General features: G+C 40.6%; 1 protein-coding gene across 10 annotated transcripts; it reads right to left on the minus strand.

Annotated features, from left to right (window-relative positions):
- Positions 1 to 3,812: 3,812 nt before the first annotated feature.
- On the minus strand, positions 3,813 to 36,110 carry OSGIN2 (oxidative stress induced growth inhibitor family member 2). 10 transcript variants are annotated; one of them, XM_060393956.1, is made up of 8 exons: positions 33,750 to 33,858; positions 24,542 to 24,696; positions 23,275 to 23,645; positions 15,994 to 16,130; positions 15,235 to 15,426; positions 11,525 to 11,616; positions 11,029 to 11,118; positions 3,813 to 5,848 (listed from the first exon to the last, which is right to left on the minus strand). In XM_060393956.1, exons 3-8 carry the CDS (start codon positions 23,348 to 23,350, stop codon positions 4,816 to 4,818), a joined length of 1,620 nt encoding a protein of 539 aa, XP_060249939.1. In that variant the 5' UTR covers positions 23,351 to 23,645; positions 24,542 to 24,696; positions 33,750 to 33,858; the 3' UTR covers positions 3,813 to 4,815. The 10 variants fall into 10 exon arrangements, with proteins under 10 accessions (XP_060249939.1, XP_060249935.1, XP_060249933.1 ...); XM_060393952.1 differs by lacking the exons at positions 23,275 to 23,645; positions 33,750 to 33,858 and adding an exon at positions 35,762 to 36,083; XM_060393950.1 differs by lacking the exons at positions 23,275 to 23,645; positions 33,750 to 33,858 and adding an exon at positions 34,004 to 34,282 and having other exon boundaries at positions 24,542 to 24,693.
- Positions 36,111 to 72,089: the final 35,979 nt, after the last annotated feature.

Here is a 72,089-nt window from a genome sequence, read left to right on the forward strand (position 1 = left end):
TGGATGTGAGAGTTGGACTATAAAGAAAGCTGAGTGCCGAAGAATTGATGCCTTTGAACTGTGGTGTTGAAGAAGACTCAAGAGTCCCTTGGACTGCAAGGAGATCAAGCCAGTGAATCCTGGAAGGACTGATACTGAAGCTGAAACTCCAATACTTTAGCCACCTGATGCAAAGAACTGCCTCATTTGAAAAGACCCTGATGCTGGGAAAGACTGAAGGCGGGAGGAGAAGGGGATGACAGAGGATGAGATGGTTGGATGCCATCACTGACTCAATGGACATGAGTTTGAGTAAACTCTGGGAGCTGGTGATGGACAGGGAGGCCTGGTGTGCTTCAGTCCATGGGGACTTAAAGAGTCGGACACGACAGCAACTGAACTGAAACCACTGGATTGAGTGCCACTCTGATTTGTCTATCTGTATAAACTAGCCTCCCAACTAGTTTGATCACTTCTTTAAAATGGAGTCTTGGTTTTATTAATAAACTACAAGCAGATCCAACCAGTCTACCCTAAGGATCAGTCCTGGGTGTTCACTGGAAGGTCTGATGTTGAAGTTGAAACTCCAATACTTTGGCCACCTGATGTGAAAAGTTGACTCATTGGAAAAGACCCTGATGCTGGGTCAGGAGGGGCAGCGGCGAAGAGATACCCCTCGTCCAAGGTAAGGAGCAGCAGCTGTGCTTTGCTGGAGCAGCCGTGAAGAGATACCGCACGTCCAAGGTAAGGGAAACCCAAGTAAGACGGTAGGTGTTGCAAGAGGGCATCAGAAGGCAGACACACTGAAACCATAATCACAGAAAACTAGTCAATCTAATCACACTAGGACCACAGCCTTGTCTGACTCAATGAAACTAAGCCATGCCCGTGGGCCACCCAAGACGGGCGGGTCATGGTGGAGAGGTCTGACAGAATGTGGTCCACTGGAGAAGGGAATGGCAAGCCACTTCAGTATTCTTGCCTTGAGAACCCATGAAGAGTATGAAAAGGCAAAATGATAGGATACTGAAAGAGGAACTCCCCAGGTCAGTAGGTGCCCAATATGCTACTGGAGATCAGTGGAGAAATAACTCCAGAAAGAATGTGATGGAGCCAAAGCAAAACAATACCCAGCTGTGGATGTGACTGGTGATAGAAGCAAGGTCTGATGCTGTCACGAGCAATATTGCATAGGAACCTGGAATGTCAGGTCCATGAATCAAGGCAAATTGGAAATGGTCAAACAGGAGATGGCAAGAGTGAACGTCAGCATTCTAGGAATCAGCAAACGAAAATGGACTGGAATGGGTGAATTTAACTCAGATGACCATTATTATCTACTACTGCAGGCAGGAATCCCTTAGAAGAAATGGAGTAGCCAACCATCAGAGCAAGACCTAGATTTCTGGGTTGCTCTGATGTGCCAGGCTCAGGAAATATGCACTTCCATTCATCCCATATCTTACTTATACATATCCTAAGTCTTCCTTTTCAATTTCTGAATTAAGCTTATTTATTTTCATTAAATGCTGTCATTTTCCTCTTAATACTCAACTGGATTTTAAATAATTCAAGGAATCAGAAAAATAATTGAAATTTTTCATTTCTGAAATTCCTTTCCTTCATGTAGGTATGTTTCAGCAGATATCACATGCCTTCAGTGTGAAGAACTTTCTTTAGCATTACTTTTTGTGCATATTTCCTGGTGTCATCTTTTTTGTTTTCCTTATGGAATTTTAGCTTGACATTTTACGTCAGCATTTTAAAGACATTGTTCTACTGTATTCTTGATTATGTTGTCCTGGTTTTCTTTCCATTGTTCAGTTATGTGTCAAAATCGAATTGCTTTTTAAAATATTTCATTTTTTTTTAGCAATTGATTGTTGTCTTAATATGTATTTTTTGCAGTTCGGGTTTCTTGGATGCGTGGGTTGCTTTTTATTTTTTAAATCAAGTCTATAAAATTTTTAACTTTTATTTTCCCACATATATTTTCCTGTTCCAGTCACTCTTGCTTTCCTCTGGATCCAACTATACGTTAGACCACTTGTTATTTGGCTCCTGTCAGTTTTTTTTAATTCCTTTTAAATATTCTTCAGTTTGAACAGTTCCAATTAAACTTCACGTTCACTGATCTTTATTCCTATAGTGGTTTGTATATTTTTATGCCCATGTCGTAAATCTTTCATTTCAGAATGTATTTTTAAGCTGTAGAATATATGAGGTTTTTATGTTATTCTCAGACTCACTCACTTAAGAATTAAATATTTTTTAATATTTTGAAATCTATGTAGTAGCTTTTAAAGTTTCTGCTATTTGCAATGTCTGTGTCAACGCTGGATCTATTTTGATGACTTGTTTTTTCCCTCTGCTTATGGTCATGTCTTCTTGTCTTCACACCTAATTTTTATTGCACGTTGTACACTGCAGATGCTGTAATGCCGCTGAGGACCTGGATTTTGTTGTCTTTAAAGACTGTCAGGTTCTGTGGCAGCAGTTACTTACCTTACTGGCACATTTATTGTGATCTTTTTGAGGACTGATTTTAGAGTAATGCAGATTTATAGTAACTGTATTTCTAAGACTTGGCCAGTTTGGGATCTCAACTGAATGTCTGGCCTTTATTTAACTTTTACCAAAGTAAAGTTGTGAGAAGTTCACATACTCAGACTGCTTAAAACAGAGAACTGCAACTAAATCTTATTTTTATTTTATTAGTTCCAAAACTCCAAAGAGATTCTGCTTTTCAATGATTCTTCAAGAGCTAGACTTTTAAGGGATGAAGGAGATGCCCTTATCACAGTATGACTAGTCAAAATATTTAGTGCTTTCCTCCCTCCCTGAATAAGTAGTCGGGACTGATGGATAATCACAGATTTAAAATAATGGGACAGAAATTGATCAAGAGTATATTACAACAGAGAAAACACTTTGATGTTACTTGCAACACAGGGCAGCTAGGTCTGAGGGAGAACTTAGAAATGGGAGGTTACTAAAAACGGAATTATTAACCAGGTTTATTAGGGCCCTGCTGAAGTTTTATTTTCCGTGAAGTCTTTTTTTGGTGAATGTTCTCGTTGTAAAAATGCTATTGAATGGGTAAAAGGGACTCCTCCTGCCAGACGAGTCTGGCAGGCTACAGTCCATGTGGTCGCAAAAGAGTTGGCACAACTTGGCAACTCAACAACAAGAAACCATCTTCATAACAAACTCATTTTCAATTTAGAAGCAGCATCAAGAAAAGCATCCCATCAACTCCTTCAGAGCTCAAAAGCACAAACAAGAAAGTGCTCAATCAAGTGTACCAAAGGATGTCATACCATATCAATAGGTGTGAAATTAATTTGAAAAAGTTATCATGATAAAAACTGGTACATCAGTTCCAAAATCAAGCTAATCAGACATGACATTATCAAGAGAATAAGAATTCATCCAAAACAACTAGTTGTAGATGTCTATTCCAAACAATATTTTAAGGTGAATTAATTTTTAATAAATTCTTAATAATAATAAATCTATAAGCACACGGACAGATAAATACTGACTTCTAGTTCATAATTAGACTTTCAATAAACACATTCCAGGTTAAATAAATTTAACCAAAAAGAAAGAGAGAGAAAGACCGGGAAATTCAATTTGCCAAAGAGAACTTGGTAACACTTCTTTGTCTAACACAAAATGTCTGGAGATTTGTATGAAAATACAGACATTAAGCACACCTAGGTATAAACCAAGACAGGACACATACTTCAATAAATAACCACAGGATTAAATGCTATGTCATCTCCAACAAAGAATTTCAAAGTAACCATCTTGAGAACAGGAAACGCAGATTTTAACCTTTTATATTTTAAACTTTAATAATTCTGATAAAAATAATTCTGGTAATACTCAAAAAGTACTGCAATATTAAAAGTACTTACAACCAAACATTTTAAGTTTCAGTGACAAATTAACTCAGTGAACACAGAAATAACTAGTTGCATTCAAAATTTATTGAACTGCAAATTCATTTAAGGGTTAAGCTAGTTAACTAGAGAATATAGCTCCAGAAACTACCTCGGCAAGTTCCTGAATATATGCCAACATTATTAAATGGTTTATTTGAAGCTGGGAATATGAATTGCCTGTTAAGGTTTCAACAATAAAAAAATTTAAATCCCATCATGTTTGTCAATAAATTAGACTTATACAATTGATAATCTCAAAATAAATAAAACCTGAGTTGATTATGCCCTCTATTTCCACCCACCCTCAGCATATATACATTTATATCCCATTTTCTGTTAGACCAGTGTGTATCACACTTTAATAAGCACACATATTTGAGGATCTCATTAAGATGCCATTTCTGATTCAATAAGTCTGCTATGCGGCCTGAGAGGCTCCCTTTCTAACAAGCCACAAATGGAGCTGGTGCTGTCTCTGATCTGTCCTTTGACCAGCACAGTAACTCAAGATACAAAGTGAGGGAGAGCTCTGGCCATCTAATGATTGCGGTTTTATAGATTCAATGCTGTTATATTTTGGAATCAAACATAAATAATCAACAGTGATCACAAAAAAAGTAAGTCTTAGAAGAAAAGAATGTTTCCGTTAAGTGAGAACTTAAAGTATATCAGATTGGCAGTGCTTCTATTTGTCTGACAATTGACACCTTTGATACATTACAATGTAATCAGGACAAAAATTCTAGTTAACTTTTAAAAATAGTTACTATCGCTTGAGGCTCTCCTAGTTAATTCAAGTTCAGAAAATTCAAGCCAGTACACTGTAAAATCTCTATTAAAAATCTTTAATGGTAAAGTGTCCACATAAATTACTTGTAAACCTGCTCTACACTATGCCATCTCCTCCTCCTCTTTCAACAAATAAATGCTTTTTTTTCTTCTGTCTTATAGCTAAACAGCGTGTAACACCCAGTGCCCCTCCCTTTAAAAATCGAACAAAATTGTCTCCAACCAATGGACCCAATGCAAAAAGGTTGGCTTCTTTAACACACTCATAGGTATACGCGTCTATTTCCACAGGATTACCCTTACATGTGATTGGCAGGCTTGAGTTATGGCCCAGGTAACACCCTTGCTCCTTCAAAAAAGACAGATTGGGATGAGAACCTATCAACACTACTGCTGCAGAGAGCTTAAATATTTTCTTCAGTCCAGAGATACTCTGAAGAATGCATTTCATGTCCGACTTAAAGGCAAGCACATGGTGCTCAGGAAAACTAGTATAACCAGATGAAAGATTTGAGTCTGAAGAATATGACTGAGTACACATCATATGATAGACTTTATGGTATTCTGGGTAAAGCTTTTTGGGAAGCTGCTTGAAAATTAAGTCTGGATCAGTTACTCGTCTGCGAAATACATGAATCACAGGGACATTATTGTTGTAAGCACACAGTACTGCATCAGCTGCGGTAAGCCCAGAACCTACAATTAACACTGGGTCCACTTTGCCACGCAACTTTCCTTTGCTTACAGCAGCTCCAAATTCAGGCATTGAATGAAACACAAAAGGAAAATCTTCCCCTTCGATTTCCAGACGGCCAGGAGAGTCTAATGTTCCAGTTGCCAGAGCTACATTTTCAGCAAAGAGACAGAAGGGAATATGAGAACCATCTCCTAATCGCTGATAACCCCTGATTTCCCAGTTTCTCTTGGCAAATTTTGACTTCTCTATCTGTAAATGCTGTGTTGAGATATTTCGGCCTTGACCATCATTATCAACTTGATCTCTGTAGAGTCTGGATACAGAGGTAATGTAAGTATTCTCTCTGAAATTCTTCTGAAGACCCATGACTTTGACATAGTGTTTATAGTAGCGAGCTATTTCCTCTGGCATAACTCGATCCCCTTTTAGGTTCCTATGAAAAGAAAAGGAAAAACATTCTTTGAGAATAATACCTTTAGTTTCCATGATTACTACTTCTTCATCTAGTCAACTATTTTATCTTTTCATTCCTCTGGACTGTCTAAGCTAAAACTAACTCTTACCCTGACACTTCACAAAGAAAGCAAGCCCTTCCTTTTCTTTAAAAACGTTAATAAACTAGGGGCTGTCCCTGGTGGTCCGGTGGATAGGAATCTGCCTCCTGATGCAGGGTACGTGGGTTTGATCCCTGGTCCAGGAAGATTCCACATGGCATGGAGCAGCTGAGAGTGTGTGCCACAACTGCTGAGACCACACTCCAGAGCCCATGAACCACAGCTACCGAGCCCACGTACTACAACTGCTGAAGCCTGTGCTCCACAGCAAGAGAAGCCACCACAACGAGCAGCTGATGCACTGCAACTCAGAGCAGCCCCCTTGCTCACGGCACTAGAGAAAGCCTGCGTGCAGCAAAGAAAATTAAAAATAAATTTTTAAAATGCTAAATTATTTTTATCAATGGAGTAAGTCCCATGAGGGTAGAAACTGTATTAAAGCATCTTTGTTTCCCCAATGTCTATCTTAAGTATCTGTTCAGATTAGCTGTCTTTGTCAATAAACTTCTATTAAATAAATGGATTAAACTGTGGCTAACTGAAAATTAGACTGTTTTACTCTATCTCACAATTGTAATCCAAATAATTCAGCCTAAAGTTATACTATCAGTCTGTATTCTATATAACTGCAGACTCAATTAGATTATAACCACTATTACAGGTCTGACTGTAATATATATACTTCTTAAAGATAATATCTAGACACAATTTTTAATAAGTTGCTTTTCATTTTCATAATGACCAAAACTAATACAGATCTGTCTTTGGCTGAACAAAATCATCCTATATTTAAACAGATTACATATCTCTCTATATTTTCCTACTCATTTACTATTCATTCACCCAGTTGTGTCCAATTCTTTGAGGCACCATGGACTGCAGCACGCCAGGCCTCCCTGTCCCTCACCATCTCCCTGAGTTTTCCCAGGTTCATGTCCATTGCATCGGTGATGCCATGAAGCCATCTCATCCTCTGACACCCTCTTCTCCTCCTGCCCTCAATCTTTCCCAGCATCAGGGACTTTTTCAAAGATTTGGCTGTTTGTATCAGATGACCACAATACTGGAGCTTCAGCTTCAGCATCAGTCCTTCCAATGAGTATTCAGGGTTGATTTCCCTTAAGACTGACTGGTTTGATCTCCATGTTTCCATGCTGTCCTAGAGACACTCAGGAAGTCTTCTCCAGCACCACAGTTTGAAAGCATCAATTCTTTGGCATTCTGCCTTTCTTTACGGTCTAGCTCTCACAACCACACGTGACCACTGGGAAGACCAGAGTCTTGACTATACGGACCTTTGTTGCAGAGTAACGTCTCTGGTTTTCAACACATCATCTAGGTTTGTCATAGCTTTCCTGCCAAGAAGCAACTGTCTTCTGATTTCAGGGCTGCAGTCACCATCCACAGTGATTTTAGAGCCCAAGAAGAGGAAATCTGTCACTACTTCCACCTTTTCCCCTTCTGAAGTGATGGGGCTGGATGCCATGATCTTAGTTTTCATATTTAGTTTTAAGCCAGCTTCTTCACTCCTCCTTCACCCTCATCAAGAGGCTCTTTAGTTCCTCTTCACTTTCTGCCTTTAGAGTGCTATCGTCTGCATATCCGAGGTTGCTAATGTTTCTCCCTTGATTCCAGCTTGTGACTCATCCAGCCCGGCATCTCTCATGATGTGCTCAGCACTCAATCTTGAACCAATCAGTTGTTTGATGCAGGATTCTAACTGTTGCTTCTTGACCCCATACAGGTTTCTCAGGAGACAGGTAAGATAGTCAGGTATTCCCATCTCTTTAAGAGCTTTCCACAGCTTGTTATGATCCACACAGTCAAATACTTTAGGGTAGTGGATGAAACAGAGGTAGATGTTTTTCTGCAATTTCCTTGCTTTTTTTTAATGATCCAGTGAATGTTGGCAACTAGATCTCTGGTTCTTCTTTTTCTAAACCCAGCTTGGACATATGGATGTTCTTGGTTTCACATAATGATGAAGCCCAGCATACAAGATTTTAAGTATGACCTTACTAGCAAGTAAGTCCAGTCAAGGCTATGGTTCTTCCAGTAGTCACGTATGGATGTGAGAGCTGGACTATAAAGAAAGCTGAGTGCCAAAGAATTGATGCTTTTGAACTGTGGTGTTGGAGAAGACTCTTGAGAGTCCTTTGGACTGCAAGGAGATCCAACCAGTCCATCCTAAAGGAAATCAGTCCTGAATATTCATTGGAAGGGCTGATGTTGAAGCTGAAACTCCAACACTTTAGCCACCTGATGTGAAGAGCTGACTCATTTGAAAAGATCCTGATGCTGGGAAAGACTGAGAGCAGGGGGAGAAGGGGATGACAGAGGATGAGATGGTTGAATGGACATGAGTTTGAGGAAACTCTGGGAGTTGGTGATGGACAGGGAGGCCTGGTGTGCTGCAATCTATGGGGTCACAAAGAGTCGGACATGACTGAGCGACTGAACTGAACTTACTAGCATGAGGGATGAGTGCATAGTACTACCCTTCTTGGGAACTGCAATGAGGATTGACCTTTTCCAGCCTGTGGTCACGGCTGGGTCTTTGAGATTTGCTGACATATTGAATGCTACACCCTGATGGCATCATCCTTTAGGGTTTTTAATAGCTCTACTGAAATTCTGGGATTCCATGGTGGCTCAGACAGTAAAGCGTCTGCCCACAATGTGGGAGACCCGATTTGAGCCCTGGGTTGGGAAGATCCCCTGGAGAAGGAAATGGCAATCCCCATTCCAGTACTCTTGCCTAGAAAATTCCATGGATGGAGGAGCCTGGTGGGCTACAGTCCATGGGGCCACAAAGAGTAGGACACGACTGCGCGACTCTACTTTCACTTTCACTGAAATTCTTTGACATCCTTCCTACTCATAAGGAGATCTATAAATATAATCTGCTCTTTATTTACAAAAGCACATTAACATATCTCTTATTTTCCACTTGAACTGTAAAGCAATGGGCATTAGTATCCTTAAACAGTGCCCTATATGCAGAGTACATCATGAAAAACGCTGGACTGGAAGAAACACAAGCTGGAATCAAGATTGCCGGGAGAAATATCCATAACCTCAGATATGCAGATGACACCACCCTTATGGCAGAAAGTGAAGAGGAACTAAAAAGCCTCTTGATGAAAGTGAAAGAGGAGAGTGAAAAAGTTGGCTTAAAGCTCAACTTTCAGAAAACAAAGATCATGGCATCCAGTCCCATCACTTCATGGGAAATAGATGGAGAAACAGTGGAAACAGTGTCAGACTTTATTTTTTTGGGCTCCAAAATCACTGGGGATGGTGATTGCAGCCATGAAATTAAAAGACACTTACTCCTTGGAAGAAAAGTTATGACCAACCTAGATAGTATATTCAAAAGCAGAGACATTACTTTGCTGACTAAGGTCCATCTAGTCAAGGCTATGGTTTTCCAGTGGTCATGTATGGATGTGACAGTTGGACTGTGAAGAAGGCTGAGCGCCGAAGAATTGATGCTTTTGAACTGTGGTGTTGGAGAAGACTCTTGAGAGTCCCTTGGACTGCAAGGAGATCCAACCAGTCCATTCTGAAGGAGATCAACCCTGGGATTTCTTTGGAAGGAATAATGCTAAAGTTGAAGCTCCAGTACTTTGGCCACCTTGTGAGAAGAGTTGACTCATTAGAAAAGACTCTGATGCTGGGAGGGATTGGGGGCAGGAGGAGAAGGGAACAACCGAGGATGAGATGGCTGGATGGCATCACAGACTCGATGGACATGAGTCTGAGTGAACTCTGGGAGATGGTGATGAACAGGGAGGCCTGGCATGCTGCGATTCATATGGTCATGAAGAGTCGGACACGACTGAGCAACTGAACTGAACTGAACTGAGCAGAAAAAACAGCACATTAGGGAATTCCCTGGTAGTCCAGTGGTTAGGATTCTGCACTTCCACTGCCAAGAGCTTGGGTTCAATCCCTGGTTGGAAAACTAAGATCCCACAAGCCATGTGGTGGGGCCAAAAAACAAAACACAACCCACCAATTCATTTCACACAATTCACTGTAACTTGTAACTGGAATAAGTGAAATGTAATAACTATAGTAATTAAGATTTAGAATGTATTAACTCAATTTTTACAGAAATCCTAAATAATAATTATAATAATTATTAATTCAATTTTGCAAACTAGGAAATTGATAGCTAATGAAATGATAGCTGTTTTAAGTTATTTGACCAGTGTCACAACATTAGAAGCTATAGAATCAGAATTCAAACTCTGCAATCAATCTTGAGAAGTCTAAGACTCTTCTCAACACTATGCAAGTGCATGAACTAAAGCTAATATTTATCACAAGAGTCATTTTCATATGTTACTGAAACACAACATGCTCAACTTAGAAGGATGAACACTTCTGGTACATAAATCAGAAAGCTTTTCCTTGTTTACCTGCATCATAAAGGGGAAAATATGTTGAGCAACTTTTTTATGAAAATCAAGAATTTATACAATTTGCCTGATTTTGCAATTTTACATTTCAAACTTACACAATAAAACTTTGGTTAAAAAAAAATCCCAAAGTTATATCTGAAAGGTTTAATTTCAATTACTCATGCTGGTCTAAATTTACTCTCCTTAAATCTTCTCAAATTAAGGAAAACTACTGTAGATTAACATGGTTTTTATCTAGCAGGAAATCAAGCATTTGAACATTACAGCCCTATTTCAGAGGTTTTGTTTAACTTCCTGTTTTAATTTATTGTTTCTCTGAGCAGTCAGAGTAGATTCTCTGTATTGGTGATTCCTATCTGTAGGAATGAAAATGACTTGAAAATGATAAGGCTTTTCATAATCTCTTTCTTTCAACTTTGAATTCTTTCTCCCAAATAAATACAAAATAAACCTGTATTCTTTCAAGTTGAGATTTGCATAATTTCTATTCTCATACTTCACTATTCTTATTAAGTATTTACTTCTATAGCCAAGTAGATGATCACATCATAGAATCTACTTTATTCTATCATTCTACTTTATTCATTATGTATACTCTGGTTTTCCTTCAGATTGTATAAGTCTTTTACCTTTTTAAATTATTCATTATATATACTCTTCTACTTGGAAAAGTCAAATACTTTAGATATCTGAGATATGCACTAGATGAAGTGATCCATCTATAAAAATAAATATATGCATACTTTAGGAATGTATACATGAGATATGTGTACATGAAGATATACATATTCACTTATAAAAATAAGTTATACAAATCCATTCTTAAAAATAAGTAAACAAGTCAAGGATATGTAGGTGGACAAGAAAATAACTAAACAGAGAGTAGTTTAACAGTAGAGAGAGATAAAACTGTGGTAACAATCTGTAGACAAACCCATACCTCTGTGTACTTTGTGTTATAAAATCTCTAAACAGAACTAGCTCATAACCACTACGACGAGGAGGTTTTATTTGAAAGACACAAACATCAATATTATTCATCTAAGACAGAGTCACAACTATTTTGAAATTTGCTGACAGACTCTTTCCCACTATATATCAAAATTTTAATAGTTTGATCTTTACCTTCGTTTGCTAGATACCCAATCCTTAAATTTAAGTCCAGGTAGCTCCATCCAATTTCCAAAGCTGATTGTCAACATTGAGCCTTCCATATTCTATTTGAATAAAAAATGTATAAGCAAAAAACACATTTTATCAGTAACATGGTCTTTTTTTTTTAAACCAAACCCATCTCATTTACTCTAAGCCTGGATAAGGAGAGCTCAAAGAAGCCCTGAATGGTCTGTAAATTACCTCTTGAAATTTATTCCAATTAACCTTCAAATACTTTCAACATTTGGTAGTGTCTATACTCCTTTCATACAGCTATACATTTATAAATCAGATTTACAACATTACCTGATGCCTACACAATGGTGATAGCTTTGGCCTATAAAACATAATTAGATGCAGAATATAGTGTCAGAGGAGCAAATCAGTTATTTTCACACTTTAAACAAAAGGTAAAAAGTTAATTCCTAACACTTTAAGAAACCAGGGAAATAAGCAAGTGGTTCCGTCTGATTAAGAACAGACTCACTGCTGAAGCTAAAGCTGCCTTTAAAGAAGTGAGCCCCTTCGCGCTTGCCCTACAATTTCTATTTTGCTCAGCACAAAGCAAGAAAAGCCCGAAGGCCAAAACTACTGGGAGCCAGCGTGAGGAACCCCACCCATGGCAAAGGTTATGAGGAAGGAGGCTTGACATTACACAAAGGCGGGATCAAGCCTCAGGGGTCCCCCTGGAGGTTCTCGAACATCTACCCGCAAAACCAGAGTCTGCCTACCTTACTGCATTATGCTTTCACATACACTTTCGACATTACGGGGGGCTATACCCCACCACCTCTCTCTGAAAAGGAGCTAACTTAGGACTCCAGTTAATAAATCCAAAAACTCCTCTGGTGGCTCTCTAGCCTGCCTGACAGGATTACCCAGCCACATGTGATTGTTTACAGCCTCCCAACTGTGAGAGGCACGAGATGCTTTAAACTTTCTAAAAACAGATTCTTTTGAGAAGTTAGAAAATTATTAGTATAGTACTAGTGAGTTAGTTAGAAATTATGTTGGTGAAGGGTTTCATTGCTGAGTTAATGACTGCCACCAGGCCTCCATATCCTTAGGCACCTGGGAGTATGTTAATCGATGTAATTAGAATGCAGAAAAAGAAATATAGTAGTTTTGATGTTAGCAATACTAGACTTTTGAGTTAATGAATTTTCTTTGTTATAGATCACTGTACTCCTCTTTGTTATAAATCATCGTGTCCTTGCTATGTAAGAATGTAACTTTAAGTAGATCTTAAGGGGAAACAAGTTTTCTGATTGATTAACCTTTATCAATAGAAAGAAAGGTGGGGCCATAAAATGTTAATTGGTCTCCAGACCAAAAGATATTGTGAACAAATGTAAGACCCTTGTAAGAACAAAGATATGCTGAGAACACTGTCTTTAGATAAGGGTTGAAGCAGCTGACCCTGCGTGACTCTGTTTCTTACATTTATCCCTATGTACAACTAAAAGTATAAAAGTGGACCTGGAAAATAAAGAAACAGACCAGTTCCTGGAAAGACTGGTTTCCCTCCTGTTGTTCTTTCTCGTTCTCCTTTTCTGGCTGAATTCCCATCTGGAGCGTGGAGGCTCACTAAGCCTACTAATTTGCCGGGGCTTCTAAGATGTGAACGGGGAGGCACTTTGTGTCTCCGCTCCTTCGGGAGACCGGGAAGACGCCTGTGGCCTATGTAGGTGGTGCAAACTCCTTGACTTGGAGTTTTATTGGTTTTCCACATAAACCAAATTATTCAGCCTCTTTTCTCCACTAATTTTCCTACTACACTATTCTTTCCTAATCTCTCTTTATATTTCTAATTAAATAGTTCTTTCCTAGATGCCGACTCCGTCCCTGCTTCGAAGTCCCTGGATCCACCGGGGCTGGACCCCGGCACAAAACCATCTCTCCCCATGACCTCAACGATCTCTTTCAGCCAACTCTTTTAAGTTGTGTTTTTTTTCTCTAATCTGAATCCTTCTTTCCCTGTTTCTATACAGCCCAGTATTGGGAATGGGAGTCATTATTATTACTATTGGCTAACATTTATAGAGCACTTATAAGCACTATGGCTCATAGTCTTACTATCTGTGATGGTACAAAATCACCACAGGAAGACAATGCATAAGGCTGCCACTGCTTTGAAGCAGGCTGGGCCTGATACTAGGATGAGAACCAAGTTTCAGGTATATTTCACGTTACCACTGATTCAAATACGTTTCTAGTAATCAAGGCTTATCCATACTTTAACTTTCTGACATGTAAGTGGGAGAAAAGAAAAGATGAATTACTGCCTGCAGCACATTTTTCTAAGGAAAAAACAAGTACAATAAAAACTTGGGAGTTTATAGAAGGTAGTGTAAAACTTAAAAACTGTTATCATGGATGTTTCAATAAATGCAGTTTTGTTAAGAATGCTACTTATTAACAAAGCAAACATAAACATGTAAGCTAAAAGGCACAGATATTTTGATAGTTGCAATCCATTACCATAAAGGTAATTAAGATTTTAAAAAGTTAGTGATATATTTCACCTATAAATATTCCAAAACAGTTATTTGATAAATGTAAACCTTCAGTCGTATAACATTGCACTAATACAGGAACATCCAGCTGAAATCTATACTCAAGATTTGATATTAAATGTTAAAATTCCCATGAAGTCTGTATTTTATAACACAGCAAATATTAAACATTTATTTGTACAACAAATGAGTACTTACCATATGCTAGACACTATACTAACTTCTGAGAACACAGGAGTAAAAAATAATTATTAGTTGCTGCCTGCTAATGAAACATGTTGGCTTTTTGTATTGGTCAGTTTTGTGGTTTAACTTCTGCTATGGACTGAATTGTATCATCCCCCCAAATCCATGTGCTGAAATCCTAACCCCAGATGTGACAGTTTTTGGAAATGGGGCTTTTGGAAGGTAATTAGGGCTGGAGGAGGTCATGGGGCTGATGCCCTCATAACAGGATCACTGACTTTACAAGAGTTTACCCTCTCTTTGCCGCATGAGGACATGCAAGAAAGCAGCTTTCCCCAAGTAGGAAGAGGAGCCCTCACCACAGGCTCAGTAATCTGGCACCGCGGTCCTTCCCCAAGTAGGAAGAGGAGCCCTCACCACAGGCTCAGTAATCTGGCACCGCGGTCCTTCCCCAAGTAGGAAGAGGAGCCCTCACCACAGGCTCAGTAATCTGGCACCGTGGTCCTGAGTCTTCCAAACTTCAGACTGTGAGTGTGCTTTTAAGCCACTCACTCTATGGTATTTTTGTTTTGGCAGCCCAAGCAGACAAATACAATTTTTTTCTTTTACATTTTTTCATTTAAGCTCTTGAAAATGTAGGGAAATAATAGGTAGTAGTATGAAATACTGTGTGAGACTTTGTAAACTCTACAGTAAGTAAACAAACATTTTTTTTTACTATGCCCAACATTCTTGAAATATTCTCTATATAATTCTTAGAGAAACACTTCTTCTAAGACACCATCAGTAATCAAATTTGGCTTAATTTCTACTAGCAATTAACTTGGATTTAACTGAACACATTAAAATTCTCAGATAAAGATGTGGTAATCATCATATATAACATTATATCATAATGTTTAAGACTCAAAACAGTCTTATCAAGACGTCATACAAAATAACTCACATTCACTAAAATGCTAGGAAAGATATACTCACGTGCCAAGCTCCACCAGGTGGACCTTTACCAAGAACTAAGTGAGGGATATAATGATGCTGTTCTAATTTCCAATGCAGAACGGATGGATAATCATACCCAAAGTCAGCATCTGGATGAAGAAGTGTGTCAAAAAGTACTGCAACTGGATTGGACGATCGGCCCTCGAGGCCCTCAGACAAATATTCTAAGTCCTAAATAAGTTTAAAAAAAAAAAAAAAAAGACATAAAGAAAAAAGGCAGAGTTTGGAAAAAACAAACAAACTCCAGCTAACGTAATAGTGAAAACCATTACTCTAACCCAGCATTTTACAGACAGCGTGCAACAAAGCACTGATGTTCCTTAGAGATCTTAATAGATTCTCAGGTCAAATAAACATGGGAAATGGTTGGTTTCAAAAAGCTAATCAGATCGTTTTACTATAAAATTTGAAGATGGCTTGAATATGGCAGTATGCCTTAATATATCTACCCTGACACTTTAATAATAAAAAGCACCCATTTCTAAAACTTATCTGAGCATAAAGCACCTATTAAAAACTCCATCAGGGTCTAATTTGGGAAATTCTGCTCTAATTAATTCAGGAAAATAAATGGAAGTTAACTCAGCAAAATATATTTACAAATCTAAAATTAAAATTTTAGAGAGCGTTATTTAAAAGGAAAGGTTTTCAGCTAAGAAATACAATGCTCATGTACCAGAAAATTAACCTTGTCTCAGTATAAAAAACTGAAAAGGACTGACATGTAAACAATAATACCTGATCAACAATGGAAAGATGTCTTGCTTCCTCTAATTTACTATGTAAGATTGTATTTGGATGGATTGCTTCTGATGATAAATACGGTCTGTAGCCTGACAGCATGTAAGAAAGGCAGATTCCTGAGGGTCCATTTCCTATTTTTAAAAAAGTGGAGAGGGGTGTATCATTAATCTTAACACTCACATTCTTTGGCTTTTCCATTTCACAGGTGGCTTTTCTCCTCCATCAATTCTTCCTTCCCTGAATTCTTAAAACCAAGTATTTGCAAGAGAAGACTATTACTTTCTCTCCTGTTTTCTTCAGGGAATCTCACCTACTCAAAACTTCAACTCGCTATGCTGCTAACCTCAAAATCAGACTCCTAGGCTGACTTCTTATTATCAAAACACATCTCATACTTCCGTATGCCACTTTTTCACTCCACCTGACTGAACGACTAATAAGCATGTTCAAAAGCAAATTCATGACTCCCTCCATTGTTGGGGCCCTCTCCTTTAAACCTCATTCCTCCTCGAAGCATTATACTTACTAGCAAAATCCTGAGTTAATTAGATTATAGTTCTAAGCCTCTTTTGTCACCTTTATCCATTCAGCTGTTATAGCTATTCTCATTCATATACTCTCACTCAGAAGACAAAAATCTCTTCTTGTTCAAGAGTCACCTACTCCAAATCATTTCACATTTTACATGCAAATAACTTCCTGCAACACAGTCTTCACTGTATTAACCAACCTGTTCTAAAGCCTGTCACTGTCTGTTTCAGACTATCAAGAGCTCTCCACATTCTGCTCTCAACCGTCTTCTGAGGCCCACCTCCTAACAACTTCCCTCCTCTATTTGTATCTCCTTTACCTAAAACAACACTGGAAACTGGCTTTTATTGTTGAGCCCTGTGAATACTTTGATTTCTATGGTTCCTTTAGTCTAGACTGCCACTTCTCTATTATCTCCATGGGGTCGCAAAGAGTTGGACACGACTGAGCGACTGAACTGACTAACTGACCAAAAATTTAATCCACCTGGGACAACTTTTAGCCATCAGGGAAAATTCTGATCCTTGCCTAATATTTTGCCCCAAATAAAATAAACTCAAAAATGTACATATGAAAAGTAAAATCATGATATCAGAAAAGAGAAATATTTCTACATATAATGCTCTAGTAGGAAGCCTTTAAGTATGACACAAACCTCAAAAGAAAGGAAAATATAAATAATTTTACTTCACAAAAACTTTTAAAATTACAAATACTGAGGAAAAGAGCTAATTTCCTTGAATGAAATGAAAGACAAAACTAAAAAAGTAAAATCATAATACCAACAGAACAGAAAAAGCATCTGACAAAATCCAATACCTATGCTCAAACTACCAAACAACTGCACTCATCTCACATGCTAGTAAAATAATGCTTAAAATTCTGCAAGCCAGGCTTCAGCAGTACGTGAACCATGAACTTCCAAATGTTCAAGCTGGTTTTAGAAAAGGCAGAGGAACCAGAGATCAAATTGCCAACATCCACTGGATCATGGAAAAAGCAAGAGAGTTCCAGAAAAACATCTATTTCTGCTTTATTGACTATGCCAAAGCCTTTGACTGTGTGAATCACAATAAACTGTGGAAAATTCTGAAAGAGATGGGAATACTAGACCACCTGACCTGCCTCTTGAGAAACCTATATGCAGGTCAGGACACAAAAGTTATGACTGGACATGGAACAACAGACTGGTTCCAAATAGGAAAAGGAGTATGTCAAGGCTGTGTATTGTCACCCTGCTTATTTAACTTATATGCAGAGTACACCATGAGAAATGCTGGGCTGGAAGAAGCACAAGCTGGAATCAAGATTGCTGGGAGAACTATCAATAACCTCAGATATGCAGATGACACCACCCTTATGGCAGAGAATGAAGAACTAAAGAGCCTCTTGATGAAAGTGAAAGAGGAGAGTGAAAAAGTTGGCTTAAAGCTGACCATTCAGAAAACTAAGATCATGGCAAAGAGATGGGGAAACAGTGGAAACAGTGGCTGACTTTATTTTTCGGGGCTCCAAAATCACTGCAGATGGTGACTGCAGCCATGAAATTTAAAGACGCTTACTCCTTGGAAGAAAAGTTATGACCAACCTAGACAGCATATTGAAAAGCAGACATTACTCTGCCAACAAAGGTCCCTCTAGTCAAGGCTATGGTTTTCCAGTGGTCATGTACGGATGTGGAAGTTGAACTATAAAGAAAGCTGAGTGCCAAAGAATTGATGCTTTTGAACTGTGGTGTTGGAGAAGACTCTTGAGAGTCCCTTGGACTGCAAGGAGATCCTAAAGGAGACCAGTCCTGGGTGTTCATTGGAAGGTCTGATGTTGAAGTTGAAACTCTAATACTTTGGCCACCTGATGAGAAGAGCTGACTCATTTGAAAAGACCCTGATGCTAGGAAAGATTACAGGCAGGAGGAGAAGGGGACGACAGAGGATGAGATGGTTGGATGGCATCACCGACTCAATGGACATGAGTTTGGGTGGACTCCAGGAGTTGGTGATGGACATGGAGGCCTGGCATGCTGCGGTTCATGGGGTTGCAAAGAGACGGACACAACTGAACGACTGAAATGAATATTCATGTAAAAACTTTCAACAAGCAACAAAGGGGAACTTAACTTGTTAAAGAGTTATCAACAAAAATCCAATAACTAACATGATACTTAATGATGAGAATTTAGGGGTTTTTCCCCCTAAAAGATCAAGGCAAGCATGTCTTTTCTCATCATTCCTACTCAACACATACCATAAAGGAAATCCTAGCTAATGCATTAAGACCAGAAAAGGAAATTAAAGGTACACAGACTGGGAAGGAAGAAACAAAACTGTCTTTGTTTGTAAATGCTGTAGTTATGCAGAAAGTCCAAAAGAATTCACCAAAAAACTCCTGGAAGTAACAAGCTTACAGTAAGGTTAAACGATACAGTCAGTCAGTCAGTCACGTTAGTCGCTCAGTCGTGTCTGACTCTTTGTGACCCCATGAACCGCAGCACACCAGGCCTCTCTGTCCATCATCAACTCCCAGAGCTTGCTCAAATTCATGTCCATTAAGTGGGTAATGCCATCCAACCATCTCATTTTCTGTCATCCCCTTCTCCTCTTGCCGTCAATCCTTCCTAGCATCGGAGTCTTTTCTAATGAGTCAGCTCTTCACGTCAGGTGGCCAAAGTATTAAAGCTTCAGCTTCAGGATCAGTCCTCCCAATGAATATTCAGCATTGATTTCCTTTAGGATTAACCGGTTTGATTTAGGTCATACCTGAATGGCCTAGTGGTTTTCCCTACGTTCTTCAAATTAAGTCTGAATTTTGCAATAAGGAGTATATGATCTGAACCACAGTCAACTCCCAGTTTTGTTTTTGCTGATGGTATAGAGCTTCTCCATCTTCAGCTAAAAGAACACAATCAATCTGATTTTGGTATTGACCTTCCGGTGATGTACTCATCTCCTGTGTTGTTGGACGTCAGACTTAATATAAAACACTAAATTATAAAATTTTTGGAAGATAACGCAGGAGAAAATTTAGGTGACCTTAGTTTTGGTAATGAGTTTTTAGATGTTTAAGACCTAAAGCAAGATCTATGAAAGAAAACACTGATATGCAGTACTTCATTAAAGGTTAAAATTTCTGCTCTGCCAAGTCACTGAGACAATGAAAAGACAGGCCACAGACTGGGAGAAAATATTTACAAAGCATATATGTGATAAAGCATTTGTCTTCCAACAACATAAGAGACAACTATACACGTGGACATCGCCAGAGTCAATATCGAAATCAGATTGATTATATTCTTTGCAGCCAAAGATGGAGCAGCTCTATACAGTCAGCAAAAAAGAGACTGAGAGCTGACTGTAGCTCAGATCATGAACTCCTTATTGCCAAATTCAGACTTAAATTGAAGAAAGTAGGGAAAACCACTAGACCATTCAGGTATGACCTAAATCAAATCTCTTATGTGGAAGTAAGAAATATATTTAAGGGATTAGATATGATAGAGTGCCTGATGAACTATGGAAAAACTGTGGAGCTGACTGTGGCTCAGATCATGAACTCCTTACTGCCAAATTCAGACTTAAATTGAAGAAAGTAGGGAAAACCACTAGGCCATTCAGTTCAGTTCAGTTCAGTCGCTCAGTTGTGTCCGACTCTTTCCCACCCCGTGAATTGCAGCACGCCAGGCCTCCCTGTCCATCACCATCTCCCGGACTTCACTCAAACTCACATCCATCGAGTCAGTGATGCCATCCAGCTATCTCATCCTCTGTCGTCCCCTTCTCCTCCTGCCCCCAATCCCTCCCAGCATCACAGTCTTTTCCTGTGAGTCAACTCTTTGCATGAGGTGGCCAAAGTACTGGAGTTTCAGCTTTAGCATCAGTCCTTCCAAAGAACAGGTATGACCTAAATCAAATCCCTTATGATTATACAGTGGAAATGACAAATAGATCTAATGGATTAAATTTAATAGACAGAGTACCTGAAGAACTATGGATGGAGGCTTGTAATGTTGTACAGGAGGTGTTAAGCAAACCATCCCCAAGAAAAAGAGATGCAAAAAGACAAAACGGTTGTCTGAGGAGGCCTCACACACAGCTGAGAAACAAAGAGAACCAAAAGGCAAGGGAGAAAAGGGAAGATATACCCATCTGAAAGCAGAGTTCCAAAGGACAGCAAGGAGAGATAAGAAAGCCTTCCTCAGTGATCAGTGCCAAGAAATAGAGGAAAACAATACAATGTGAAAGACTAGAGATCCCTTCAAGAAAATTAGAGATACCAAGGGAACATTTCATGTAAAGATGGGGACAAAAAAGGACAGAAATGGTATAGAGCTAACAGAAGCAGAAGATATTAAGAGGTGGCAAGAATACACAGAAGAACTGTACAAAAAAGATCTTCATGACCCAGATAACCACAATGGTATGATCACTTACCTAGAGCCAGACATCCAGGAATGGGAAGACAAGTGGGCTTTACTTGTGGAAGCATTACTATAAACAAAGCTAGTAGAGGTGATGGAATTCCAGCTGAGCTATTTCAAATCCTAAAAGATGATGCTGTTGAAGTGCTGCACTCAATATGCCAGCAAATTTGGAAAACTCAGCAGTGGCCACAGGACTGGAAAAGGTCAGTTTTCATTCCAATCCCAAAGAAGAGGAATGCCAGATAATGTTCAAATTACCACAAATTGTACTCATTTCACATGCTAGCAAGGTAATGCTCAAAATTCTTTAAGCTAGGCTTAAACAGTACGTGAACAGAGAACTTTTGATATACAAGCTGGATTTTAAAAAGGCAGAGGAAAGAGATCAAACTGCCAACATCCGTTGGATCATAAAAAAGCAAGGGAATTCCAGAAAAAACACCTACTTCTTTTCTTGATTACACTAAAGCCTCTGACTGCATGGATCACAACAAACTGTGGAAAATTCTTAAAGAAATGGGAATACCAGACCACCTAACCTGCCTCCTGTGAAACCTATATGTAGGTGAAAAAGCAATAGTCAGAACCAGACATGGAACAAAGGACTGCTTCCAAATTGGGAAAGGAGTACATCAAGGCTGTCTATTGTCATGCTGCTTATTTAACTTATATAGAGTACATCATGCGAAAACACCAGGCAGGATGAAGCTCAAGTGGCAATCAATACTGCCAGGAGAAATTATTAATAACTTCAGATATGCAGATGACACCACTAATGGCAGAAAGCAAAGAGGAACTAAAGAGCCTCCTGATGAAGGTGAAAGAGGAGAGTAAAAACCTGGCTTAAAACTCAACATTCAAAAAAACTAAGATCATGGCATCTGGTCCCATCACTTCATGGCAAAGAGACTGGGGGAAAAAATGGAAACAGTTATGGACTTATTTTCTTGGGCTCTAAAATCACTGTGGAAGTCAACTGCAGCCATGAAATGAAAAGATGGTTGCTTCTTGAAAGAAAAGCTATGACCAACATAGACAGCATATTAAAAAGCAGAGACATCATTTTGCCATATAGCCATAGTTATGGTTTTTCCAGTAGTCATGTATGGATGTGAGGGTTGGACCATATAGAAGGCTGAATGCCAAAGAATCGATGCTTTCAAACCATAGTGTTGGAAAAGACTCTAGAATTCCCTGGACTGCAAGGAGATCAAACCAGTCAATCCTAAAGGAAATCAACCCTGAATATTCATTGAAAGAACTGATCCTGAAGCTGAAGCTCCAGTAACTTTGGCCACCTAATGCAAAGAACTGACTCATTTGAAAAGACCCTGATGCTGGGAAAGATTGAAGGCGGGAAGAGAAGGGAACGACAGAGGATGAGATGGTTGGATGGCATCACTGACTCAATGGACTTGAGTTTTAGTAAACTCCGGGAGTTGGTGATGGACAGGGAGGCCAGGCATACTGTGGTCCATGGGGTCGCAAAGAGTCGGACACGACTGAACAACTGAACTGAACTGAACTGAACTGAGTATCTGAGACAAAGAATCAAAAAGAAGTAACACTCAAAAGACTACCCAAAAAGAATACAAACAAGCACTTCACACAGAAATATATATACAAGCAGAATGCACCTCAAGTCCTAAAGATTTTCCATTCTTAACACCAAGAACCTGAGTAGGTTATGTTACAGAGAAAAAGGACTTTGTAAATGTGATTAAAGTAAGGACCATGAGCTGGGGTAGAGTACCCTGGATTATCCAAGTGTGCCCAAACTAATCACACAAGTCCTTAGAAACAGAGACTCTTTCCCACCTGTGGTGAGGAGGAACTGTAACTATGAAAGGTTCAAAGAAAAACAGCACTGCTAGCTTTGAAGATGTAGAAGCGGTTCAGGAGCCAAAGGCATACCAGTAGCCTCTAGAAACTGGAAAAGCAAGGAAACATTCTATCTACCCTAGAGCCTCCAAAAGGAATGCAGCCCAGCTGATGCCTTGATTTTAGTCCAGTGAGAGCAGTGTTGGACTTCCATTCTATAGAACAGTCAGATAACACATGTATGTTATAAAAGCCACCAGGTTTGTGGTAATGTGTTAACAAGAGAAAACCAATTACTATAGTAAGGAAATTAGCCCATTATGGCAGTAGTGCCAGCAACAATGGCCCTATATACATGAGGTTAAGCCACTCTTTGGCTTGCTAAGGCAAAACAGGAACAAATTGTTTTGGGGGAATGTGAGGTGGGTGAGTAGGTACAGATGAAAGTTCTTCCTTTTGTAAGCCCGCTATGGCCTAACCAGAAGAAGAAGACACGCTTCCTTTACCTACTGCAAGACATCCAGAACAGAAAACCATGTGGATATAGATGGGAAGTGGAGCACGAGGTTTGGGTTCCAGCATGGGACTGCTGCAGATGCTCTATCGGCTCCCTTACAGGAGAATCTCGTACAGAACTCCCTTGCCTCCCCTCTTTCCTTCATTTATTTTGTCTCCTAGGGAGAGATGTCCAAATGCCAGACAGAGGGCAGAACTTTCCTCTGCATTAACTTTGAAACAGGCCATCAAAGAAACTGAGGAAGTTATATGCCATCAAGGTTCATTACGTCCCGTAGTTCCTTCCTTTGGCTTGGCTTCACACCAGAGTACTTGTCCACATTAACGACTGTCTCCAATGGCTCAGCAGTAAAGAATTTGCCTGCAATGCAGGAGATGTGGGTTCAATTCATGAGTCAGAAAGAGCCCCTGGAGAAGGAGATGGCAACCCACTCCAGTCTTCTTGCCTGGAGAATCCCATGGACAGAGAGGAGCCTGGTGGGCTACACAGTCCGTGGGGTCGCAAAGAGTTACAGATGGCTGAGTGACTAAACCTACAACATACATACTGAGTTTGCCAAAAATCTTGTTCAGGCTTTTTTGCATCATCGTCTGGAAAAATCTGATTGAACTTTTTGGCGAACCTAATATATAACAGGTAATTAAATATAGGCAATAAAACAAAACCATAAAATCATATAATTCTGAAGTAATCAGGTTGTATTAATACCTTAATTTTTAATATCTTATATACCTGCCTATTGAGGTGGATGGATATATAATAGTAATAGGTGGTAATTCTAAACATTACTGAAGAGTACTATAACGTTCTACTGAGTACTGACTACTTAACTTACACAAGCTAACTCAATTACTGAGTTTCCCTGTCTGTCCATACTTTACAATATCAGTGTGCTATAGGATTCTAAGGCACAATTCAATAGCGTACATAGTAATCCTCTCTACAGGGTTCTAATAACACTTATATCATCGCGATCATGACACTGTCATATAAGTAACCCTAACTGATAGACTACTGATGTTTTAAAATAATAGAGCAATCTCAGCCCTTCAATGAAAAAATGTTTCACTCTAATACAGAATCTAATGTCAAATAAACCAATTCCTCTCTCCAAAGACTTGGTTATTGGTTATCAGGCAACCTAAGAATACTTTTCAATACAATCCTATGGATTTGTGCTATATATAACCATACATTTATGAAAGTAGTGAGGATTGTAACTGTAATTTTAAGAGATAAAAGGCAATAAAACTTACCTATTACTACCACAGGCAAAGTCACTGATGAATCTTCAAGTAAAGAAGTTTCTTCAACTAATGGCATAGCTTTAACTTTTTGCCCCAAATTATCACCAAAATATTGCACTAATGAATTAAAAATCTCTCCTTCAGTTTCAGTGTCACTGTAGCTTCTTAAAGAAAAACATGGAACAAAAAACAACAGATATATAGTCAATATAGCCTTTATAAAAATCTGTCTCTATTCACTTCTTATTTAGGCCACAAAATATTCAACAGTTCCATAAAAGGAGGAGAGGAAATCCTTCTCATTAATGCTTTCAAATTAGCTTAGCTACATGTCAATGCTCACCACTTTCTCAGAAATCCTAAATACAGCGGTCCCTTGCTATCCAATGGGGGTTGGTTCCAGAACCCCGCCCCCAACCCCAAACACCAAAATGCATGAACCCTTAAGTCCCTTTTATAAAATGGCATATTATTTGCATATAATCTACCTACACCCACCCACAGAATCTAAACTGTCTCTAGATATCACCTAATACAATATAAATGCTATGCATGCAGTTGTCTTCATGCAGCAAATTCAAATTTTGCTTTTTGAACTTTTTCTTTCTCAAATATTTCCCATCTGCAGTTGGTTGAACCCGTGGATATTGAGGGCTGACTTTAGCTGCTGTCTCTTTAATGACTTGAAGGCAAGTTTTAAATAAGAAGCTATTTTTAATGACCAAAGACACAGGACTGTATTAGGCATTTTTACAATTCTCTGAGATCTCCTAGGACTGGAAAGTGTCTCCTTCACTTTTTTTTCCCCTCATTAATAAAAAGGTGTGTGCATTAGAGGCAGTATATATATACCTAGGCTTTCCTGGCAGCTCAGACAGTAAAGAATCTACCTTAAATGCAAGAGACCCAGGTTTCTTGGGTTGGGAAGATACCCTGGAAAAGGGAATGGCAATCCACTCTAGTATTCTTGTCTGGATAATTCCATGGACAGAGAAGCCTGGTGGGCTATAGTCCATGGGGTCACAAAGAGTTGGACACGACTGAACAACTAACACTCCCACTTTTCGTGTGGAACAAGATAGCTATATACAGTATTATAAGGAATAGTTACTGAACTTATATATTATAAATTGTGAGTTTTGGCTAAACAATAAGGTTTACACATCTTATTCTCAGAGATACTGAAACATGTAAAGATCTTAATGTTGATTTCCAATCTACCTTCTTTCCCAACTGCCTCCCGAGAAACTAGTTTTGGCATTTTGACACGTTCATGCAATAAATGGAGCATCCTCTGAGCACAGTTAATGTTCTGCATTATACGAGAGATTACTTCAAAATAGAATTCCTGTGTTAAAAACAGGCCAATTATCTCAAAGTTAACCTGAGTACTGACTAGCGGGTGAGTGTGGTTATTACTATTCCCCAAATGACAAACATGGGAATCGATCAGTTATTTCACAAGACTTACTGATCCTAGGGGAGGAAGTCACATGCAAAGAATTAGGCAGAGAGCAATAATTTCTCCTTCCTATAACCCTCCAATTTCCCAAACTACCCTCAGAAAGGGCAGAGTTCCCCAGGATATACTAACAGCTTTCCTTCCCCCCAATAATTGGACTTCCCTATCAATACACTGGCCCATTTTGGCCAGAACAGACTTCATTTAATATGGCTACTCCTTACACTGCAAGGATGCCCCTGGAAGAAACAACTTAAGATCAACCATCCCTTTCAGATCCCTTCATCTCTTACCACTGATCAGATCCAGATGTACTAGCTATCTTGCCTTCTGCTTGACAACTTCTTGCTTGCCCACTGAACTCAACATGAGTGAATTATACTTGGGCTTGTCCCTCATACTTCTAAATGCATGTCAAGGACAAGTTCCTCAGCTTCTTTGGATGCCTCTTTTTTCTTAATATATATACTTTATTGAAGTATTCTTGACTTACAATGTTTCTGGTGTAGAGTCATTCAGTTTACATATACACATAAATTATTTTTGAGATTATTTTCTATTATAGGTTGTTACAAGATATTCACTATAGTTCCCCGTGCTATACAGTTAACCTTTGGGTCTTTTTGCATATCTATTTCTTTAAAATTAGAACTCTAGCATTCAATTCACACTAAGTCAAACAAGTGGAATCAAAACATCATAAATTTTTCAGTTAGGCAAAAATTCATGTTTTAAAAAATATATATTACATACTATTTAAAGATTTTCTACTATGCTTGACAAAGGTATGAGAAAGAACATTTAAAAAAAAAGATGGAATGGCAAAACTGGAAAACAAACTAAATGAAATCGTGTGGGAGAACTGAATGAAATACAAGAAGTGACGCAAACTAGATAAAAATAAAGGATCATCATATAGTCCAGTAATTTTTAAACAAAGCTACTTATCAAAAACATATCTGGGGCTTTGGAGAAAAAAAGCAGTATCTGGGCATTTGTATTTTTCAAAAAATTCCAAGATAATTCTGATATGCATTTGGATTTTAAAAAGTGATTACGGGTTTTTCCACTAAATGGCAGGTTTGATGATACAGAATTCTATCAACTTTCTGTTGACAAATCATGATACAATGTTATTACGTCAGTAACAGTTGCATAATCACAATAGTAAAAGATACTAATCAGTTTTCACAACCAATAGGGAGACAAAAAATAAAAGAGTTGCAAGACAAAATGGGAACATGATGAACAATATAAAATAATTACATACAATTTGGGGAATCAAAGAAAAGATATACCAATCTGAATGCAGAGTTTCAAAGAATAACAAGGAGAGATAAGAAAGCCTTCTTAAGGGAACAATGCAAAGAAATAGAGGAAAACAATAGGATGTGAAAGACTAGAGATCTCTTTAAGAAAATTAGGGATAACAAGGGAACATTTCATGCAAAGACAGGAACAATAAAGGACAGAAACGGTATGAACCTGACAGAAGCAGAAGATATTAAGAAGAGGTGGCAGGAATACACAGAACTAAACAAAAAAGGTCTTAGTGACCACAAGTGCGATAGTGTAGTCACTCACCTAGAGCCAGACATCCTGGAGTGGGAGGTCAAGTGGGCTTTAGGAAGCATTACTACAAAGCTAGTGGAGGTGATGTAAATCCTGCTGAGCTATTTAAAATCCTAAAAGATGATGCTGTTAAAGTGCTGCACTCAAAATGTCAGCAAACTTGGAAAATTTAGCAGTGGCCACAGGATTGGAAAAGGTGAGTTTTCATTCCAATCACAAAGAAACAATGCCAAATAATGTTCAAACTATTGCACAATTGCACTCATTTCACATTAGAAAGGTAATGCTCAAAATCCTTCAAGTTAGGCTTCAACAGTATGTGAACTTTCAGAGGTACAAGCTGGATTTGGAAAAGGCAGAGGAACCAGAGATCAAATTGGCAACAACCAATGGGTCATAGAAAAAGCAAGTGAATTTCAGAACATCTACTTCTGTTTCATTGTGCTAAAACCTTTGACTGTGGATCACAACAAACTGTGGAAAATATTTAAAGAAACGGGAATACCAAACCACCTTACCTGCCTCCTAAAAAATCTGTATGCAGGTCAAGAAGCAACAGTTAGAAGTGGACATGGAACAACAAACTAGTTCAAAATAGGGAAAGGAGTACTTCAAGGCTGTCTATTGTCATCCTGCTTATTTAACTTACATGCAGAGTACATCTTGTGAAATACTGGGCAGGATGAATCACAAGCTGGAATGAGGAGTGCCGGGAGAAATATCAGTAACTTCAAATATGCAGATGATATCACCACAATGGCAGAACTGAAGAGGAACTTAAGAGCATCTTGATGAAGGTGAAAGAGGAGAGTGAAAAAGCTGGCTTAAAACTCAACCTTCAAAAAATGAAGATCAGGGCACCTGGTCTCACCATTTCATGGCAAATAGATGAGGAAAAAATGGAAACACTGACAGAATTTATTTTTGTAGGTTCCAAGATCACTGCGTATGGTGACTGCAGCCATGAAATTCAAAGACGTTTGCTACTTGGAAGAAAGGCTGTAACAAACCTAGACAGCATGTTAGAGGGCAGAAACATCATTTTGCCCACAAAGGTCTGTATAATCAAAGCTGTGGTTTTTCCAGTAGTCATGTACAGATGTAAAAGTTGGACCATAAAGAAGGCTGAGCACCAAAGAACTGATGCTTTTGAATTGTGGTGCTGGAGAAGACTTTTGAGAGTCCCCTGATCAAGGGGATCAAGCAGGAAGATCAAACCAATCAATCTAAAGGAAATGAACCCTGAATATTCATTGGATGGACTGATGCTAAAGCTGAAACCCCAATACTTTGGCCACCTGATGTCAAGCGCTGACTCACTGGAAGACCCTGATGCTGGGCAAGATTGAGGGCAGGGGGAAAAGAAGGTGAAAAAGGATGAGATGGTTGGAGGACATCATCAACTCAATGGACATGAATTTGAACAAACTCCAGGAGATAGTGAAGGACAGGTTAGTTTGGTTTGCTTAGTCCATGGGGCTGCAAAGAGTCAGACACAACTGAGCAACTGAACTGAACTGAAATAGAGGGAACTTGGAAATACTTTTTTTTTTTTAAGACCTTAAATGAGATATAATTCACAAATATCACAAATTTCACTCTTTTATTTATTTTTTGCCAAGTCATACAGCATGTGGATCACAGTTCCCTAACAGGGTTCGAACTTGTGCCCCCTGTAGTAAATGCACGTTCTTAACCAATGGATCACCAGGAAAGTTCAAAATTCACTCTTTACAATTCAGGGTTCTAAATATAGTCACAAGGTTTTGCAATCATTACCAATAACTCCAGAGAAATTTTACCATCCCAGAAGTAGACGCTGCACTCACTAGCACTCAGTCTTCACTCTTCCCTCCCTGCAGCCACTGGCAGTCACTAATCTACTGTCTTACTGCACGTGCCTATGCCGAAAATTTCACATAAATGGAACCCTCATCCATTATGTGGCCTTTTATATCTGAGTTCTTCCACTTAGCATGACCACAAGGTTCACCCATGTTGTAGGATGTATTGGTACTTCATTTCTTTCTAGGCCTAAATAATATTCCACTGTTTAGATATAACACATTTGGTTTATTCATTCATGAGCTGATGAGTATCTGGATGATTTTCACTTTTTAGCTATTACAAATATTCTATGAGCATTTGTATATAAACCTTCATATGAACGTATTCCCACCAGTGATATGCAGGTTCCAACATCTCCACATCATCACCAGCATGTGATTTTTTGCTTTTTATTTTAGCTACCTTAGTAGCTGTAAAGTAGCATCTCACTGCAGTTTTGATTAGCATTTCTCAATGACTACTAATGTTAAGCATCTTTTCATGTGCATATTGGCCTTTCATATTTCTTCTTCAGAGAGTAATTAAAATTAGTTGCCCACTGTCCAATTGGGCTGTTGTTTTTACTACTGAGTTTTCAATACTGTTTATATACCCTGGACATAGGATTTGTAAATATTTTCTCCCATTTCATGGGTTGTCTTTGCATTTTCTTTATATTGTCTTTTGAATCACACATTTTAATTTTTGATCAAGTCTATTTTTTTGCTGTTGCTGTACTTTTGGTGTCAGATCTAAGAAAGCTCTGCCTAGTCTAAGATCACAAATCTGTTCTCTTCTACGGGTTTATAGTTTTGGTTTTTACATTTATGTCTTTCATCTATTTTAATTTTTCTACATGGTATGAGGCAGCAGTCCATTTCATTGTTCTGTTTGTGGATATTCATTTGTGGCACTATTTGTTGAAAACACTATTATTTCCATTTGTCTTGGGATCCCACAGAAGTCAATTTAACACAAATGAAGGGAATTATTTCTGGACTCTCAGTTCTGTTCTACTGGTCTATGTTTACCTGTATGCCCGCATCATACTATCTTGATTATTGTTTCTTTGTAGTAACTTGTGAAATTAGGACGTGTGAATCCTCCAACTTTGTTTTTTTCTCAAGAATGTCTTGGCTATTCTGGGTTCCCTGCAATTCCACGTGAGCTTTAGAGTCTTTCCATCAATTTCCAGGAAGAAAAAAAAAAAAAGGTACCTAGGATTGTGATAGGATTACATTGAATTTGTATAGAAATTCAAGGAATATTGCCATCTTAAGAACACTAAGCTTTTCAATCCCTGAACATGGGATTCCTTATCATTTATTTAAGCCTTTCATTCTTCTCAGGGATGTTTTCTAACTTTCAGTATACAAGTTTCACATTTCTTCTGCTAATTTCCAAATATTTCAATCTCTTTGATGCTAGTATAAATGGATTGTTTTGTTAATTTCACTGTCAGATTGTTCACTGTTAGTATATAAAAATATAACAGATTATTATATGTTGATCTTGGATTCTGTAATATCACTGAATTCATTTATTAGGTCTAGTAGGTTTTATGTGTGTGTCTGTGTGTGGGCCTCAAGCAATTTGATACTAGCCTCTCCCAAGACTCAAGTAGAGTATGTGGAGCCAAAGTTTTAACTTCTCTTAATTCTCCGCTGAGTACAGGTGATTTGTTCTGATTTTCTACCATTGGTCATAAGTTTAACCTTTATGTACATAATCCATAATATTGGTATAAACTATTTGTAATAAAGTTTCATGGTACTTGATAAATACTGGTTTAATACAGGCATGAAAAACTGAATCAAGAGATGAGATGAAACAAATGAAAATACTGAATATATTTTACAGTATATGCATACAATATCACAGTCTAACAGTGAAAATTTCCACTTTCAATATCCAATTTGCTGAATGTTTGTTCTGTTTAAAACAAATACTTATTTTGAGTAATAAAAATATCTACTTTTCCTTTATTCGGAGCAATAAATTAGAAAATATAATTAAATTTTAGGAAACAGTAAAGAACAGCACTTTATCCATATGCAAAAATAGTTACCCTATTGTTAGGCATCAAGTTAGACAACTATTTGAAATTTAAGATGATTTTACATGCCTTCCATGTTTTGTTTTTGAAACATTATGATCCAAAGTCTCCAAACAAATTAAAAGGATGACACAGGTATAATGTCTGAATAACAAAAGACTTCTCACATCTAGCAATACTTTTCTAAATGATCATTCAAACTAAAATGAAACGTTTTACTACCTGAGTTTAATCTTTGGAAGCATAAGCTTAGATTGTTACCAAATTGATACTACTATAAGAAAAACTGCTAAGTGTTAGTCCCTCAGTTGTGTCCAACTCTTTGCAGCCCCACAGACTGTAGTTCACCAAGCTCCTCTGTTCAGGGAATTACTAGAGTGGGTAGCCATTCCTTTTTCGAGGGGATCTTTCCCAACCAGGGATCGAACCCAGGGTCTCATGCATTGCAGGCAGAATCTTTACCATCTGAACCACTAGGGGAGCCCAAAAGAAGGTTCTAAAGTCACAAATGAAGCTACTCTTTATCTTCCAGAATAGTAAGTATGGGAGGTTTTCTTCCTGGGAAAGTTAGGAGACAACTTTCTCACAGTCCTTAAGTCCTTTCAGATAAAAGACAAGATCCAAAAAGTAGACATTATCACAATTGGTTTTAAAATGCATTCCTAATGAAATTGCTCCCTGCAAAAAATAGTATTAGTAAATTATAAACCTTTTCCTAAGGAAATATTTTAAATATTAAATATTTTCTTTTAAAATTTTTATATTAGAGCTGTTTATGCAATGAAAATATGGTTTATCAACCACAATTTTTATCCTTTGGCTAGCAGGCTTGTTTATCTCTGAGGATCAAACTACAGCAAATACCCTGTTTTCATCTCCTCCTCCAAATTTCTGTACAAAGAGGTAAGCATATGATATCCACTCCCTAGAGTTAGTTGAATGGCTATGAATCCCACGCCATGTCCTTAGAATTCAACTGTATTAAAAGGTGTCAAAAGGTTTTTGGACAGTACCTTCTAAAGGGCATATAATCTCAAGGGCTTCAGTCTAACAAGTTTTCACTAGGAAAACTTGTTTTCTAGAGTTCTCCGAAGGGTATCTGATTCTCAAATAAATGTCAGGCAGGTAACAAATCTGCCTAGCATTTAAAATTCAGCAGTTTATTACATAAAATAACTTCTAATATCCAAAATTTAGAGACTCCTACAAAACTCACTGAGAAGGTGGGCAAACCTGGATTACTGAGCTATTACAACAGGAAGTCTGAGTTTTCCCTGTGCCTAACATCCAACTTTTGCAATTTGGTGAAGCCTCTGGGCCTCTTCTTTGAATATTATTATTAAACACATAATAGGGTTTACAAGGAAACTAAAAAGTAAACTTGGAACATGTCTTTATGCACTCCTCCACTATATTAAATAACCAGTACAGTGATGCAAAATTACTGTAATCTTGAAGAAATCAACAGTATTTCTAGGTATCTGCAACAACCAGTGTGGCATGAAAATATATGTGATTTCTACTGATGACCAAGTCACAAGTACTGCTGTGATTTACTGCTTATGTTCACAACTGAAGAACATAGATTTTGGCTGAGTGAAAATGCCTGGTACCATTCTTTACATTCAAGTCTATATATGCACCCCATTAACTCGATCAGAATCTCATATTTTACAAAAGAAGTTTTGCTTATCATCCTAGCACACTTGCGTATATATAAAGCATTTTATGAAACTCTTCGTTAAGTTTAACTTGTCTTTAGGACAAGGTTAAAACTAGTTTCCAGTTGTTTTAGGTCTTTCTATAACTGAATGAGACGTTAGCCAACCGGGCTAGACCTCATGCACTCACTTTCATTTTAAAACGTATCATCTGTATCAACCCTAAAACCGGTCCCCATAATGTAGGTCAAGAATCGTTTCACATGTTTCAAATTTCTACGACATGCCTGACTTACATGGACTAACATCTTAAAAGTCAGAAACCTATTTGTACCTAGAGCATCACATTTGAAACATTAACTCCCTGCCTCCCTTCAACCCAGTAACTTAGGTTATCAGAGTTGTTTTCTTTTGTTTTGTTTTACAGAAAATAAAAGAAGTTAAGATGTGAGTGTTAAATTTCTATGATATACGTGACTTAACAAGGACTAACATCTTAAAAGTCAGAAACCTATTTGTACCTAGAGCATCAGATTTTAAACATAAGTCCCTGCCTCCCTTCAACCCAGTAACTTAGGTTATCAGAATGTTTTTACAGTAAAAAGAAAAAAAATATTTAAGATGTCGGGGCGGGGGTACCTCAGAAGCCTTTACTGAAACTTCGCTCTCTCGGTAAGTCTCGGTTCGTAGAGGCCGCCCGGCTCGGGGCCGCGCCGTCCTGTGACCCGCACGGCCCAGGGCGAGGAGGAGCAGACGCCGGAGGGGCCCGAGGAGCCGAGGCGGGAACCGCGGCCGAGCGGGGCGGCCTCGGCGTCCCCCTCAGAGTCGCCCCCGAGTTCCCGCCCGCGCGGCCCGGCCTGGCGCAGCCCACCCGCCCCCGCCCGAGAAGTCACCTGAAATGAGCGGCCAGGGAACAGCGGCAGCACCACACGGGCATCGGTGGCGGCGCCCCGGGCGCCCGAGCGCGACCGCCTCCCGCGGCGGGGTGGCCGGGTCGGGGCGCCCGCCGGGTCGCGGGGGTCCTCGGGACGCCCCGCGCCTCGCCGTGGTAGCGGCCGCCGGAAGCTGCGGCGCGGCGGCAGCGGCGGCCGGGCTCTGAGGCGGCGGCGGCGGCCCGGGGCCCGCCGCTGGGGAGCCGCTTCCGCTCCGGGCCCGCGGGCGGCCGAGGTCTCCGGGCGCCGCTGTGGGGGCGGGACGCGGGGGCGGGCTCGCGGCGACGGCGGCGGAGGCTGGCGTGCTCGTCCTCCTCGCAGGTGCGGCGGCGGCAGAGGCCCGCGATTGGCGCAGCCGCGCCCGGGGGCCGGCCGGGGGCCGGGCCTGACGAGGCGCTGGGGCGGCTGGGGCTGCGCCGAGGCCCGGGCCCCGCGGCCGCCTTTCTGGCGTCCGGCCGGCTGGGTGGGCGCGGCTGTGAGGAGGCGCGCGGGGCCGGTTACCGGGGAAGAGCGGGCGCTGCTCGCCTCTGCGGCCGGCCGGTCCCCGGGAAGCGCCGGCGGGCCTCGCGGCCTCTGCGGCCGGCGCGCCCCGGCGTCTGCAGTCAGGTCGCGCCGTCCTCTGGTCGAGGGCGCCCGGGGACACCGCGACTCCCGCTCCACGAAAACCGCTTTTTTCTTTAATTTTTTTTAAAGCGCTTTTTCTCGCGCGGAGCCCGGGCCCAGCCTCCCGGAGCTGCCGCGCGAGCGCTTTCCGGTCTGGACCCGGCCTCGCGGTCGCCTGGGAGAGCTCGGCGAACGGCGGGGGCCCGGGTCCCCAGACCCGGGTTCTGGTGGGGGGCGTCGGGTGTCCCCGCCGAGGTCCCCCTTCCTTTAGTAAGCGTTGATGCTGCTAAAACATCCGGGTGCTCGGCCCTGCCCCAGATTCAGGGACTCGATGTGTTTTATTTCAGTTCCTCCGAGTGATTATAATGCAGGAAATGGTTAAGAGAGGTCCCGAGTATAATGCGTGTCCCGTATTCGGTATTTTCAAGAAATGAACACGGGACGAAACCTGGGCAAAGTGCTTGATTGCATATACTGTTACCTGGGAGATGTCATTGGATGAGTCCTTCCAAAAAGTGCTGACTATTTTTGCAGTAAAAATCTTGGATGCAGAAGCTTCTGTTTTTAAATACTTTTAAGTTCTCAATTTTTGCTGAATGTCGTCATGAACAAACCTGGATTTAGCAGGTATTATAGAGTTTATGGCGCTTAAAAGGGAATTTTAGGACTCAGCCTCCCTCCAGGATTATATAATCTAAGATAATATTCATATATATATTCATTTTACTGTTTATTTTTACTTTAGTGTTTCAGAAAGTGAAGCATAACTTTTCTGTTGACAGTCACATTACCCTTTTAAAGAACCATATTTGTAAAAGCTATGCCAATCCTGAGAGTTGAAATATGAAGGTTTATGAGTACTTTTGAATAATTTTTTCTTTATGCCTTTTTCACTTTGAGTTTTCTTGCAGTATGTTCAGGTGAAATAATAAAGTGGGCATATCAAATTTTAGCCTTAATCAGGCTTGTATTTAAACCTTGGTAATGATGGGCTCGATAAAGGACAGAAATAGTCTGGACCTAACAGAAGCTAAGAAGAGGTAGCAAGAATACACAGAAGAACTGTACAAAAAAGATCTTCACAACCCAGATCATCATGATGGTGTGATCACTCACCTAGAGCCAGACATCCTGGAATGTGAAGTCAAGTGAGCCTTGGAAAGCACCGCTACGAACAAAGCTAGTGGAGGTGATGGAATTCCAGTTGAGCTGTTTCAAATCCTGAAAGATGATGTGTGAAAGTGCTGCACTCAGTATGCCAGCAAATTTGGAAAACTCAGCAGTGGCCAAGGACTGGAAAAAGTCAGTTTTCATTCCAATTCCAAAGAAAGGCAATGGCAAAGAATGCTCAAACTACTGCACAGTTGCACTCATCTCACACACTAGTGAAGTAATGCTCAAAATTCTCCAAGCCAGGCTTCAGCAATACGTGAACTGTGAACTCCCTGATGTTCAAGCTGGTTTTAGAAAAGGCAGAGGAACCAGAGATCAAATTGCCAACATCCACTGGATCATGGAAAAAGCAATAAGAGTTCCAGAAAAACATCTATTTCTGCTTTATTGACTATGCCAAAGCCTTTGACTGTGTGGACCACATAAACTGTGGAAAATTCTGAAAGAGATGGGAATACCAGACCACCTAACCTGCCTCTTGAGAAACCTATATGCAGGTCAGGAAGCAGCGGTTAGACCTGGACATGGAACAACAGACTGGTTCCAAATAGGAAAAGGAGTATGTCAAGGTTGTATATTGTCACCCTGCTTATTTAACTTCTGTGCAGAGTACATCATGAGAAACGCTGGACTGGAAGAAACACAAGCTGGAATCAAGATTGCCGGGAGAAATATCAATCACCTCAGATATGCAGATGACACCACCCTTATGGCAGAAAGTGAAGAGGAACTCAGAAGCCTCTTGATGAAAGTGAAAGTGAAGAGTGAAAAAGTTGGCCTAAAGCTCAACATTCAGAAAATGAAGATCATGGCATCCGGTCCCATCACTTCATGGGAAATAGATGGGGGCACAGTGGAAACAGTGTCAGACTTTATTTTGGGCGGCTCCAAAATCACTGCAGATGGTGATTGCAGCCATGAAATTAAAACATGCTTCCTCCTTGGAAGAAAAGTTATGACCAGCCTAGATAGTATATTCAAAAGCAGAGACATTACTTTGCCGACCAAGGTCTGTCTAATCAAGGCTATGGTTTTTCCTGTGGTCATGTATGGATGTGAGAGTTGGACTGTGAAGAAGGCTGAGCACCAAAGAATTGGTGCTTTTTCACTGTAGTATTGGAGAAGACTCATGAGAGTCCCTTGGACTGCAAGGAGATCAACCCTGGGATTTCTTTGGAAGGAATGATGCTAAAGCTGAAACTCCAGTACTTTGGCCACCTCATGCGAAGAGTTGACTCATTGGAAAAGACTTTGATGCTGGGAGGGATTGGGGGCAGGAGGAGAAGGGGACGACAGAGGATGAGATGGCTGGAAGGTATCACTGACTCGATGGACATGAGTCTGAACTCCAGGAGTTGGTGATGGACAGGGACGCCTGGCGTGCTGCGATTCATGGGGTCACAAAGAGTCAGACACGACTGAGCGACTGAACTGAACTGAACTTGCTATCATGGTTTACACTTGATAAGGGCTAATGATTAAACCAGGTCACAATAATTACATAGAGGATTTTTCTTATAGCAAATAGGACACATCAGAGTCTTCTTTAAATCGTAGGTGAGGTACTATTTAACTATGAAATTCTAGTTTGATGAGATTATGAGGCAATGGACTCCGATACTGTTGGTGAGAGTATAAATTAGTATGTGATCCAAAACTCCCGTATCTGCGTAAAAGTCTCTCAGCCTCCTTCAGCAGGTGTAGGCACACTTTTAGAGTGGAACTCATCTCACACTGGCATCCATTCCAGTCAGTGGTAACTTCTGGGCTTGCTAAACCCTCCTTATTGGTATATAATATACCAGTATTTTATACATTAAATTATGGAATCTGCCTGCCAAGCAGGAGACGCATGTTTGATCCCTGGGTCAGGAAGAGCCCCTGGAGAAGAAAACGGCAACCCGCTTCGGTATTCTTGCCTGGAAAAATCCCAAGGACAGAGGAGCCTAGCAAGCTATTGTCCGTGGGTTTGCAAAGAGTTGGATACAATTTAGTCACTAAACAACAACATGGATTAGATTACAGTATAATAGTTAAAAGGACTGTGTGTATTGGAAGCTTCGCTGTGCTGGCAGTATGATCTTGAGCAAGTTCCTTAGCATCTCTGGGCTTTGGTTCCCCATCTATAAAATGAGATCATACTTAGTTCGTTGGTTGTAAGAATTAAATTCACATACTTATAAGGCACTTCCCACAGGGCCCAGCATGTGTTAATCACTGAGGAAATGTTCTTTTTCATTGTTATAAAAATACTTTCACATTTTCTAAAATCAAAATTCCAGGACATATTTGCCCTAATGTGACTGTATCTGGAAATAGGGCCTGTAAAGAGGTAACAGGTTAAATGAGGTCATGAGTGTGGAACCCTAGTCCAGATGGGTTTGTACCTTAGAAGAAGAGGAGCTCTTGTTCTGCCAGAGGAGGACACAGGAGAGGGGGCAAACCAGCAAGAGAGCTCTCAGCAGGAACCGAATCAGTAGGCTTCTCGATCTCAGACCTTTCAGCCTCCAGAACTGCGAGAAAATAAATGTCGGTTGTTTCAACCACCCACAGTATGGCATTTTATTACGGAGATAGTATGTTTGGCATGTTTGTTTTGACTGACAAAGATAGTATGTTTTTACATTTTCTAGAAGCAAACAAAATAATTGAATAGAAATTATTCAAAGTAAACTGTTGCATTTCACATACTAGGTAAACCTGCCCCTCGTTGTTGTTCAGTTACTAAGTTGTGTCTGACTCTTTGCAACCCTGTGGACTGCAGCACACAAATCTTCCCTGTTCTTCACTATCTCTCAGAGTTTGCTAAGACTCCTGTCCATTGAGTTGGTGATGCCATCCAACCATCTCATCCTGTCGCCCTCTTCTCATCCTGCCTTCAATGTGTCCAAGCATCAGGGTCTTTTCCAGTGAATCAGTTCTTTGTATCAGGTGGCCAAAGTTTTGGAGCTTCAGCTTCAACATCTGTCCTTCCAATGAATATTCAGGCTTTATCTCCTTTAGGATTGACTGGCTTGATCTCCCTGCAATCCAGGGGACTCTCAAGAATCTTCTCCAGCAACACAATTCAAAAGTATCAATGCCTTAGCACTTAGCCTTCCTTACGGTCCAGCTTTCACATCCATACACGACTAGTAGAAAAACCATAGCTTTGACTGTACAGTCCTTTGTTGTCACAGTGATGTCTCTGCTTTTTAATATGCTGTCTAGGTTTGTCATAGCTTTCCTGTCACTGGATCATATTATACGCTTGGTAGTGTAACATTCAGGGGGGTCTAGAAAATATTCTAGATATATAGTTCCCTCCTTTACAGAAACTCTAGGAAGTTCAGATGCCTTTCAGATGTCTTTAGCCTCAAGCCCAATGATACTTTTTAGTACAGAGAATACCTCTGTTTAGCTGTCAGTTTGGAATTCTCATCAACTCCATTCTCTACCTGGGCTTCCCTTGTGGCTCAGCTGGTAAAGAATCTGCCTGCAATGTGAGAGACCTGGCTTCAACCCCTGGGTTGGGAAGATCCCCTGGAGAAGGGAAAGGCTACCCCCTCCAGTATTCCGGCCTGGAGAATTCCATGGACTGTACAGAGTCAGACACAATTGATCAACTTTCACCATTCTCTATCTAGATGGCAACTAAAAAAAAACAAAAAACAAAAAACAAAACACTTCCCTGAATACACGGAGAATTGGGGACTTACTGATACTGAGGACTTAAGATGATGTTTGTCCCGGCAGTTTGAACTTAGGGGATTAGAAAATTCTATATCAAGAAAGCTGCTTGCTAAAAATACAATTTATTTTTGTGATTATTGTAGCAGTCACATTCAGTTATAGAGAATATAACTCATGAAATTCATTCTAGCTCTTAAGAATCACTCTTAAGAATGAGAAGAATTTTTACAGGATATTGCAGAATCATAGGAAAGCTGAAGACACATAGGTAGAATTATGAGAAAAGTACCCAAAATCACATTGTAAGAGCAGTTCACTGTTGAGGAGACAGGATTTCCCCCCTCTACCCCTTTTGCATCCTTGGGGATGTTGTTGATAAGTTGTGTCTGATTCTTTTAACAACCCCGTAGAGTAACCTGCCAGGCTGCTCTGTCCATAGGATTTCCCAGGCAAAAATACTGGAGTGGGTTGCCATTTCCTTCTCCAGAGGATCTTCCTGACCCAAGGATGGAAACTGTATTGGCAGGCAGATTCTTTACCACTGCGCCATCTGGGATCCCTCCTTCCGCTTATTTAGAGGCTTATCCAACAGTACTGAACAGAAGTCAGAGACAAAATATGTCAGAAAAGATAACTCATACAGAATTAACTGAGGTTTACAACATCAGAAGTTTTTAGAATAAACCAAAAAAAAAAAAAAAAGGATTGAATGAAACATAAGTTAAAAAGTTCAGAGCTAAAGGGAGACATGAATCTGCAAATGCTTAAGATTACTGAGCCACCAGGGAAGCCCCATACCGAGGTTTGCTAGATGTCAAATAAGATTGTCAATCACAAATTGGGAACCACAAACTGATACTTACTATGGGTGCTTGCCAACTACCTCTGTAAGAATTAAATTATGCACCACTGAAGCTGCTGACCTCCAACACCCCCTGAAGGAACTCAGGGTAGAGAGTAGAAATGAGGCAATCTGTGCTTCTGGAAACTGGCAAGACAGGTCTTCGGATAGTTAGGTATTCTAAAGAACTGGTTTTATGAGCCTAGTTCTTGTATCTCTTCATATCTAGAAAAGCACTAAAATCCTTCATAGTGACAATTGTTTCTCATGACCAACAAAAGCTTCACGAGACTAGCAGAAACTTTTAAAACAAAAAAGAAATGTGTGCTTGTTTGCATGTACTCCCTCTTTATCCTATGTCCCAAAGATATACTATCTTTCCTCTCTCCCTCTTTGGAGCAGTTTCTCAGAGCTATCTGTGGTGCTGTTTCCTGGGCTACCGTCTTAATTGCCCCCAATAAAACTTAACTCACAACTCTTACACTGTGCAATTTTTTAAGTCAAGTTACAGCTACCATGAAGGGACCCAGAGCGGGCTTCCCTCCTTCCTTTGCCTGAACTCTACGAGGAACCAGAGCCTTAATACCAGCAGTGGCCCCCGGAGCCCATCCACCTCAGGGAGTCCAGGTGAATTTGGGTAAGTCTCCTAGTTCTTGGATCTCCCCTTCTGGTTAAAGATCCTGAGTTTTATTTGGTGGTAGAACAGGTTGGAAGATACTAAGGGGGGCAGTTGAAATGTACTGGGGCATACCTATGCAGGGTCTGGATACTGGGTGGAGCTTGGTTGAAAGATAGTGAGGAATACCCAACCAGTTGAAAGATACTGGGTATGGCTCAGCCAAGGAATACTCACCCAGTTGAAAGATACTGTGGGGTGGGGCTTGTTGAAAAATTTCAGAGTTTTCTCAGTTGTAGGAGACTGAGTAGTCTTGCCTGAAGTGCTTAGGTAAGAGGCTGATCTGACCCTTTTTCTCTTTGGCTGCCTTAATAGAATTTGTTGGGATAAAAGTGAAGATATTACATGAGAGTTTTGCTCCCAGCTGGTTAGGGCTTTCCCTGGTGACTGAGAAATTTACAGGAATGGTAGAGGCCAAGTCCTCATACCATGCGGTGGTCCCACAGGGAAACCCACTCATTAATTAAACCACTTGCTCATCTGAGGGCTGCAGATGAGAATTGGCCATTCAGCGATCCGAGTACCCATGGTGATCTTAGACGGCCAGAGGGAGAATCCATGACATGTAAGACAAGGTGAAACATCTCTGGGGTGACGCCTAGAGGAGTTAAACTCACCAGCAGTACACAGGCCCACCACACAATTTCACTAGTGAATTATATCCCTGACGAATTCAACTTAAAATGGGAAATAAAATCTCTCAAAGACAGATGGGGGTCAGAAAGTCAACCTTCGACTGACACCCCAGCCAGACTCATATACAATATGCAGGGAGTTCATCCTTACAAGTACCAAGTTCATTGGGGAAATTATACTAAAGGAAATTTCAATCTAAAGTGAGCCAAATTGGGATTCTTTAATATTCTATAATTGATATTTTTGCATGCACAGTTAGAAGAGGCCAGCCATAAGGTCAAACAGAGTGAATGGAATGCTTACCTTTTATTGGTATCTAGAATCTTCTAAAAGAATAAACGATAGAGTAATTTCTCTGCAGGAAACAAACAAGAAATTGCTTGAAGCTATATCAGGGCTAAAAAGGCCACAAACCCTGACCCCGTCTTCTGCTCTGCTCCTCCTATGCCCTCATCTATCTGAGCTCCCTGGTACAGGTGCTTTCTCCTCTCAGCCTCCTGCTGCTCCCCTTCCCCCAGAAGAGGAGAGTGAAAAATTAGGAGTGATTATAGCTCCCTTTAAGGAGATAACTATTACAGGGAGAGGTAACCCATCCTTGGGGATCACCTATACACCCTAGACCAGAAGAGAATTTAGAGCCTTGGCTAAAGAATTTCCTGATCCAGTCAGGATCCTTTGGGATAAGAAATTTGAATTAACCATCCGGACCTATGAGCCCAGGTTTTCAAATCTATATCAACTAATATAGCTATTAGTTTTTGAAAGAAAACCAAGGGAATGGGTGGAGAAAGCAGGTTGGAAACACCCCTTAATGGACTTTGAATCACATAATCCAGAGGCTTGCAATGAATGCAAGGAATTAGCTCAGAAATTACTTGATCTTATCCCAGAACTTTTCCCTAAAACTGTAGACTGGACAAAGATTCAATGATGTAAGCAAAAGCCAGCTGAATCAATTCCAGACTGTTAGGAGAGATTTGAAAAAAACTTTTAAGCAATGTTCTGGCTTGACACCTGAGTCATTCTCTAACCATAAAATTGATCTTTTGCTCAACTCCACCTTTTTAGATGGTTTGAATAAGAATTTGGCCGCTCTGATCAAAAGACACAATCTAGGTTGGTCTACATTACATACCAATACCCTTGTTACACTGGCTGACCAACTTTCCAAAATCATTAAAAAGAAAGAAAAGGGATTATTTGCAAAATCATGAACCTTCAACTGTGCCAGTTAAGTACCTACCATCAATCCAAGGTCAACCAACCCCCATTTATTTCTCAACTGAGAGCAAAACAAAAAGTTTGTTTTTACTGCAAAAACCCAGCATATTAGAAAATGAACTGTGAGTTAAGAAGAAGCCTAGAACAAACTCGATTTTAGATCGGAGTTTCAAGTTAAACAAGAATAGGGCTACTCCCAGGGAACCTGAAGAGTCTTTCCCCTTCTCTCTTAACACCTTGGGAGAAGTAGAAATGATTATACAAGGAAAAGCAATGAAAGCCCTAATACATACGAGCCGCCTCTTCAGTTTTGAAGTGAAGTGAAGTGAAGTCGCTCAGTCGTGTCCAACTCTTTGTAACCCCATGGACTGTAGCCTATCAGGCTCCTCCATCCATGGGTTTTCCAGGCAAGAGTACTGGAGTGGGTTGCCATTTCCTTCTCCAGGGATCTTCCCTACCCAGGGATTGAACCCGGATCTCCCACATTGTAGGCAGATGGTTTTACTGTCTGAGCCACTACCAAAATTAAAGGCTGTCTTCCTCAGACTAATAACATGGTACAGATGGTAGGGGTTTCTAATGTGCTTATTAAGGTTATTTAATCATTACCTTTAGAACTGTACTTCAGTTCAGTTCAGTTCAGTCGCTCAGTCGTGTCCAACTCTTTGCGACCCCGTGAATTGCAGCATGCCAGACCTCCCTGTCCATCACCAACTCCTGGAATTCACTCAGACTCATGTCCATCGAGTCAGTGATGCCATCCAGCCATCTCATCCTCTGTCGTCCCCTTCTCCTCCTCCCAGCATCAGAGTCTTTTCCAATGAGTCACCTCTTTGCATGAGGTGGCCAAAGTACTGGAGTTTCAGCTTTAGCATCATTCCTTCCAAAGATACTCCTTTCTCCAAGTAGAAAATGCTCCTGTTTACCCAATAGATAAAGGCCTATTGTAAGTTTATGAAGCCCATATTTCTTTCATTCCTGAGGGAGAGATGTTTCTAGATCTAAAGGATCAAGAGACTTCCTTCATCATATAATGTTTGTGACTCATGATGAGGATTACACTGAACAAGACAACTTGCTAGGCTTAGTACCTAAAGAATTATGAGCACTTGATTCTACTGACATTGGATGAATACATTCCACATCCCCTATTCAAATTACTATAAGCCCATGCCCAGGATTTGTCAGTATCCATTAAGGCAGGAGGCCGCAGAAGGAATAAAACCTTTAATTTCAGCTTACATTGAGAAGGGGCTTCTTGTGCTTTGCACCAGCCCTTATAACACTTCAATTTTGCTAGTTAAAACACCAAATGGCAAGCATTGAAGATTTATTTGTACAGGACTTGAGATCTAGCTCAGTTGGTAAAGAAACGCCTGCAATTCAGGAGACCCTAGTTCAATTCTTAGGTTAGGAAAATCCGCTGGAGAAGGGATATGCTACCCACTCCAGTAGACTTGGACCTGGTGACTCAGGTGGTAAAGAATCTGCCTGTGATGTGGGAGACCTGGGTTTGATCCCTGGGTTGGGAATTATCCCCTGAAGAAGGGAATGGCTACCCATTCCAGCCTTCTAGCCTGGAGAATTCCATTGACTGTATAGTCCATGGGGTTGCAAAGAGTCGGAATGACTGAACAACTTGACCTCACTGAGATCTGTCAATGCTATTATTATCCCTCAGGATTCTGTAGTGCCAAGCCTTCACACCTTACTGTCCTATATTCCAAAAAAGAGTGACTTCTTTTCGATAGATCTCCACAGTGCATTTGTTAGTATTCCTGTACCTCCTGATGACCCGTCTTTTTTACTTCACTTGGAAGGGATAGCGATATACATGACTGCAATGCCACAGGGCTATACTGAGAGCTCCACTTACTTCTCTCAGATATTAAAAGCTGATCTAGATGACTAGACTTTCCCCATAAGTCAGTGTTGATAACAATATGTAGATCATTTACCTCTGTGTTCAAACTCTTTGCTAAACAGCCAGCAAGACATTCTGTATTTACTCCAAAAGCAGGCGTTAAAGGGACATAAAGTGTTCAAAGAAAACCTGCAAAACCATAAGACTAGAGTCAAATATTTAGGACGTAGGATCTCTGAAAAAGAACTGTTAATTGATGTGGATAGGGTTGAAAGGCCTTCTAGTCTTCCCTGCCTTGAAGACAAAAAGACAATTAAGGGTATTTTTAGGACTTGCAGGTTACTGCAGGAAATGGATCCCCAATTTTTTTTTAATTGCTCAGCCACTGTATAATCTACTTGAACGAGACCAATCTGAACCTCTTTACTGGAAACTAGAGCATTCTGAAGGCAAGGATACTTTAAAAGAATTCTTGACCAAGGCCCCAAATTATGATCGACCCTTTTCCCTCTCTGTTCTTGAGCAAAAAGGGACTGAGTTAGGATCACTTAAGGTCAGTCTAATCAAGGCTATGGTTTTTCTTGTGGTCATGTACGGATGTGAGAGTTGGACTGTAAAGAAGGCTGAGCGCCAAAGAATTGATGTGTTTGAACTGTGGTGTTGGAGAAGACTCTTGAGAGTCCCTTGGACTGCAAGGAGATCCAACCAGTCCATTCTGAAGGAGATCAGCCCTGGGATTTCTTTGGAAGGACTGATGCTAAAGCTGAAGCTCCAGTACTTTGGCCACCTCATGCAAAGAGTTGACTTATTGGAAAAGACTCTGTTGCTGGGAGGGATGAGGGGCAGGAGGAGAAGGGGACGACAGAGGATGAGATGGCTGGATGGCATCACTGACTCGATGGACATGAGTCTGAGTGAACTCCGGGAGTTGGTGATGGACAGGGAGGCCTGGCGTGCTGCGATTCATGGGGTCGCAAAGAGTCGGACATGACTGAGCGACTGAACTGAGCTGAACCCAGCAACATGGTGGTTACTGCTGACCTAGTACATTGGAGCCAGCAGCTAGATACGGTCACAAGCACCACCCCCGTGTCTCCAAGCTGTCACAGCAACAGCTGTGCTGTGTTAAACCAGAGAAGAAATACTCATGAGTCATCCTCTTACTGTCCTTGCTCCTCAGGTTACTAAACTCTCATCACACACAACATTATTCAGCAAGTTGATTAACTTCCCATGAAATTGTCTTGCTCTTGCCAAATGTAACTTGACACAGATGCAGCAAGCTTTATCCAGCTACCTTGCTACCTTGCTATCATGTCAATGATGAAAAAAATATATATATGATTATGTTGTTTAAACTGACAATTTTTTTATCTCCCAGGATTGATATCTGAAAAAGCCTTATTGATAATCCTGATTTTATATGGTTCACTTATGGTTCATATTTGCAAGGACTTCATGAAAAGTACCAGGCTGGTTATGCTGTTGTTTTTCCAGTATAAATCCTGGGGAGTAATCCCTTACCTAACATCTCTTTTGCCCAACAGACCAAATTAATAGCATTAACAAGAGCCTGCCAGTTGGCAAAGGGAAATCTGCTAACATTTACACTGACAGCCACTAGTTTTGGGGTAGCACATGATTTTCTCATTCTTTGGAAACAAAGAGGATTTCTAACATCCTCGATGTTATTCAGTCATTCAGTCCTGTGTGACTCTTTGTGACGCCATGGACTGCAGCACGCCAGGCTTCCCTGTCCTTCACCATCTCCCTGAGTGTGCTCAAACTCATGTCCATTAAGTTGGTGATGTCATCCAACCATTTCATCCTCTGTCACCCCCTTCTCCTCCCACCTTCAGTCTTTCCCAGCATCAGGGTCTTTTCCAATGAGTCAGTTCTTTGCATCAGGTGGCCAAAGTATTGGAGCTTCAGCTTCAGCATCAGTCCTTTCAATAAATATTCCAGGTTGATTTCCTTTAGGATTGGCTGGTTGGATCTCCTTTATGTCCAAGGGACAGTCAAGAGTCTTCTCCACCACCATAGTTCCAAAGGATCAATTCTTCGGTGCTCAGCTTTCTTTATGGTCCCATCTCACTTCCATACACGACTACTGGAAAAACCATAGTTTTGGCTAGACAGACTTTTGTTGATAAAGTTGTTGCAGGAAGGCAGACCCCTTCCAGGGCCCGAAACCGGGCTCTTGTCTAACACTCAGAAATGAATTGTCAGAGAAGACACGTGTGCTGACAAAGCAAGAGATTTTATTGGGAAAGGGCACCTGGGTGGAGAGCAGTAGGGTAAGGGAACCCAGGAGAACTGCTCTGCCGCATGGCTCCTTATGTCCGGTTTTATGGTGATGGGATTAGTTTCTGAGTGGTCTTTGACCAATCATTCTAATTCAGAGTCTTTCCTGGTGGTGCAGGCATCACTCAGCCAAGATGGATGCTAGCGAGAGGGATTCTAGGAAGTGGACGAATTTGCGGTGTCTCCTTTAGACCTTTCCCGAACTCTTCCAATTGGTGGTGGCCTGTCATAAAACAACTCATGCAAATGGTTACTATGGTGCCTGGCCAGGGTGGGCGGTTTCAATCAGAGTGCTTCCCCTAACAAAGCGATGTCTCTGCTTTTTAATATGCTGTCTAGGTTGGTCATAGTTTTTCTTCCAAGGAGCAAGCGTTTTTAATTTCATAGCCACAGTCACCGCCTGCAGTGATTTTGGAGCCCCAGCAAATAAAGTCTGTCACCATTTCTATTGTTTCCCCATGTATTTGCTGTGTTCTTTCCTGCATAAAAATTAAAAGCTATCTTGGTAAAACCTTAAAGGAGGCTTTCTAGGAGGAAGCTCAGATTTCTCTGTGTCTTTCAGATGTAAATGTTCTATCTGATCTTCCTCAGTTGTTCTATTGTGTGTTTGTTCCTGTTAGGCCAATAAGAGGTCTTTTTGTTTTTGTTTTTTGCATTCTTAATAGATTGCATTTCTGTTGAGATATAACTTATTGTTAGCCAAATGATGGATCCTTTTAGAATTAGAGGAACTAACAAATTATTGTCTAGAATGCTCTTGTTGCAAACAATTGTATTGTTGGTACTTGAAAAACAAAAGTCAAATTACCCTAGGAACTTATTTTTAGAAGGAAAAAAACCGGTTTAGGAAGCTTCATTGTGGCCTTCCCCTCAGGGGACTATACAGATGCTAATAAGAGCAATTAGGAATATCAACAATAAAACCTTTAGAGAAAGAGAGTCTAGCTATTATTTCAATGAGGTTAAAAAAAAAAAATTAAGGAGTTACCTCAAATGAATAAAAATCTTTGGATGGTTACTTAAAATGGTATAAAATAGACATTTGTGTGACTTGGTTTTAATCAAGACAGTGATTTTTGGAGCCCAAGAAAATAAAGTCTCTCACTGTTTCCATTGTTTTTCCACCTATTTGCCATGAAGTGATGGGACTGGGTGCCATGATCTTCATTTTTTGACTGTTGAGTTTTAAGCCCGCTTTTTCACTCTTTCAGCTTCATCAAGAGGGTCTTGAGTTTCTCTTTGCTTTCTGCCATTAGGGTGGTATCATACCTGAGATTATTGATATTTCTCCTGGCACTCTTGATTCCAGTTTGTGCTTCTTCTAACCCAGCATTCTGCATGATGTACTCTGCATGTAAGCTAAACACTCAGGGTGACAATATACAGCCTTGACAGACTCCTTTCCCCATTTGGAACCAGTCATTGTTCCATATCTGGTTCTAACTGTTGTTTCTTGATCTGCACACAGGTTTCGCAGGAGTTAGGTAAGGTGGTCTGGTATTCCTGTCTCTCAAAGAATTTCCCACAGTTTGTTGTGATTCACACAGCCAAAGGCTTTAGCACAGTCGATGAAGCAGGAGTAGGTGTCTCTCTGGAATTCTCTCACTTTTTCGATGATCCAGCGGATATTAATCTCTGGTTCCTCTGCCCTTTCTAAATCCAACTTGAACATCTGGGAGTTCTTGGTTCATGTACTGCTGAAGCGTAGCTTGGAGAATTTTGAGTGTTACTTTGCTAGCATGTGAAATGAGTGCGATTGTGCGGTAGTTTGGACATTCTTTGGCATTCCCTTCTTTGGGACTGGAAGGAAAACTGACCTTTTTCAGTCCTATAGCCACTGCTGAGTTTTCCAAATTTGCTGGCATATTGAGTGCAGCACTTCAACAGCATCATCTTTCAGGATTTGAAACAGCTCAACTGGAATTCCATCACCTCCACTAGCTTTGTTTGTAGTGATGCTTCCTAAGGCCCACCTGACTTCACATTCCAGGATGTCTGGCTCTAGATGAGTGACCACACCATTGTAGTTATCTGGGTCATTCTTTTTTGTATAGTTCTTCTGTATATTCTTGCCACCTCTTCTTGATATCCTCTGCTTCTGTTAGGTCCATACCATTTCTGTCCTTTATCGAGCCCATCTTTGCATGAAATGTTCCCTTGGTATCTCTAATTTTCTTGAAGAGATCTTTAGTCTTTCCCATTCTATTGTTTTCCTCTACTTCTTTGCATTGTTCACTTAGGAAGACTTACTTATCTCTCCTTGCTATTCTTTGGAACTCTGCATTCAGCTGGGTCTATCTTTCCTTTTCTCCTTTGCCTTTTGCTTCTCTTCTTTTCTCAGTTATTTGTAAGGCTTCCTCAGACAACATTTTGCCTTTTTGCATTTTTCTTTGGGGTGGTTTTGATCACTGAATTCTGTACAGTGTTATAAACCTGCATCCATAGTTTTTCAGGCACTCTGTCTATCAGATCTAATTCCTTGAATCTATTTGTCACTCACACTGTATAATTGTAAGGAATTATGAATCATAATATTTACAATAAGTTGATATTCCTTTGTTAGTTCACTTCTGTTCCAGAAGTACCACTCAAAGTATCCTCCTTCCTGGTCTTTGAATGTTCACAGGGTGCTGTATTACAAAAGAGAAACATGCCTTATGTGTAAAATAAAAGTTTCCAAAGTACTTTTGACAAGAAAGTGCCTGAGGACACTCTGTGTGTGCTACTGTAGTTGCAGATATTGTGAAGACAGGACACTTGTAAATATGATGGTCAGGACATTGCCTTGACTCTAGAATCACGTGGACAGAGGCTTGGCTTATTCTATGATTCAATAGGTAGTGCTCCCTTTAAATATATGAAAGTATAATCCTTGATAATTAACATTTTATATTGAGTCTTAGGTGTGAGATTTGTGATAGCTTGTATCATGGAAATAAAATCACATTGTGCAGTTTTCTTCGTAATAAATACTGTTATTATACAAACTTCCACACTAAATTTCTTTCTGTTTTAACTCATGTTTAGCTTTGATGGGAATACAAGATTTTCCTAAATGTTCCACTGCTAACAATAGAATGAAAAGAATAGCCATGAATAATCTGCTGCTGAATAATCTATGTTTTGAGTCATAAGGATTGTCAAAAATCACTCTGTTGTCCATCAGTTTATCAAATAAAGCACTGAAAGCTATACCTTACCCAAGGCAAAGCATTCTCAGTAGACAATATTTTATGAGGGAATATAAAATAGCTTGCTTTTGCAAAATGGTTTTAAAATCTTATTTTAGGTGTCCACTGACATTGGCTTCAGGGTTCAGATTAATCCCCTTCTGTTTCAAAGGGTAACATGACTACCACCCAACCCCTTCAAAAAAAAAAGGTTGAGAAACTGATGCCATCTGAATAGGGGCCTGTCTGCCGCTGGGAGCTGACTTTCTGAGTCAGCAGAACTGAGGTCCATTTCTGGGAACGATGCTGCCACTATTGGCAGCCTGAACCGAGAGGCCTGAACGCGCTTCAGAGTCTGATTATACCGAAGACAAAGGATTGTTGGCATCATCAGTTCCCTGAACAAGCAGCAAGTGGGCATTCCACTGCAGGGTGGATCTGGCTGACCTCATGAGCCTTCCCCAACTGTGAGAAAGTTACTTTTAGCTCAGTCATTAGGAAACAAAGAAAGATTTATATTTTGTGAAAACTGTCGCTTGAGGGTTTTTTGTTTTTTGTTTTTTGGTTTTTTTTTTTGGCAGGACTTTTGAGAAAAACTAAACATGTTTCAAAGTATGCCTTGTTTGAAATATTAGATATTTCTGTATATTCAACAAATTCAAAAATTAGTTTTTTTAAATTAAACATTTATTGAGCTGCTTTGTCATGTACTAGAGATGTAAAAATGATTAAGACATTGTGCTCAAGGAATATACAGTTCAGTGAGCTACATGAACATATACATAGTTTATACATACATATACATATTTTATACATACATATACATATTTTATACAAACATATACATATACTACCCCTCTGATCATTACAGATTTACCTGTAGAGAAGACCTGGGTGGGGTCCCATTCTCGTCTTTTTAAAGTCTCAGTTTCCTCATCTATAAAATGAAAGCAACACTACCTGGATGAAATTGTTATATTATCTGCAAGTGTTTAAAGAAATATATTTTACTAATTGTGGGGAGACAGCAAATTAGCCAAGATGGCTTGTTCAGGCTCTCTCGTCCCGTGTTTTGTCAATAATGACCGTGTAACGGCTGAGATCACTTACTGCGCATGCACCTCACGAGGTACTTGGCTTGGTCACTACTTTTTGCCGTGCTGATATGAAAGTGAATGTTGCTTAGTCGTGTCCAACTCTTTGTGATCCCATACAGTCCATGGAATTCACCAGGCCAGAATACTGGAGTGGGTAGCCTTTCGTTCTCCAGGGACTCTTTCCAACCAAGGGATCGAACCCAGGCCTCCCGCATTGCGGGCGGATTCTTAACCAGCTGAGCTACAAAAGAAGCCCAAGAATCCTGGAGTGGATAACCTATCCCTTCTACAGGGGATCTTCCTGACCCAGGAATCGATCCGGGGTCTCCTGCGTTGCAGGGGGACTCTTTAGCAACTGAGCTGTCAGGGAAGCCCTGCTGGTTGTATGAGCTCCGCCTGCAAAGCGGCGGCATTACTGCTGAGTCATGGCTGTGTCCGTTGGGTCAGCCAGGAGAGAGAATCCAGCGTGTCTACGGCTACGGCTGCTGCATCAGGCAGGAGAGGGGTTGTGTTGCGGTGCGTTTCGCTATCTGCTGGTACAACTGCGGCGCCAACCAGGAGAGAATACACGCATCAGCAGTTCCTACCGCCCCTTGAGTTTTCTTCCGGCTTAGCTGCTTGCACCTTGTCTACCCTGAGTTCAATGAACAGCGCCATCAGAGAGACACAGCAAGACGACTGGTGCTGTGAACAGGATCAGTTCAGTTCAGTCGCTCGGTCATGTCCGACTCTTTGCGACCCCGCGAACCGCGCAGCACCGTCAGGCCTCCCTGTCCATCACCAACTCCCGGAGTCCACTCAAACCCATGTCCATTAAGTCGGTGATGCCATCCAACCATCTCATCTTCTGTCGTCTCGTTCTCCTCCTGTCCTCAGTCTTTCCCATCATCAGGGTCTTTTCAAATGAGTCAACTCTTTGCATCAGGTAGCCAAAGTATTGGAATTTCAGCTTCAACATCAGTCCTTCCAATGGACACGCAGGACTGATCTCCTTTAAGATGGACTGGTTGGATCTCCTTGCAGTTCAAGGGACTCTTCCAGCTCTTGCAGTTCAAGAGTCTTCTCCAACACCACAGTTCAAAAGCATTAATTCTTCGACCGCTCAGCTTTCTTTATAGTCCAACTCTCACATCCATACATGACCACTGGAAAAACCATAGCCTTGGCAGGATCAGCAATACACTAATATTTCTCAAGTTGTCATCTACCTGAATTTATATCACACTGGGCACTGTGCTTGTTAAAAAGGACAGCTTCTTGGGCTCCCTCCCAGACCGGTTTTATTAGAACCTGAGGGTGGAGCCCAGAGATCTGTATCTTAATGATGGCCCTCAGGGGATTCCTATACCCATTGAGTGTGAGAAACTTTGCTTCATTCAAATGTGTTATACAGTTATTATTAAGTTATTGCATTCAGAACTAAAATTTGAAAACCTGCACAAGATTACTTAGTATGTGGTGGAAACAGGGCCCGAATTCAACTACCTGTAAATCTAGTTCTCTTTCCATAACATCGAGTTGTGTCTTATACCTAAATGAAAAATTTCATTACTTTTCCTAATGGGAGGACAAACTACGTTTCAAAACTAGTCGTGTTAAGAATAGACAGTGGTAAAAAAAAAAAAAAAGAATAGACAGTGGTAAGCGGTGGTGGTTCTCTTCTGACAGGTTGGCAGAGATGATTCTGGGAAACAGTGAATTAGCAGGTGAAGAGATTAGCACAGGTGGATCTTAGCACTTGGATCCGACTTCCTTTTCTAGTCTCCGTCCAGAACAGGTCTCTCCAGAGTAAACACTTAGAAACTGGAGGCATTCCACCTGACTTCCTTTTCTGAGAGTACAATTGCCATAGCTTAGTGTTTTTCAGTGCTCTCAAACTCACAAGGTTTCAGTGGAATATTTTAAGTTTTCAAGGGGATCACAGTGACACCTTTGCAAATTTCTAGTTTGAGATGGTTCACAATTTCAGCATTAGAATATGCTACATTTCTTTCTGTTACATAATAACAAGGAAGGGGGTATAAAATCTGGTTCCAAGGTTTGAGAAGTTGTGTGGTACCCAAGCAGCACATTTGTACCATTAGTAAGTAGTTGGGAACCTTTTCAGGGCAAAGTGGTATGTTTTCTATTTATGTCTATCATTTTTATTTTCAAATGGCTACTACATTGATAAAACATAAATATTATCAAATTGTTTGGCCCTAACTGCTTAACTCGGAGAAGGCAATGGCACCCCACTCCAGTACTCTTGCCTTGAAAATCCCATGGATGGAGGAGCCTGGAAGGCTGCAGTCCATGGGTCACTGAGGGTCGGACACGACTGAGCGACTTCACTTTCACTTTTCACTTTCACACATTGGAGAAGGAAATGGCGAATCCCAGGGATGGGGGAGCCTTGGTGGGCTGCCGTCTATGGGGTCACACAGAGTCGGACATGACTGAAGTGACTTAGCAGCAGCAGCAGCAGCAACTACTTAACTAACCTGGAGAAGGAAGTGATAACCCACTCCAGTATTCTTGCCTGGGAAATCCCATGGACAGAGGAGCCTGATGGGCTGCAGTCCCTGGGGTCACAGCGCTGAACACGACTGAGCAACCGAGCACAGGCGTGCGTGTAACTAACCTGAGCACAGGCATGCGTGTAACTAACCCGAGCACAGGCATGCGTGTCACTAACCCTTGAGGTCTAGGGCACTGCGAGAAAGTACTGAGACGCCAAGGATGCCGTGAAGCTATAAAGTTGGGGAATTTCTGCTTAGGGTGGAGAGAGAAAAGAATTTGATTGAAACTTTCAACTCAGTTAAATACATTTATTCATAGAGAAAGCATTCATTTCATTAAGCATCAAAATGCAGTGGTCAATAAGCTGACGGCCTAGGTAGTCCGGGTCCCCTTAGACGTGACAGAACTCACGAGGACAGCTGGTGCACAGCTGTTTCTTCCTGAAAATAAGACAGTCTTTTGTGCTATTTCCTCTGCAGTCTACCAAAACCTCATCTGATTTACTGGGCTTTACCACCTCCTGTGACTTTGTGTCTCGGAGCACTGACTGTTTTGAGCTTTCTCTAACTGAAAGATGGAGACAGAAAAGAAAAGGCTGTCCCCTAGCCTGCCAGGCTCCTCCATCCATGGGATTTTCCAGGCAAGAATACTGGAGTGGGTTGCCATTTCCCAACCTAGGGATCGAACCTAGATCTCCCAGGTTGTAGGTAGACGCTTTTACCGTCTGAGCCACCAGGGAAGTCTCTTGACTCTGCTAACTGCTCACAAATAGGTGTAAAAGGGTCCAGTTTTATGGTTTTGAGAGCACTCACCATAGAGATGACTTAGCAAATTATCATCATTACATTTCTGCTGTTTCAGGGACTTCTAGTCAGTTTACAGAAATATCTGACAGTATTTTCCAAGAAGCACAACCAGAAACTGGAAAAGAAATTGATTTATTTTGCTGGTGAAGTGAAAGTTACTCAGTCATGTCCGACTCTTTGTGACCCCCATGGATTGTACAGGAATTAGGTCAGAATGCTGGAGTGGGTAACCTTTTCCTTCTCCAGGGGATCTTCCCAAGCCAGGGATCAAACCCAGGCCTCCCACATTTCAGGCGGATTCTTTACCAGCTGAGCCACAACGGAAGCCCAGGAACACTGGAATGAGTAGCCTATCCCTTCTCCAGAGGATCTTCCTGACCCAGGAATTGAACTGGGGTCTCCTGCATTACAGGCAGACTCTTTACCAGCTGAGTTCTCAGGGATCATTTAGCTGGGATGTAGGATTAAGTAGTGAGAGGCTGTTCTAGGTGGAAGATGTGCGGAGCTCAGTGCAGCTATGGAGACGATCACCACTAAATTCTTGGCTTTTTTTCCCTGGCTTCTCGTTTTGTAAAATGGGCATAATAATGTCCATCTCAGAGGGTTATTAAAAGGATGTAAAGTTATTAAAAGGTTACTAAAAGGGTGTAACATGAGTGACAGCATGGGGCTTGGAACTTTTGAAATGTCTAAGAATTGTAGCGTTTTCCACAGATATCTCCCAAACGTTACTTTCACTAAACTTCCCAGACTCAGTTTTCATTCTGACCTCGGTGCTGCAGATATCTACATTTGTAATATCAGGAAGCAGACTCACATGTTGCCTCAGGCTTTCTGAGAAAGAGAGCTCTGTCTCTACCTTCTTCTCAAACGGTCTGTGTTAGCCACAGCTGCTTGGCTTGCTTCTTCTCTGTCAGGAGTGGCTCGGCTAGTGGAGCGTCATCGTGCCCTTGACCCTGCTCTGTGGAAGGGGAGGCAAATGCCTGTCCGCCCCCTAGAGCTGCCCCCCACAACACCCATCGTGCTCTTCAGGCTTACTTACGTGAGGAGCCGCTTGCTCTGCAGTACAAATAAATGCTCAGTGCAAACTTTCTGCAGAACGGGTCTGTGTCTTTGCTTATGCTTAAAATTACCTGTTCCCTCTCCAGTTCCTCTCTCTTTCTATCCAAAATTTACACATTCCTTGAATAATACCTTTCCTGGTGAACCCATTCTACAAGAGTTCTCCCCAGTTCAAAACCCCCGAGCACTTAACAGTCCTAACTATTCATTTAGCACATTTAATATTGTACAGCACAATGTATTACTTTTCCTTTTTTTCCCCAGTTTGTAGTTCATCTCCGGAGCCATAGTCTCAGCTCCAGTTCTGGCTATGTAGCGCTTTGTAAGTTGGTCTCCTTAAGGCTCACTTATCTCAGGTGTAAAAAGCCAGGATCACCTTCTATTGCCACCCTTTTGTATCCTTGTTGCCCTGGGCCTTGTATGCAGCAAACTTGCCTCAGAGTCTCAGCAAATACTGCGGAGGTTATGGACTTGCAGAGGCACAAGTGAAGAAGACTGCATAAAATGTCAGCTTGTATCCTAAATTAATTGTATTCATCTGCTGAATGTGTCCCCCCCCCCCCAAAACTGAGTTTGTTAGAGTTTGCTAAAATAAAGGCCTCTCTTCTGTATCTTCAGCAGAGATCTAAAGGAAGAGATAAGAGATCATTAGCCTCTTGATGAGAAGCTGTAACATTACCAGACAACTAGAGTTCACTGACTCAACAGTAACAACCACAGGTTATACATAAAAGATGTTAGTGAAAGTCACTCAGTTGCGTCCGACTCTGTGCGACCCCATGGACTGTAGCTTGCCAGTGAGAACTTATGATGAACTCAACGGTGTCACTGGATTCATGGTCTCCGAAGGAGAAGCTTTAAATCTGGGACCAAAGACAGTCTTCGACACTCAGAGCTTTGTGTAGATTTTATTTAAAGTGAAACTCACAGAAAAAGCTTCTGACATAGACATCAGAAGCGGGCAGGAGAGTACCCCCTCCTCACTAGTTTAAGTGGGATCTTCCATACTTCTCAACTAGATGCTGAGAATAGATTTAAAAAAATTACCTCAAGGCTGTGAGAATTTCACCCAGTTCCTGGGATAACATCAGCATGAGATTAGCCAAAAGGAACCCAGAGCTTAAGGCAGTGGAAGTTTTACCCAGGCCTACCCCCTTGACATTTGTCCAAAGCTCAAAAAAAGGCATGTCCTTGAGCAAGAGATATCGCTGCCGGCGAGGCTTACTTGTCTAAGGCAAAAGAGTGTGAAAAAGAATGTTGGCTGCTGCTGCTGCTACTAAGTCGCTTCAGTCGTGTCCGAGTCTGTGCGACCCCATAGACTGCAGCCCACCAGGCTCCCCCGTCCCTGGGATTCTTCAGGCAAGAACACAGGAGTGGGTTACCTCCTCCTTAAAGGGACCCTAGGCTTGGACTCCTTATTCACCTGCCTAAGTTAACTTTCTCACCAGGCTCCTCTGTCCATGGGATTCTCCAGACAAGATTACTGCAGTGGGTTGCCATTTCCTTCTCCAGGGGATCTTCCCGACCCAGGGATCGAACCCAGGTTTTCTGCACTGCAGACAGATCTTTTTACCACCTGAAGTGGTGTTAGTCGCTCAATTGTGTTCTACTCTTTACGACTAACACTTTACCACCTGAGCCACCAGGAAAGCCCAAAAGATGTTATGTATAACATATTTCCAGAGCTTACAATGTGTCAGGCAGATTTCCTTGCTTTTTAAATATATAATTGATATAATCTACACAACAACCATATAAAATAGGCAGTGCTATTATTCCTGTTTTATAGATGAAGAAGTAGAGACAGTTTAGGACACATACTTCAAATTTAGAGCTAAAATGATAGGCTGAACAATGACCTCCTGAGGAAATTCATGTCCTAAATCCATAGAACCTGTGACTGTTATTTTACATTGTAAAAGGGCTTTATGGATATGATTGGGCTTCCCTGGTGGCTCTGACGCTAAAGAATCTGGCTACAAGGCAGGAGACCTGGGTTTGATACTTGGTTTGGGAAGATCCCCTGGAGGGGGGAACAGCTTCCCACCCCAGTATTCTGGCCTGGAGAATTCCATGGAGAGAGGAGCCTGGCAGGCTACAGTCTATGGGAAACAAATATGATTAAGTTAAGGATATTGAGATGGAAAAAATGATTCTGAACCATCCAGGTAGGTCTAAAAACATGAATTTTTCTTTTTTTTTTTTTAATTAATACATACAACTTGTCTTTTGGGCTTCCCCTGTGGCTTAGTGGTAAAGAATCTGCCTGCAATGCAGGAGATGTGGGTTCAATCCCTGGGTCGGGAAGATCCCCTGGAGAACGAAATGGCAGCCCACTCCAGTACTCTTGATTAAGAAATCCCCTGGACAGAGTCATGTCAAAATATTGAGTATAGTTCCCTGCGCTGTACGGTAGGTCCTTGTTGGTTGTCTATTTTATATACAGCAGTGTGTATATGTTAACCCAAACTCCTGAATTATCCCGCCTCTCACCTACCTTTCCCCTTTGGTAACTATAAGCGTGTTAGCCGTGTCTGTAATCATAAAGCTCTTAAAACAGGGAGACATAGAGGGTCAAAAGCAGAATGAGTAGATGGCACAGTAGAAGCAGAACTTGGAGAAATGTGCTTTGGAGTTGGAGAAACAAGGCCATGGGCAAGGACAGACCCTCTCTAGCAGCTGGAAAACACAAAGGAAGGGATTCTCCCCGGGAGCCTCCAGAAGGAATGCACCCCCGGCAAAACCCTCAAGACTCACTTTGGACATCTAGCCTCCAGAACGCTAAGATAATAAATTTGTGTTGTTTCAAGACACTAAATTCATTGTGATCTTTTCAGTAGGAAACAAATACAAATCACATATGTTTAGTCTGGAAGGACTTAGTCTAGAAGTAGAAACAGGCTGAAACTGGGGAAAAAAATTTGCTTCTTGGAGATGCTGACAGAGAACAGACATACTAAAAAGGGATAAACTCAGAGGGTTTTGTCCAAGAAAAGAGCTCCAAGAGAGGCACCATTTCAAGACCTGGTCCTGTCACTGGCTAACTTTTCTTGTGTAAACAAATCACCTCAGCTTTCTGAACTGTTGTCTCATCTTTAAATTGAGAAAATAGTACTAGTGTGGTTTGATCATAAAGATACTATTACAAAGTTATTTGACTAGGTAATGTATACATGCTCATGGTACAGAATTGAAAATGTTCACAGTGAAAATTAAGTCTTTCTCTCATTTCTTGTCCTGTAGGTGTCCAAGTCCCCTTTGCATGGGCAATTGTTGTTTTCCATTTTCTTCTGTATCCTTTTAGAGATATTTTATGCATTTACAAACATATACATATGAACATATATATGTGTGTGTGTTATTTTTATCATAAAAATGATAGCATATTAAGCATGTTGTCCTTCATCTTGCTGTGAAGTTAACTTGGTGATAACTTGGTGATTATTCTGTAGGATTCTGTAGTAGTATGTAATGTGATTCCTTTTTCTTTTTAGCAGCATAATCCATTGTTTCAGTGTATCAGAAAATATTTAATCTGTTTATTGTTTCTAGAAACACTTAGATTGTTTCTAGTTTTTTAGCTATTGTAAACAAAGATGCAATGCATAACTTGTAACAATGTTACTTTGTATGTGTTCTAATACATCTTTAGGATAAATATTATTGTATGAAGTTTCTAGGTGATGACATGTATTGATTAAAATTTTGATAAATATTGATAATATTTATCAAATATTGAGTGTGTAACACTCTCAAGAGGTGTATTCTAGCTATCTGTGTATCAGACCACTCCAAAATTAGTGACTTAAAACAACCATTTATTATTATTTTTCATTCTTCTGGGGTTGATGAGGTCAGCTGGATAGTTCTTGCCTGGAGTTTCCCATATATTTACCGTAAGATATATGGCTGTAAGGGTTTCCCTGGTAGCTCAGCTGGTGAAGAATCCACTTGCAAAGCAGGAGACCCCGGGTCAATTCCTAGGTCGGGAAGATCCCCTGGAGGAAGGCATGGCAACCCACTCCAGTGTGCTTGCCTGGAGAATCCCCATGGACAGAGGAGCCTGGCGGGCCACTGTCCATGGGGTTGCAAATAGCTGGACATGACTTAGCGCCTAAGCACAGCACAGCACATATGATTGTAAAGGCAGAGTTGTCTGAAGGTCTCCTTACTTCGTCAACAGAAATATCAATAAGCATTGTCTGAAGGTCTCTTTACTTAGTCAACAGAAATATCAATAAGCAATCAGTAATAAGAGTAGAAGAGTTGTTTGAGCCAAACTGAAGACTAGCCTGCTTCCCCAGGGGCTCAGAGGTAAAGAATCTACCCTTAGGGCAGGAGACACAGGAGACATGGGTTCAATCCCTGGATCAGGAAGATTCCCCTGGAGGTGGGCATGGCAGCTCACTCTGGGATTCTTTTCTGGAGAATCCCATGGACAGATGAGCCTGTGGGCACACGCACATGTGCACGGAGACTAGCGCAGAAGTCTGGTCCCAGATATTCTGAGAAACTGCTCTCAGAGAAACACGGTTTCCAGCACAGTATTAGATCTTGTCAGGACAAAGAACATTAAACTAGCCAGGACTGCATTTCTTCAAGGTCTCAAAAAACAAAAAAATGGCCTTGGTGCCTGGGAAGGGAGTCTGATCATCAAAGGAGTACCAGCACTGGCGTCCCAGGAAGAGAGAGATTTAATCTTTATGTTTAACCTGGACATCGTACAATGTATGTTTGATAGGCCATAAAACAGGCTATTTTAGTTAGCATAAAATTCAAGTTAAGCCAGAATAACCTCCCTATATCTCAATTACGTGAACATTTCTTTTATCAACTTACATGCGTGACATTTGGTCTAGGAGGAAGTGGCAACTGGAGACTAAGAATTTTCAGACAACCTTTAGCCTAGTGTAGGGTCAGTCTATATCTCACTCCCAGCAATATATTCTTCTGCATAAGAGAAGAATGGCAGAGTTCATCTTGATAAGTTAGAGATGGTATCTCATAGCTTTTATTTGCTTTTTTCCTTTCGGTGAGGGAAATTAAACATTGCTTCATATATTTAAGAAGTATTTGTATTTACTTTTATGTGCTTGCCCTCATAACTGTTCTCATAAATTATGCCCATTTTCCTATCAAGTTTTTAGTTAGGGAAGCAAAAAAGGTTGATGGAAGGCTCATGGAATAAACGTCATGTGCTACAGGGGAAGAGAGAGATAAAGAGGACCATGGGTCAGCTGTGCAGAAGGCATCCACTATTCTTTGCATTGTCTGTGAAAGTGACAAGGCCCAGAAAGAAATGGCTGAATGTTTCGACTTGTGGATACAGACCTCTGTGTAGGCAGCCTTGTGAGAAGGTTCATGTGTTCCAGACATGTTGTAGAAGCTAGGAGGAGGGACAGACCTAAAGAGCCCATGCAGTAAGGAACAGTGGCTAGGTAACACATGTGTCTAGATCACACAGATATCTGGACACGTGACTGACCTCATCTTCAATGCTTTGGTCCTTTCTAGGACCTGGTAACTAGGACTCAACAGGCAGTGAGGGAGGCAAGACATAGAAACCCCTCAACCTGGCTGAGCTTAAGTTTTCTGCCAACCCTGTAGAATAGGGACACAGAATATAGAAAAATATTCTGCCCACATTTCTTGCCTACTCGTTTTGGTGGACTTGTTAGTTCACAATCACTTAAAACCTACATTTTTTTTTTTTGGTTTATTCAAGATGTATTTTGAGTGTGTGTTGTTTTGCTAGGCGCTGTGTTAGTTACTGTAGACCCAGTGGTGAATTAGCAGTCAGAATTCCTGCCCTTGTGATTTGAACAGGTCAGCAGAGTTAAACAAATCATCATAAAATGAACTATATGATTAAAATAATGAAAAATACCCTGAAGGACAAATGAAAGGTGTAATGGAGACTTTATAAAAGAGGCCTAATCTAGATCAAGGGCTCAGGAAACTGCCTACAGAAAAATGACTCTGGGAGGAAAGGGGAGCTTTTCAGGAAACATGTTCAGAGAGAAGTGAATTTCTTGAATTTGAGATCAATGGGGGTGATGATATACTTAGATAAAGTTCTATAAAAAGTTATCGAGGGCATAAAAGAACATATTTTATTTTTGAAATAATTTTTGAAAAGACTAAAAGGTCTTAATTTCTTAAAAAAAAGCAATCAAAAAGAAATAAGAAAGAAAAAATGCAAATATCTTGCAAAAAATGGATCTTCAAGATTTTTTTAGGAATTTATCTAATAGCCAAAATACAAGAACTACCTAAAATGTCCAACAGTAGTGAATTATTTAAATAAATATAGTACAAACACCCAATGGAATGCTATTCAACTTCTACACTGTTGATGTAGATGAATTATTAGTTAGTTCCATGAAGAAAAAGGTTTAGTAAACAAAATGAATGATATCCATTTTTTTTGGCAAAAGATTTAATAATAAATATATGTTAACATAGAAAAATAGATTATTTCTGAGCAGTAATTTTCTTCATTTGGCATGACTGACTTTTCTAATTTTTGTAACAAGAGAAGAATGATAAAGAGTGCCTTTTAACAAAAATGTGAACAAGCTTGTAATGTTCTGGCTGTGTGTAAACAGTCTTGGTGGGAGGGGCATGGGGCAGGGGAACAGGAAGTAGCTCTGGAGCATGTCATATCCATGTTCAGATTTAATGCCTTCCATGAGAACAGTAACAGCAAAAGACTGTTTCTGGCTTGTGAAAAAAACAAGCTTATGAAAAAAATGTGTGATATTAATATTAAAGTGGGAGATAGGTGGAGATAGCCTACAAGAGGTAAACTATCTTGGTTATTCTTTAGCTGTTACTACTAACAAACACTTGTCACTGGACTTGTCCTTCATAAGGCTAATTGCTGTCTGAGTCCATGTAGATTATACTCCGTATCTGGCATTCTTCTCCTACGCTCTCTCGTAACACTGTGCATTTCAGAAAGAAGGTCATGGGCGGATAACTTCAGGGACACCAGACCCAATTGCTGAGTTGCATGATGCCCGCTGTGTTTGTTTTGAAACTTTGCAAAAGAAAAAAATGCGAGACCTTCAAGAGAATATAAAACCTCTCCCTATTCCCGAGAAACAAGGGCACAGTTCTTGAGGCCCTAGCCTGCTGTGTTTCCCTTTTGCCTGACAAAATTAATAAAGCTAGTCTTTTCTATTTCCTCCAAACTCTCTCGTATTTCTATTTGGCATTGGTGGGCAGGGAGCCAAGATTTTGGCTAAAATATCCTCTTCATTCTTATTTACAAAGCTCATTTAAGTAAGTTATGTTTACGAAGCCTAGAACTGTCTTTTGTGTTTGGTGTTTAGTTGCTAAGTTGTTGAACTCTTTGCACCTGCATGGAATGGAGCTGCCAGTTTGAGCCATAAGTAGTGGCGGTAAAATAAAGGTATCATATGTTTTTTAAAAAATGTATCCATCACAAGAGGTGTACTTATGAGCAGTTCCATACATAATAAAAGCCATAGTACAGGCTTTTATTTTCTTGGGCTCCAAAATCACTGCAGATGGTGACTGCAGCCATGAAATTAAAAGATGTTTGCTGCTTGGGTCCAGCCCCCGCAGGATCCAGGGGAACCTGAAGGAAAAACGGGGTCGGCGATTGATTTAGAGAGAGATAAGGAAAGTATGTTGAAGATAAGAAAATAGAGGAGAGAAAGAGGCTGATATTCCTTGGTTTACATAGAAAGCCAATAAAACTTTGAGACAAGAAGTTTGCCCTGTTCACGGAGGCCACAGGTGCCTTCCTGGTCTCCCGAGGGAGTGAAGACGCAGAACGTCTTCCCATTCAGGTCTTAGAAACCCGGGCAGATAAGTGAATGCAGGGAGCCTCTATGCTCCAAGGGATCAGCCTGAAAAAGAGAGGCAGGGAGAGGGAGAAAATGATTGACGCGGGGAGACCAAGCTACTTCGGTGAGCGAGGCCCAATAGCTTTATTTTTAAAGGTACTTTTATACCTTGTCTTATACATAGAGGGAAATGAAAGATGCAAAGTCATACAGAGTCAGCCCAAACATTACATCTGTTTTGTCTTTATCGAAACCAGGATTTTTTCTGCAAACCTTTCCCAAAAACAATATTGTGTACATTATCTTCTGGCCTTGGAGGCCTGTGAACATTTTATGACCCTCTTTTGATAAAGGCTGCTCAACCAGAAAATTTATTTTCCCTTAAAATGTTTTTTCTTATATTTCTAATCTATGTCAGCCTCAGAAGAAAGAACCAATTAGCTCAAAAGTCTGATGTGGTTAATTTCAAGGCTACACTTGTTTTTCTTACATTCCAACTATGTTAACTAATGCACTCCCAGGTTCACAGTGGATAAGAGATATGGGAACTTAGCAACAAGCATTGGCCCAATAATGAAATCCTATGCCTAGCACTACTCTAATAACTTTTAACTCTTTAAAAGGCTCTATATTTTAGGCTTTCCATGCCTCTCATAGTTGGCAGGCTGTAAATAATCATATGCGTAGCTGCAAGAGTCTGGATATACCTGCCAAGCAAGCTAGAATGCTAACAGAGGGATTTTGATTGGAAATATTCTTCTCATGTCCAGGAGACTTATTAGCTATAGCCCTAAGTTAATTTTCTTCAGAGAAAGGTGGTCAGGAATAGCCCCTTGTTAATGTCAGAGGAGTTGGTGAAAGTCATGAAATAGTAAAACAGACAGATTCTGGTTTTGGGGTGGATGCTCAAGAAAGCCTAGGGAGCCTGTTGAGTCCTGAAGCCTTGCTTAACAGTTCTCTTCCACATGACCTTGTCATGGGTGGGATCTCCTGTGGTAGCTCCAGGCAGTTTGCTCCTTGGAAAAAAGCTATGACAAACCTAGACAATGTATTAAAAAGCAGAGACAGCACTTTGCTGACAAACGTCTGTATAATCAAAGCTATTGTTTTTCCAGTAGTCATGTATGGATGTGAGAATTGGACTATAAATAAAGAAAGCTGAGCACTAAACAATTGATGCTTTCAAACTGTGGTGCTAGAGGAGACTCTTGAGAGTCCCTTGGACTGCAAGGAGATCCAACCAGTCAATTCTAAAGGAAATAAACCCTGAGTATTCATTGGAAAGACTGAAGCTGAAGCTGAAGCTCCAATACTTTGGCCACCTGACGCAAAGCACTGACTCATTGGAAAAGACTGATGCTGGGAAAGGTTGAGGGCAGGAAGAGAGGGAGGTGCAGAGCATGAGATGGTTGGATGGCCCCATCAATTCAATGGACATGAGTTTAAGCAAACTCCAGGAGATGGTGAAGGACAGGGAAGCCTGGCGTGCTGCAGTCCATGGGGTCGCAAAGAGTCAGAATGACTGAGCGACGGAACAAGGGTGGAGTACCATTCGAGGTCCAGATTCTGTTCCTGAGATAATTGTGCTGATCACCCTGTATAGACTCCCTTCCTGAGACTGAGTGAAGCATATTTCATGCATCACGTTCGAGTCTCCACTCATGCATTCCATTTTGTACCACTGCAAAGAGCATGAGCCATTTCAGAGGTGCTTTCAAAAAAGTGTGTGTATTTTGACAGCGGCCTTACGGAGATGAAGGTATTTATACTTGCCCCATGTACAGTGAAAAGCATGAGAATTAATGCTTTCAGTCGATTTCATTTTCTTGGAAAATTAATGCTGTTGATTTGTTTGGAAACAAACAGTGCGATGGGATGCCCGTGTGATGTGATTGCCCAGACGTTGAACTCTTAGAATACAAGTGCTGAGCTCCCTCTAGTGACAATAAAATAGACACATTTGAGAACTGTGACAGTTGTACTTGTTTCGCAATTTGATTCAATAATTTTAAATTTCATTAATTTAGTTACTTTCCATTCCACTTAACATACACAATGAATATTTTGAATCAGAAAGCTTACTAAGAAAACATCTAGTAAAACTATAATTTTAAAAGATTATAAAAACAATTAATTGTAATTGTAATAACTGAGAATGTTTCATATGAGTATCAGTCCAGTTCAGTCACTCAGTTGTGTCCGACTCTTTACGAGCCCATGAATTGCAGCACGCCAGGCCTCCCTGTCCATCACCAACTCCTGGAGTTCACACAGATTCATGTCCATCGAGTCAGTGATGCCATCCAGCCATCTCATCATCGGTTGTCCCCTTCTCCTCCTGCCCCCAATCCCTCCCAGCATCAGAGTCTTTTCAAGTGAGTCAACTCTTCTCATGAGGTGGCCAAAGTACTGGAGTTTCAGCTTTAGCATAATTTCTTCCAAAGAACACCCAGGGCTGATCTCCTTCAGAATGGACTGGTTGGATCTCCTTGCAGTCCAAGGGACTCTCAAGAATCTTCTCCAACACCACAGTTCAAAAGCATCAATTCTTCGGTGTTCAGCCTTCTTCACAGTCCAACTCTCACATCCATACATGACCACTGGAAAAACCATAGCCTTGACTAGATGGACCTCTGTTGGCAAAGTAATGTCTCTGCTTTTGAATATGCTATCTAGGTTGGTCATAACTTTTCTTCCAAGGAGTAAGCGTCTTTTAATTTCATGACTGAAGTCATCATCTGCAGTGATTTTGGAGCCCCCCAAATAAAGTCTGACACTGTTTCCACTGTGTCCCCATCTAATTCCCATGAAGTGATGAGACTGAATGCCATGATCTTCGTTTTCTGAATGTTGAGCTTCAAGCTAACTTTTTCACTCTCCTCTTTCACTTTCATCAAGAGGCTTTTTAGTTCTTCTTCACTTTCTGCCGTAAGGGTGGTGTCATCTGCATATCTAAGGTTATTGATATTTCTCCCGGCAATCTTGATTCCAGCTTGTGTTTCTTCCAGTCCAGCATTTCTCATGATGTACTCTGCATATAAGGTAAATAAGCAGGGTGACAATATACAGCCTTGACGTACTCCTTTTCCTATTTGGATCCAGTCTCTTGTTCCATGTCCAGTTCTAACTGTTGCTTCCTGACCTGCATACAGATTTCTCAAGAGGCAGGTCAGGTGGTCTGTATTTCCATCTCTTTCAGAATTTTCCACAGTTTATTGTGATCCACACAGTCAAAGACTTTGGCATAGGCAATAAAGCAGAAATAGATGTTTTTCTGGAACTCTCTTGCTTTTCCATGATCCAGCAGATGTTGGCAATTTGATCTCTTTTTCCTCTGCCTTTTCTAAAACCAGCTTGAACATCAGGAAGTTCACGGTTCACGTAGTGCTGAAGCTTGGCTTGGAGAATTTTGAGCATTACTTTACTAGCATGTGAGATGAGTGCAATTGTGCAGTAGTTTGAGCATTCTTTGCCATTGCCTTTCTTTGGGATTGGAATGAAAACTGACCTTTTCCAGTCCTGTGGCCACTGCTGAGTTTTCCAAATTTGCTGGTATATTGAGTGCAGCACTTTCACAACATCATCTTTCAGGATTTGAAACAGCTCAACTGGAATTCCATCACCTCCACTAGCTTTGTTCATAGTGATGCTTTCTAAGGCCCACTTGACTTCACATTCCAGGATGTCTGGTTCTAGATTAGTGATCACACGATCGTGATTATCCAGGTTGTGAAGCTCTTTTTTGTACAGTTCTTCTGTATATTCTTGCCACCTCTTCTTAATATCTTCTGCTTCTGTTAGTTCCATACCATTTCTGTCCTTTATTGAGCCCATCTTTGCATGAAATGTTCCCTCGGTATCTCTAATTTTCTTGAAGAGACCTCTAGTCTTTCCCATTCTGTTGTTTTCCTCTATTTCTTTGCACTGATCACTGAAGAAGGCTTTCTTATCTCTCCTTGCTATTCTTTGGAACTCTGCATTCAGATGATTATATCTTTCCTTTTCTCCTTTGCTTTTCACCTCTCTTCTTTTCACAGCTATTTGTAAGGCCTCCCCAGATAGCCATTTTGCTTTTTTGCATTTCTTTTCCATGGGGATGGTCTTGATCCCTGTCTCCTGTACAATGTCATGAACCTCATTCCATAGTTCATCAGGCACTCTATCTATCAGATCTAGGCCCTTAAATCTATTTCTCACTTCCACTGTAATCATAAGGGATTTGATTTAGGTCATACCTAAATGGTCTAGAGGTTTTCCCTACTTTCTTCAATTTGAGTCTGAATTTGGTAATAAGGAGTTCATGATCTGAGCCACAGTCAGCTCCCAGTCTTGTTTTTGCTGACTGTATAGAGCTTCTCCATCTTTGGCTGCAAAGAATATAATCAGTCTGATTTTGGTGTTGACCATCTGGTGATGTCCATGTGTAGAGTCTTCTCTTGTGTTGTTGGAAGAGGGTGTTTGCTATGACCAGTGCATTTTTTTGGCAAAACTCTATTAGTCTTTGCCCTGCTTCATTCCATATTCCAAGGCCAAATTTGCCTGTTACTCCTGGTGTTTCTTGACTTCTTGACTTCCTACTTTTGCATTCCAGTCCGCTATAATGAGCATAGCATAGTGTGAAAAAGAAAATATTCCAGCTCAGTTTATTTGTGTAAGGGCCCCCTCCACACAACACACACACAGACACACACACACACAGACACACACACACACACACACACACATCCCCAGCTCTCTTCCAGTACAGTACTCATCATGAAGCCCGAACCTTCCTTCCTTCCTTCTTCAGCCTGCATGCAGAAGGTAAGATGAGGGTTGCTCCATGGATACAAGAGGATGAGGATACAGGGGGATAACTGCCGGCACTACTGGAAAAGCGAAACAACACGAGGCTGTGTCCTACTGATGAACCATTAAGATTATGGCCTTTTGTTTCTAGAAGTCCAAAGAGCCTTGGTACTGGTTGTGAGTTTTGCTTTTCCAGACCAAAACAACTCATCTCAGAAATCAACTACCATCATCTTTTGTATTAACAATTAAGTGTAAAAAAAAATGGAAACCAAAATAGTTATTAGAACAGAAGCATCTACTGGATACAGGTATCTGTGCAATCCCTCCCCTACCTTACCACCAGAATGACATTTCAACAGCCATAATCTCATCCTGTTACTTCTCTTCTTAAAGTTCTCCAGGCCTGAAAGAGGAGGCACAGTGCAGTAACTGGAGCTTGGGACCTGGAACAACACTGCTTAAGTTCAGGACCTGCCTCTGACTCTTGATAGCTGGGTGACCTTGAGCAAGCTAGTGAACTTTGTCTGCAGAATGACGGTAAATAACAGTGTCCGCTTCAAATGACTAAAGGATCCCTTGGCATATGGTAAAGCCATATGGTCCGCTCTCTTATGGCAGGACTGGGTCCTGGGCTGGTTATTTACATATGTCTCTCATCACCAGGCTTTTCCAAACAGTACTTTTCTATTTGAGGAGTGAGATTTGGTAGGGTCTCCTCAGTAACAGAAGCCAAGTTTTCCCCTACTTTATCTTTCTGGGCTCAGTGGAGTCCGTATTCTTTGGCATGTGGTGAAAATTTCTCAGCAATTTACCTGAGACATATTTTTACAAACTTAATGCTCTACTACTTCGCATATAAATTCTTCACTGTCTCTAATCTGGCTTATTCACTGCGTTTAGCACAACTGTATCTCTTCTATCTCCTTTTCTCCTCCCTTTTCTACCTCCAGCCCTCCTTTCTCCCTTCCTTCCTTGGCTGGCATGCACACCAGCCATTACTTTTACTATCTTTAAGGATTAGCTGAAACTCTACTTCCGTAGTGGACATTTTACTCAGGGAAATTATTGTTGAGTATAAAGTACACTGTATGAATTCTTCAGCAAATAACTTACGAATACACTGGCTTATGCAAGGTTTGGGGCATCTTAGGCAGAACCCACTTAAGGTCTTGCCCTTGAATGGGAGCAAAAGTATGTTAGCTTTCTCACAGTCCTGGTTGCTCTTGTGGTGGGAAAATAATGCTGGGTTTACTGCTCACCAGAGGTTGCCTGGTTACTGTCAGAATATTTCCCAAGTCTCTGATTTTGCCAAGTTATAGGCCCTGACACTTCTGTGACATAAAGAAACTTATTTTAAAATTTTCCCTCATGTTTAATTTAGGGAAATTGAGCATTTAAAATTAAGATGATAAAATCACCAATTTTTATTAACATGACTGAAGACACTAAACAGAGAATTCATCTTCAAAATTTAGCATCATGCCTGTTAACTTACTTATTTTTTTATTTTACAAGTTTTATTGAAATGTAGTCGATTCACAATGTTGTGTTAGTTTCAGCTGTACAACAGTGATTCAGTTTTACTTATAGATATAAATTATTTTTACTGGAATATAACTGCTTTACTATGCTGTGTTCGTTTCTGCTGTACAACGAAGTGAATCAGTCGTGTGCACAGAGATATCGCTTCCTACCCCACCGCGTCCCGCCCTTCTAGGTCATCACAGAGCACCAACCTGAGCTTCTTGTGCCTTTTATCAGCTTCCCACTGGCCATCCTCTTTTACACATGGGAGTGTATATGTGTCCACCCCACGCTTCCCTTCCTCTCCACATCAACACGTCTGCTCTCTGTGCCTGCATCTCTGATTCTGCCTTGGAAATAGGCCCTTGTGCACCATTTTTCTAGATTCCATATACACATGTTAATATATAATGCTTGCTTTTCTCTTTCTGATTTTACTTCACCCTGTGTGACAGACTCTAGGTCCATCCGTGACTCTCTAAGTGACGCTGTTCCATTCCCTGAAGTGGTGAGTAATATCCCCTTGAATATATGGACCACAGCTTCCTTATTCATTCATCTGTCAGTGGACATCTAGGTTGCTTCCGTTTCCTGGCTATTGTGAATAGCACTGTAATGCACACTGGCGTACATGTGTCTTTTTCAATTATGGTTTTTCCAGGGTACATGCCAAGTAGTGGGATTGCTGGGTCATATGGTGGTCCTGTGTTTAGGTTTTGAAGGAACTTCCATGCTGTTCTCCACAGTGGCCGTGTCAATTTGCATTCTCACAAATAGTGTGGGAGGTTTCCCTTTTCTCCACACCCTCTCCAGTATCTGTTATTTGTAGACTTTTTGATGTTGGCCATTCTGACTGGCATAAAATGATATCTCACGGTAGTTTTGATTTGCATTTCTCTAATAACGAGCAATGTTGAGCTTTTTTATATGTGCTTTATGGTCATCTGTATGTCTACTTTGGAGAAATGTTTTTCTAGACCTTCCACCCATTTTTTGATTACATGGTTTGTTTCTTTGTTTTTGTTTGGTTTTGATAGTAGCTGAATGAGCTATTTGTATACATTGGAGATTAATCCCTTACTGATAGCATTGTTTACAAATATTTTCTTCCATCTATAGTTTGTCTTTTTGTTTTATGGTTTCCTTTGCTGCGAAAAATCTTTTCAGTATAATAGGGTCCCATTTGTTTATTTTTGGCTTTCTTTTCATCACTCTAGGAGACAGATCCAAAAAGATATTGTGGCAATTTTTGTCAAAGAGTGTTCTACCTACATTTTCCTCTAGGAACTTAGGAGGATTCAGTCTTACATTGGTGAAGGCAATGGCAACCTACTCCAGTACTCTTGCCTGGAAAATCCCATGGATGGAGGAGCCTGGTAGGCTTCATTCCATGGGGTTGCAAAGAGTCAAACACGACTGACTTCCCTTTCACTTTTCACTTTCATGCATTGGAGAAGGACATGGCAACCCACTCCAGTGTTCTTGCCTGGAGAATCCCAGGGACAGCAGAGCCTGGTGGGCTGCCATCTATGGGGTCACACAGAGTCGGACACAACTGATGTGACTTAGCAGCTTAGCAGCAGCAGTCTTACATTTAGATCTTTAATCTATTTTGAGTTTACTTTTGTGTATGGTGTTAGAGAATGTTTTAAGTTCATTATTTTGCATGTGTCTGTCCAGTTTCCCCAATGCCACTTGTTGAAGAGACTGTCTTTTTTCTGTTGTGTGCTCTTGCCTGTTTTGTTGTAGATTAATTGACCGTAGGTGCAAGGGTTTATTACTGGGCTTTCTATTCTGTTCCATTGATCTCTTATTCTTTTTTTGGTGATGGTATCATACTGTTTTGACCACTGTAGCTTTGTAGTATAGTCTGAAGTCAGGCAATCTGATTCCTTCAGCTCTGTTTTTATTTTTCAAGATTGCTTTGGCTATTTGAGGTCTTTGGATTTCCATGCAAATTAAAATCTTTTTGTTCTTGTTCTTTGAAAAATGCCATTGGTAACTGGTAAAATTGAGATCATAAAATTTGCCAATTTTTATTACTGGAGACATTAAAGGGAGAATTTATTCTCAAAAATTAACATAATAATTTATGCCTATTAACTTTTTAAATTTCATGCAATCATGAAATTAAAAGATTCTTACTCCTTGGAAGGAAAGTTATGACCAACGCAGACAGCATATTAAAAAGCAGGGACATTACTTTGCTGACAAAAGTCTGTCTAGTCAAGACTGTGGTTTTTCAAGTAGTCATGTATGGATGTGAGAGCTGGACTATAAAGAAAGCA

This window comes from Ovis aries, chromosome 9 (assembly GCF_016772045.2).
Source record: "Ovis aries strain OAR_USU_Benz2616 breed Rambouillet chromosome 9, ARS-UI_Ramb_v3.0, whole genome shotgun sequence".
In the NCBI taxonomy this organism is placed as follows: domain Eukaryota; kingdom Metazoa; phylum Chordata; class Mammalia; order Artiodactyla; family Bovidae; genus Ovis; species Ovis aries.

Excerpts from the sequence above, each read along its gene's own strand:
- OSGIN2 (XM_060393949.1), bottom strand. The coding sequence starts at position 34,047 with ATGCCCGTGTGGTGCTGCCGCTGTTCCCTGGCCGCTCATTTCAG. Across the intron at positions 15,427-15,993 it reads ATCTTTCCATTGTTGATCAG|GACTTAGAATATTTGTCTGA; the intron begins GTATTATTGTTT and ends AAACTTATTTAG. Across the intron at positions 11,617-15,234 it reads CACCTGGTGGAGCTTGGCAC|AATATGGAAGGCTCAATGTT; the intron begins GTGAGTATATCT and ends TTATTCAAATAG.